Source organism: Microtus pennsylvanicus, chromosome X, assembly GCF_037038515.1.
Source record: "Microtus pennsylvanicus isolate mMicPen1 chromosome X, mMicPen1.hap1, whole genome shotgun sequence".
NCBI lineage: Eukaryota > Metazoa > Chordata > Mammalia > Rodentia > Cricetidae > Microtus > Microtus pennsylvanicus.
Window position 1 is genome coordinate 44,638,797 of NC_134601.1, and position 62,843 is coordinate 44,701,639.

General features: G+C 41.1%; 1 protein-coding gene, 1 long non-coding RNA gene and 1 pseudogene across 6 annotated transcripts; 2 read left to right on the forward strand and 1 right to left on the reverse strand.

Moving 5' to 3' along the window:
• The first annotated feature begins 1,821 nt into the window (after positions 1–1,821).
• LOC142840213 (large ribosomal subunit protein uL6 pseudogene) lies at positions 1,822–2,375 on the forward strand (annotated as a pseudogene).
• Positions 2,376–21,154: 18,779 nt separating this feature from the next.
• Positions 21,155–55,730, forward strand: Zdhhc9 (zDHHC palmitoyltransferase 9). Of its 5 annotated transcripts, none has more exons than XM_075957062.1 (10): positions 21,155–21,376; positions 23,027–23,315; positions 34,540–34,700; positions 38,235–38,393; positions 45,823–45,960; positions 46,809–46,857; positions 47,611–47,713; positions 49,403–49,506; positions 49,877–49,973; positions 54,034–55,730. In XM_075957062.1, the coding sequence occupies exons 2-10, from the start codon at positions 23,149–23,151 to the stop codon at positions 54,148–54,150; spliced, it is 1,095 nt and encodes a 364-aa protein (XP_075813177.1). In that variant the 5' UTR covers positions 21,155–21,376; positions 23,027–23,148; the 3' UTR covers positions 54,151–55,730. The 5 variants fall into 5 exon arrangements, with proteins under 5 accessions (XP_075813177.1, XP_075813179.1, XP_075813178.1 ...); XM_075957064.1 differs by having other exon boundaries at positions 21,185–21,376; positions 23,116–23,315; XM_075957063.1 differs by lacking the exon at positions 21,155–21,376 and adding an exon at positions 21,748–21,815.
• On the reverse strand, positions 21,778–22,232 carry LOC142840579 (uncharacterized). Its single transcript, XR_012908939.1, has 3 exons — positions 22,171–22,232; positions 21,897–22,057; positions 21,778–21,792 (listed from the first exon to the last, which is right to left on the reverse strand). It is a non-coding gene; the product is annotated as an uncharacterized LOC142840579 (long non-coding RNA).
• Positions 55,731–62,843: the final 7,113 nt, after the last annotated feature.

The following is a 62,843-nucleotide window of genomic DNA, read 5'->3' on the forward strand; positions in this document are numbered from 1 at the left end:
ATTCTTTATTTTTAGGGCCAAAAAGAAGTTCCAGGCCCATTTTATTTGGTGTCTAAACCCTTTGGAATTAGTGTTTTCAGTAAAGATTCTTGGTTCCTTTGGGTGGAGAATGTTATTTATAGGTCAAAATTTAGGTGCCAAGTATTCTCATTGCTATTAGTATGTTGCTACTCCTAGGCCTTCTCAATGGATTAACAGTAAGAAACCAAGAAACCCAGTTCCTTAATATAATCTTAACCCAGTTCCTTAATATAATCCTTCTGCATGTATGAAGATTTGATTTTTGGGGTCTTTTTTTTGAGACAGGGTTTCTCTGTAGCTTTGGAGCATGTTCTGGTTTTGTAGACCAGGCTGGCCTCGAACTCACAGAGATCTGCTTGCCTCTGCCTCCCGAGTGCTGGGATTAAAGGCGTGCACCACCACTGCCCAGCATGTATAAAGATTTGAATGAGGATGGTGTTTTATCATAGCAATAGGTGATGGAGGTGGGTCTTGTATCTTATCTGTTGCTTTCATTGGTTAATTAATAAAGAAACTGCTTGGCCCTCTGATAGGGTAGAATTTAGATAGGTGGAGTAAACAGAACAGAATGCTGGGAGAAAAAAGCTGAGTCAGAGTCGCCATGATTCTTCCACTCCAGACAGACGCAGGTTAAGATCTTCTCTGGTAAGCCACCTCGTGGGCTACACAGATTATTAGAAATGGGTTAGATCAATATGTAAGAGCTATTCAATAAGAGGCTGGAACTAATGGGCCAGTCAGTGTTCAAAAGAATACAGTTTCTGTGTAATTATTTTGCGTAAAGCTAGCCGGGTGGCGGTAAGCAGCCCCGCTGCTCTTATTTCTACAAATAGGAAGCAACTAATATAGCATGTAAGCAATCACACATTGCTGAAATTATCCCTTATGTCATGAATATGTTAATTGTAGTTATTTAAAATCTATTATTGAAAAATTTAATATCTGAATCTTTTTTATGTCAGGGTTTATTGTCCTGACCTTTTTCTCATAATTTGGCTGGTGGTTGTCTTTTTGTATGGCCCCATTATTGGTAATTGAGTGTAGAACAAAGCATAAAATGTAGAGTTGCTGCTGGTTGATACTCTTTTCTTCTAGATGATATTTATTTTTTCTTCCTTTGGCAAGAACACAAAGCAAGGATAAGTGACCATCATAATCTGATTAGAGATTGGGACTGACCTTCAGTTTTCATAAGACTCATCTAGTTCTCATTCACTCTTATCCCAATGGTAAGGTTCTAGCGATTGGGAGTGGGTAGACTGAGACTTTTGTGGTATTTACTATGATTACTCTTCCTCCATGGATCCTCAGCTCTATTTTCCTCATGGAAGTTCTATTACATCTCTGAGAGTCTTTGACACTGTTATTTTTTCATCATCATTTCACAGGTTTTTAACATTTCATCCACAGATTTCAAGCTGGCAAGTTGCTTAGAAGCAAAGATGTAACCAGATCTCTATCTGGCTCGTCCCATTCCTGCCTACATTTTCCTCCGGTCCAGAATTTCAGCTTGTCAATTCCTTGATATTTTGGAGGCCCTCCAGTGTGATCAAGTTAAAACAATATATTTATAGTGCTTTCCAGCATTTTTTCCTTGAGACAAGGCCTTACCATCTATTTCAACTGCCTGGATTCTGAGGTTGCAGGTTAGCACCACCATGCCTGGTCATTCAGCTTCTATATTTATTGTGGTATGGGACGGTTGATCAGAAATAAGTCTGCCTCTGCCAGAAGAAATTGATTTATGCTCATAAATGATTAGTGCGGCTTTATTTTTTTAAAACCAGATCTATGGCGAGAATGAAAACCATTCTCAGCAATCACACCAAGGATATTCCAGAAACTGTTGTCACCACTCTGAATGGGTTCACTGTTATGGCGAAGGGCCCCAGAGGAAGCCTTTGGAAGATCTTGAATCATATCAATATGGAGCTCAGCCTCAATGAAAAGAGAAGGAAGAGGCTCTGGGTTGACAAATGATAGGCAAAAAGAAAGGCTATCTATGGTCACGTACAGAATATGATTCAACTGTGGTGCACTGGGCTTCCGTTACAAGGTGAGGTCCATGTAAACTTACTTCCCTATCAATATTATTATTGCGGATAATGAGTCTCTTGTTGAAATTTCTTGTATGAAAAAGTATCTGCAGGATTCAGATGAGGATAGATGTTGCTTTTTCTGTTTATCAAGCCCAGAAAGATACATTAATTTTTGAAAGAAAAGATATTGAACTTGTTTCAAATTCAGCTTCTTTGATTCAGCAAGCTATAACAATTAAAAAACAAGGCAATCAGAACATTTTTGATGGCATCTATGTTTCTGTACAAGGAACAGTACAGCAGGCTAGTGAATAAGATCTAATTTATCCTGCTACAGAAACAAGATTCTGGATTATCAAGCCAACTGTGTGTTTTAATGATGCCATAAACTTTTTTTTTCCTGAGACAGGGTTTCTCTGTAGTTTTGGAGCCTGTCCTGGAACTAGCACTTGTAGACCAGACTGGCCTCGAACTCACAGAGATCTGCCTGCCTCTGCCTCCTGAGTGCTAGGATTAAAGGCATGTGCCACCAGCACCTGGCTCAACTCCTCATTAATCTTTGGAAACAATATCTCATTATATAGACCTGGCTAACCTGGAATTCACTAAGTAGTCCAGGCTGAACTTAAGTGCATACAGATCTGCCTGTCTCTGCCTTCTGGGTGTTAGGATAAATATGTGCATGACCATGCCAGGCAACTAATTTTTTTAAATGACTATTTTTTTTTATTTTATGTGCAATGGTGTTTGTCTATGTCTATTTTATTGTGCATACATGTATGTCTATGTGAGAACTGAAATAATAGTGAGCTCTGGCAACTAATTTTTAAAGCTGTTCTTAAGTTCTGACTTGAAAGAGTCAAGGCTGGTGGGGTGGTGGTGGTGGTGCATGTCTTTAATCCCAGCATTTGGGAGGCAGAGGCAGGTGGATCTCTGTGAGTTCAAAGCCAGCCTAGTCTACAAAGTGAGATCCATGACAGGCTCCATAGCTACAGAGAAACCCTGTCTCGAAAAACCAAAAAATAAATAAATAAATAAATAAATGAAGCTGATGTCTTATGTTGTTATAAATATAAATAGATGTTATTTTTGGGGGACCTCATTGATAACTGTAGTGAGGAATCTGCAGGTGCCCATAGAGAAAAAAGAGGGTACTGGATCTTCTGGAACTAGAGTTGCAGATGGTTGTAAGCTGCCTAAAATGGATGCTGGGAATCCAACCTGGATCCTCTGCAAGAGCAGCAAGTATACTTAATGACTGAGGCATCTCTACATTCCCTACTTGGCTCTTGGTATATAGTGTGAACAGGTAAGATGAACCCTAACCATTATCTGGTGTTGTCTGAATAAAGCCTGTACTTGTCTGGTAATGTGATTTTTTTGCCCTGCCTTCATTTGTAACGGCAATAACTGCTTCCCCCAGTACAATGATAGAAATTTCTTTCATACTCTAATAGAACTTGGGAATGTTGAGATACTCAAACTCTGATATCCTGATGTTTCCATAGTAACTAATGCACACCAAGAGGAAAAGATGGAAAATAAATGAGAATAGCATTTTAACAAAATAAGTGAGGGGCAAAGAGGCTTTAGACATGTGATTACCTCTTGTTTAGGAATATGAAGATATTAATCTCCTTAATAATGGGGTTATAAAAGTTGTTACAATGACACTTGCCAGTAGCCATTTATATTTCATTTTGCTCTATAATCATCACTATTGAAAGCATTTAAACACACTTCTGTTCAACAATACCACAGCGAGCGAGTTAAATGGACATGGTTATCATTTTTCTGTGAGCCTGTAATCAGGATGGGACAGGTTAGGTGATGGTAGTCCAGTCAGCAGGGCAGAGCTTTGACCCAGCTGATATTATGAAGAATATGGATTCACAAAAGTCTACTTAGTCCTACTGAATGGTTCGCATTGACAAAAGACTTTGCTAGCTTCTCACTACTCCCTTGGTTAAAGCTGCTGCCCCACTTTCCCCACTCTAGCGGATGATTTGCCTAGTCATTCCTTATGCTATTCTTCTGGATACCGTGGATGCATTCTATACATCATTCCCATCAACTACAAAGCAAGCTGCTCACTTGTCTGCTAAGCCAGTTCTAAGTGTTTGTGTATTTGTAGATAGACATTCTCCCATATACATCTCAGACACCTGTTAATTTACTAGCAAGTGAGAAATTTTGCATTAAATCAGTTTTTATGCATTGAACCGTACCCCCACTCTTCACATGGTTTAAGTCCTAATGCCCAATGTCACTTGTCTACCTTAGAGTTTCTTTCTTTCTTTTTTCTTTTCTTTCCTTTTTTTCCTTTTTGGTTTGTTTTTTTGAGACAGGGTTTCTCTGTGTAGCCCTTGCTGTCCTGGAACTCACTCTATAGACCTGGCTGGCCTTGAATTCACAAATATCCACCTGTATCTGCTTCCCAAGTGCTGGGATTAAAGGTGTGCACCAGCACTGCCCGTGTATGTTTGGGTTTCTGTTGCTGTGGATACACTACAACCGAGGTGACTCTGGTAGAGAAAACCATTTAATTGGGGTGGCTCATAGTTTCACAACTCTAGTCCATTATCATCATGGTGGGGAGCATGGTAGCATTCAAGTCAACATGGTGCTGGAGGAGGAGCTGAGAGTTCTACATCTTGATCCACAGGCATCAGAAGGAGACTGAGATACTAGGCATGGCTTGAGCATATATGAAACCTCAAAGCCGGCCTCCACAGTGACACACTTCTTCCAACAAGGCCACACCTCCTAATAGTGCCACTGCCTATGGGACAAGCATTCAAACACATGAGTCTATGTAGGCCATACTTATTCAAACCACCACATTATTGTATTTGGATCTAGAACTTAAAAAGAGGTCATGCAGACTTGTCCTCACCAGATAGAGCGCTAACATTTTGCAACTGAATATTCAGATTTCTAGTTATCTTTTAAAAATAGATGCATAGATATTACAGTATATGGAAATTTTCTTCTTCCCTTTTCCATGTCCTTTAAAAAAACCTTATTGGGATGGAGAGATGCTTAGTGGTCCAGAGGACCTGGGTTCCATTCCCAGCCCCTACATGGTGGCTCACGATGATCTGTAGCTCCATTTCCAGGGGATGTGACACCCTCTTATGACCTTCATAGGTACCAGGCATGGACGTGGTGTACATACATATATGCAGACAAAACACCCATATGCATTAAAATAGATAAATATTAAATATAAAATAAATTAAAAAATACCCTTATTGATAATGAATGTATTAATTTACATAGGAGATCTTTGTCTTTCAGAGTACCACAAAGGAAAGAATGGTCACAGAAGCTTAGCAAGAGGGAAGAGAGCTCCTACCAGGAACCAAATTGGCTAGCACCTTGATCTGGGACTTCTAGCTTTTAGAACTGTGAGAAATTAACATTTTGGTTGGTTCAGCCATTTAGTTTTAAGATATAGCCCTGAGTTGACCAATATTCTAAGTGTATACATCAACCAATTAAGTTGTTGTCAGGTGGGAATAAACACTGTATGAGTAAAAAGTTAGCTTTTGAATTTTAAAATTACAGTAATTATATTTCTATAGGTAAATGTGATAATTATAATCTTTTCAAAAAACCATAATCACATTACCATTGACAATTATTCTTCAACTTAGCTTCTGTGCAAATGAATGCAAGGTTAGAAGCAAGACGTGATGGGAAGGCTGACTAGAGTGCTCAGTAGGTAAAGGTATTTACTGCACAGGCCTGACAACCTGAATTTGATTCCTGAAACCTCCCTGAATGCAGAGAAAGAACTGACTCTACAAATTGTCCTCTGACCTCTATATCTTGGCATGTGCAGGTGCACACACGTGAACACACACACACACACACACACACACACACACACACACAAATCTGTAGGGAGATGACACCAGGGTGAGCTTGTCAGTGGAAGGTCAATGAAGGTCAACATCCTCAATTTGCCTGGAGAAGGTACATCAAAATCAGGACCATTTCCCTGGAATGGTAAGAGGTTTCCCAGTTATTCTCAAGTCCAGGAAGATCTTGGAGGTCAGATCAGTATGGTGTCATTACAGACTCCAGTTGGAAAGGAGGAGAATTCTGGTTTTTTGTTTTGTTTTGTATTGTTTTTCGAGACAGGGTTTCTCTGTAGCTTTGGAGCCTGTCCTGGAACTAGCTCTTGTGGACCAGGCTGACCTTGAACTCACAAAGATCTACTTGCCTCTGCCTCCCGAGTGCTGGGATTAAAGGCGTGCGCCACCACCGCCCAGCGAGAATTCTGTGTTTTTTTTTAATATTCAATATTATACTTAGAAATTCTGTGGCATAAATTTTTTAATTTAAATTATTATTATTTTTTTCACATTCGTTCATGCGTTTGTTAGTTTGTAGATCAGTCTGTGCACATGTAGAAGTTAGAAATCAACGCTGGAGAGTTGGTTGTGCCCTTCTGCTATGTGGGTCCCAAGGGTGGAGCTCATGTAATCATGCTTGATGGCAGGTGCTTTTACCTGCTAAGCTACCTCATCAACCCAAAAGTATTTAAAAATTAAGTCTCTAGGGATGGCAAGATAGCTCGGTGGATAAAGACGCTTCCCATCTGACTAAATGAGCAGAGTCCAATACTTGAGGCCCACATAGTGAAACGAGAGGGCCTATTCCTGCACAATGGCCTTTGCCTTCCATGCATGTGCTGTGTCATATTTGTGCACACACGTAAATAAAAAAATGTATTTTTTTATTTTTTCAAGATAGAATTTCTCCGTGTATCCTTGGTTGTCCTGAAACTCACTCTGTAGACCAGCTAGGTTTTTTTAATTGTTGTTGTTTTTCGAGACAAGGTTTCTCCATGTAGCTTTGGAGCCTGTCCTAGTTCTCGTTCTATAGACCAGGCTGGCCTCAAACTTATTGAGATCCACCTGCCTCTGCCTCCCAAGTGCTGTGATTAAAGTTCTGCATCACCACATCAGCTAATAAATGCAATTTTAAAGATGGAATATCTATGTGCTGGCATGCAATTGTACCCAATATACACTAAGTTTAAAAAATAAGTGTAGACCTGACCTGGGCATGACTACTAGTGGTCCCATCCCCAAAGAAAAATGACTCTCCTTCCCTGAATAACAACCAACTGGACCTAGCTCCTCAGCTAGGAGTGGGGACTTGGGTACTCCTGTGTTCTCTTTCATGCTGGACTTCAGATCAGCTTGACTTTATGCAGGTCTTGTGCAGGTAGCCAGGGGAGAGAAGCAGCTACACAAAGCTGTCCTCTGGATCTGCTGTGTTACAAATGTTTCCACACTAAAGTGCACAGATCATAGATGCATGCATACACCGAGTAATAATAAATGAAATACTTTTAAAAATAAACATAGACAAAATGAAAAAGAAGCTGAAAGATGTCTGAGGTAAGGCAGAGGAGGTAGTATCATTGGATCTGCAAAGAGGAAAACACAATCATGGCCCAATCTTTGGTTTTATACTGAGAAATCATAATAAGCTAAACACTATTTTATTTGGTTTTTGGAATCCAAGCTAAAGAAAAGAAATCACAGACAACTTAGCTGTCTTTTTTAAGACAGAGTTTCTCTATGTAACAGCCATGGCTGGAACTCACTTTGTCGAACAAGCTGGCCTCGAACTCACAGAGATCCACCTGCCTCTGCCTCTAGAGTGCTGGAATTAAAGGTGTGCGCCACCACTGCGTGATGAAAACTTAGCTTTTATTGCTGACACATTTAGTGTAAAAGCTTACAGAAAGTAGAATTATAGGAAGTAGAAGGACACATAGAGACATCCATATTCTAATTTTAAGAAGTATGAAACCCAGAGACAATATGTATAGGTGAATGAGAATTACATGCTTATAAAGGCACAAAAGAAAAACAAAGACAAAAAGATGGACATTGCTTCTGTTGTCTGTTGTGGAGGGAACTAAACGGGAACTAATAACAGCAATGTATTAGGGGAAGAGGGGGAGATGCTGTGGTATAAGTGCTAAATCCCCTTCTATCATGCAGGAAGCAATAGATGCTGTTTGCAGTTGGTAAACCGAGGAATAATTTAGAGAAAATGGATTCTTGCAATATTCCGGTCACTGGTTTCTCTGCTTCCACCTTTGCCCCCTTTTAGTCTATTATTAACACAGCGGCTGGAGAGATTCTCTGAAAACTTAAACTCTGTCACGGTGGCTCACTCAGAACAAAAGATCGTGCCATTAAGGCTACCTAAGCTATACACCATTGTCTGCCATACAATTTCCATCCTCTACAATTCCTTCTCATTTTGCAACAGTCCAATGGCTGCCTTGCTGAGTTTCTATAGTGATCTAACCCTGTCTCCACTTTAGGATGTTGAAACCAGCTATACTTTCTGCCTAGAATTATCTTTCCCCAGATATTATCGTGACTCACTCTATCATCTCTTTCAGGTGCTTATTAAAACACCTACCTCTCAGGTTTGCTCTGGTCACTGTAATTTGAAATTGCAGCCACCCAACTCTCTATCTCCTTTGTCTAGTTTGCTTCCATAGCATTTGCTGTTTTCAAAAATATTTTCATTTTATTCTTGTATATGTGTCTCTCTGTGTCTTTGCTGTGTGTGTGTGTGTCCCCAAGGAGACTAGAAAAGGTGGTTGAATTGCCTAGAGCTGGAGTTACAGTTTTGAGTCATTGGTGCTGGGCCAAACATTTGGGACCTCTACATGGGCAGCAAGCTGAGCCATCATCTTGTTTACCATATTGCACATATTTTTTTGTGTGTTGCATGTTTGTGGTGGTTTGAATAAGAATGACCCCCATTGGATCCATGTCACCAGGAAGTAGAATGCTTTGATAGGATTAGAAGGATTACGAGGTGTGGCCTTGTTGGAGGAGCTGCGTCTCTGGGGCTGTGCTTTGAGGTCTCAAAGGTACGTGCAAGGCACAGGTTCTCTCTCTGCCTGTGGATCAGGATGTAAAGGTCTTAGATTCTGGTCCATGCTCCATTCTGCTCGTTTGCTTCGACCGTGCTCCTTGCTGTGATAAAAATGCACTGTTTTGGACATTGTGATCCTCCTGCCTCCAGCAAATCCTACCAGTGTGTGCCACCACAACTGGCAAGTTTCTGAAATTGTAAGCAAGCCCCAAATTAAATATTTCCTTTTCTAAGAACTGCCTTGGTCATGATGTCTTTTCACAGCAATAGAACAGTGACTATTTTAGCTATTTATCTTTCTTATTGCTTCTATGTCTCACTAGAGCATCATCGAGAGCAAAGATTTTCATGTTTCACTCACTGCTCTATTCCTACTCCTTGGAACTGTGCCTATCACCCAGTTGGTGCTTGCTATGGGCTAACGTGTCTCTTCCCAAATGCATATGTTGAACCCCTCATACCTTAAAATATAGCTAAAGATGTTGTTTCCAAAGTGAGTGAAGGAAAGTGAAGCCATAATGTAGATCTGTAGTTTAATACAACTGCTGTCCTCAGAAGAAGAGGAAGATACCTAGGGGTGGTAGCACTCTGGAGTCTCAGGCAGGAAGATTTCCATGACTTTGAGACCAGCCTGGGCTACATAGTAAGACCTTGTCTGAGAATGAACAAAGCAAACACAGTGCTTAAAAATATTTTCTTTGTTTAAAGTAGTGGATAAACAGGATGTATTAGTCCTCATTGCTATAACTCAATACCAGAGGCTGTGTGCTTTATACAGAAATGAATCTCATAGCATCTGCTGAGTTCTGTTGAGGACCTTCTAACGCTATCATAATGTACCATGTGGGATTACAGTGGGATCAAATGGAAAGATGAGAAGCCAGAGAGATTCAGGGGCCAGTCTCAGTCTTTATAACAAACCATTCTCATAGGAACTAACTGGAGTCCAGTGAGAACTACATTAATTTCTCCCAAGACGTAGGGCACAAATGACTTAATCACCTCTTAATTTAAGGTTCTGTAACATCAGCTTCAACACAGTTTCAACCACACTGAGAACAAAGCTCCCAACACATGAAACTTGGAAGAAAAGTCATATCCAAATCATAGCACAAGTTAATGGAAATGACATGAATCATCAGAAAAACCCAAGTCAGAAACACTTGTAAGTGTTTATAACTCAGGGCTGAAGGTAAAGCTCAGTTGCTAGTGTGCAAAAAAATCCCCGAACTCAATCCCTGGTACTGCAGAAAACCCACCGAGATGGCACAAGTCGAAAGCCAGAGGCAGAGGATCAGGAACTCGAGGTTACATCTTCAACGACATGGCCAGCCTGGGCTACATTAAGCCCTGTCTCAAAAGCAATTGTGGTAACCTTTAGAGAATGAGACTACTTGCATGGAGGAATGGGGTGAGAAATAATGTTCATTGTTCTAAGCCTTTTGGTTATTATTTAACCTTTATGCACATGAATGTGGTGTTTTGTGTTTTGAGACAGGGTTTCCCTGCTCAATAGTCCTGGCTGTCCTGGAACTTGCTTTGTAGACCAGGCTAGTTTTGATCCATATGCCTACATCTCCCTAGTGCTGGGATTAAAGGTGTGCGCCACCACCACCCAGCGATGAATGCAGAATGCAATATTTTAATAATTTTTTATAATTATGAAAGAAGACTTTTAATAGCAGGATTTTTTGTATTATCTGTATTTTTCTATAATCTAGAAATTTTTTCTTGTTTACAGTTTTTTTTTGAGACAGCGTTTCTCTGTAGCTTTGGAGCCTTTCCTGGAACTAGCTCTTGTAGACCAGGCTGGCCTCAAACTCACAGAGATCCACCTGCCTCTGTGTCCTGAGTGCTGGGATTAAAAGCGTGTGCCAGCACTTGTTTTCAGATTTATTTATTTATTTGTTTGTTGGTTTATTTATTATGCAGTGTTTTATCTGCATGTATGCCTGCACACCAGAAAAGGGCATCAGATTTCATTATAGATGGCTATGAACCTCCATGTGGATGCCGGGAATTGAACTCAGGAACTCTGGAAGAGCAGCCAGTGCTCTTAACTACTGAGCCATCTCTCCAGACCCTGTTTTCAGTTTTTAAAATGAAATATAATTATGTAATTTCTCCTTCCTCCTCCCTCCAGTTTTCCCCACTCATGTGTTCCCTTTCATGAATACCTTTTAAAAATTATTATTGTTTCCTCTGTGCATAAATCTGTAACTACAATCCACTGATTCCATTTATTTTTGATTGTATGTATGCGATTTCAGGGCTGACCACTTGATATTGGATAACCAATTAGAGGACTGATCCCTGGGGAAGATTAATTCTCCCTCCCTCTACCAGCAGTCCTTATTTGTTTATAGTTTTGTGTCTAGGGCTGAGCTCCTATGAGATTTTTCCCTTTCTGTGTTAACATGTCTATATGTCATTGTTCAAGTCTTGTGTCGGCAGCCATATTGTTAAGGTATCATGGGTGAAGCTCCCAGGCATTTATTGGAGACACAGTCTGGCAGAAGACTTCCTGTTTCTCTGGCTCTTACAATCTTTACATTTCCTCTTTCACAGTGTTCCCTGAGCCTTAGGTATGGGAGTTGTTGTGTTGTGAATGTGTCAGTTATGGATGGAAAACCCACAATCAGCTGTTCTCTGTATTTGGACCAGATGTGGTTTTCTCTAGTGGTCTCTGCTTCAGTGGGAACCTTGGATGAAAGGTGAGAAGCTACACTTATCTGTGGGTATAAGAGTAAGTATTTCGAGTGCAGTTAGAAATCACACTGGTTTAGTCAAGTGGCACTAGTCAATTGTTCTCTAAGATCCAATACCTCACTAGTCTTGGGCAGTTGACTAGGTTTCCTGTAGTAAGCATGACTTTCCTCCCGTTAAGTACATCATAAGTCCAATTAGACAGCTGGTTTGGTAGTACCAAGATATGAATGCCATTATTGCACCTTTAGGGATACCTTTTGATAAGCATTCTAAATGTTAATTTAAATACTTTCTGTAGAACAAAAAGGTTCAGCAAGGCATAGAGTGTTACACCTGTAATCCCAGCATGAAGGAGACTGAGGGAGAGTTGTCAATTAGATATTAGCATGGCTGATAATGCAAGACCCTGGCTCAAAAGACCAAAGAAAAGAAGAAAGACTCACGAAGCTTTAGGTTAATAGTTCCCCATGGGATATTTGCCCAAAATGTCTAGAGACATTTTAAGGGGAGTGCTATGGGGACCAGGGACATTGTTTGACATTTAAAAATGCACAGGAGAGCTCCCTGCAGAAAAGAACACATTTGTATTTAAATATGCAAATAATATAGCTGCAACAATTTATTAAAGTTATGACCATTTAGTAAAGAGGGTCAACCTGTGAGGTGGATATAATGTAGGAAGCTTGCTGCTGTTCTTCACTATCCATTCTTAGTACCTCTGAGAGAAGTTCCGAAATGAATGGTATTCCCATGACAGCGCTAGGAATGTAGAAGGCATAGTAAATATAAGGAGACTGACTACTCTCTACAGAGGTTTACATAAGTCTTCATTATCTGCAAATTCAATGGGTGGTTCAGCCCATATTACCACACGCTTTTCACTGGCACTCTAATTTTATCTCTTCTGCTCTTTATAAATAAATATCAAATACTGCCTTTCTGTCTCTTTTATGTGAAATCTCAATTCCAGGATTTCCTCTGGACCAGAAATGTTGCTGGAATGGCTCCTGTGTATCACTGAGCCAGGGGCCAACTGTCTGTCATTTACACAGCACCTCTTTGATGAACTCCCCAGTTCCTTAGAAAATAGTGAACAGTCTCTCGCTGATTTCGTCTTGCATAAAAGCACACCTCTTTCCTTGCACTACGACCCACCCAAAGCATTTATTGAAATGTCTGGATCTGGGAGGTGTACTGGCTACTGCATGTTCATCATCAGTGTGTCCATTAGTGTTTTGTCCAGCTAGAAGTAGTTCCGACAAGTATCTTGTGACCTGCTCTGAGAATGTGTTTTCTGAAGATGAAGTTGAGAAAACTCAAGGGCAGACACTGTTCCATCCCAATACCTAGAACATTAGTTTGGCCTTGGAGCTACACGTTTGGATTGCCAGGTACTAAGAGCTTGCTAGGGAACAGGCAGTTACTCTGTTTCCTCACCAAAGCACAGTGAAATGACCTCTCAAAGGAAACACGTGAGACTGCCCACAGGCATTTGCTTCACCAGGGAGAAACTGTTGAATTTTGAGATGAGAGAGAGCAGGAGGCCTGGTTGCCAGTGTATATCCTTATATAACTTGAAGATTTTGTTCTATGTGTATACATTAGATATGCAAAAATGTTATTTTATGTCAGCAGTATTTGGATTTTAAACCAAATCTTTACCCAGCTACAATGGGAAATAATACCATCATGTTTCTGATGCAGTGACGTGTACACACCTGTAGGTCTAGCATTTCAGGAGGCAGAAGAGCTGCACATTCGAGTTCAGTTGTATAGTGTAGAGAAATTCCGATTGCTTAAAAAAAATTAAAGGTTGCTATTATCATACTTCTTATGAGATAGTAAACATATATTTTGGTAATTTGTTAGACTCTGAATCCCACATTGAGAAAAACAGAAAAGAAATTATCTGCAATAATGTTCTTTGTTGATAAGACCTCATATATATTACAGGAAAATAGGCAGAAAACAATTGATCTACACAGTAATGTCCATATGGATCACTAAATTATCCACTGTAAGGATAATTGGAGGCCTGAAAAATTGCAGTGACAAAATTTCAATTATATTTTAATGCATGACATATAATTAATTGACCAGGAGTTTTAAGCACTGTGTATTATAGCTGACAAGAGAAAACCAGTCTATCCATGAATAAATACTTCTATGCCTTGTTTCAATTGGTAGAAATAACAATAGGGTTCAAACCTGTTGAGGTAAAACAATGCTTTATTAAGAAGTAATGATGCCTTTAATTCCAGTACTCAGGAAGCAGAGGCAGGTGGATCTCCTGAGTTCAAGGCCAGCCTGGTTTACACAAAGAGTTCCAAGACAGCCAAAGCTACACAAATAGATCTTGTCTCAAAAAAGAAGAAAAGAAACAATGATGATCAGCCAAGCTAGCTCAAGCGGCAGAGGTGTCTGCCACCAAGTCTGAGGAACAGAGTTCAAGCCTTAGGCCCACATGTTGGAAACAGAGAATCAACTCTTGTAAGTTTTTCTTTGATTTCCACAGGACAGCTATGATACACAGAAATGCCTCCCAATGAAAATATAATACATAAAGAAAAATAAATAAGGCCAGAAGGATGGCTTAGCAGATAAAGGCCACATAAACCTGATGACCTGGAAGACGAAAACTAACTCTGCAAAGTTGTCCTCTGACCTCCACATGGATCTCCACATGTATGCAGCGGCACACAAATATCCCCCATTGCACGTGTGCACGCACATACACACACAATTCTAATAACAAATGAAAATATTTTAAATTAAAATTTTCTTTCTGTTATAGAATTTAAACTCTTTAATAACTTTAACACTGAATATCTTTTTTTGTTGTTTTTGAGAATAGGGCTCAGTATGTAGACCAGTCTGGCCTCCAACTCCAGAGACTTGCCTGCCTCTGGCTTCTACGAGCTGGAATTAAAGGCATTTGCCACCACACCCAGCCTAATATCAATTGTTTTTTTTTAATAGAACTCTCTCCTTTCCTGCTGGAGCCTGTAATATGGTATCACACTTCACCTGACCTCCTAGGCCCTCCTGAACTTGAGAATTTCTAGCAAACCTCTGGCCATTCAAGAGAAATGGTCCTCATTTCCAGATAAACTTAGGGTATTGACCTTCATTTCCACTGATGAGCTCACCCTATTATAATCTCCCAGCACAGCTCTTTTGGTTTTATTTTATATTATTGCTGTGTGTGGAGGGGGCATGCTTGCCAATGTTTGTGTGTGGAGATCAGAGGACAACTTTGTGGAACTGGTTCTCCTACCTTCATGTAGGTTCAGGGGACTGCACTCAGGTTGCCAGGCCTAAGAGGCAAGTGACTTAATGTTGAGCCATTTTGCCTCTCTTTAATATAAAAGTTCTTTATTGAACTATGCACATAGACACAAAAATGATGTTCTACTCTTTTATATGTGTATTATAACTTAATTTTGCATTGGTATTATTATTATTATTTTGGCTTTTCAAGACAGGGTTTATCTGTGTAACCACAGCCCTAGTTGTTCTGGAATTAGTTCTTGTAGACCAGGCTGGCCTTGAACTCACAGAGATCCTCCTACCCCTGCCTCCAGAGTGCTGGGATTAAAGGTGTGCACCACCACTGCCTGGCAATTTTGTATTATTTTTTACATTTATTTAGTTAATGTGTGGTTCTCTCCTTCCATATATGGATGGGTCTTAGGGATCAAACTCAGGTCTCAGGTTGTTAGGCTTGGTGGCAAATGTTATTATCTGCTAAGCTATCAGGATAATTGATATTATTTTTTTGGTGTATGTTTGCATGTTTGTGTTGATGGACTTGAGTGTAGGTATACATCATACACATGGATGCTTGTATGTGTGGAGATCAGAGGCTATCCACCTTGCTTTTTGAGACCAGTCTCCCTGACCTGGGACACCTAAAAGGCTGGTCAGCAAACCCCAGGGATCTAACTGTCTCTACCTCTTCAATATTGGGATTACATGTCTGACTTTTTCTTGTGGGTTCTGGGAATTGAACTTAGGTCTTCATGCTTCTAAGTCAAGCACTTTGGCGAACTGCTATCTCCCTATCCCTACTACTATTTTTGAGATGTATTCCCCTGTTGTCCAGGCTAGCCTTGAACCAGTGATTCTCCTGCCTCAGGCTACTGAGTAGTCAGATAATCTCTCAGCTGTGTAGTTGTGTACAATATTTAGTGGATTTTTTTGTTTATTGATTTTTGTAGTTATATATAATGTTCTAATGATTGTCTTTGAGCTTTGTTCTTTAAACATTTTTACTAGTTTTTTTTTTCTAGAAAGAAGTAGGATTGTTGGATCAGTGGTTAGGTAATACATAAATATTAGGAGATCCTGTCAAATAGTCTAACTGACTTTAAAACCAGTTTATTATTCTATCAACATCATTTGAGAGGGTACAGTCTTTACTTCTTATGGTTCATTTTTATTATTTTTAAGTGTGTGTGTGTGTGTGTGTGTGTGCATTCACGAGTGCAGGTGCCAATGGAGGTCAGGGGCATTGGATCTCCCTGAGCTAGAGTTACAGGCAGTTATGAACCATGCGGCATGCATGGTGGGATTGGAACTTGAGTCCTCTACAAGAGCAGTACTCATTCTTAACTGCTAATCTGTCTCTTCAGCCCACAAACTTTCTATTTTAGTGCTGTAGATGGACCCTAGGACCACATGTATGCTATGCAAGCGCTCTAATCCCTGAGCTATACCCCATCTCTAAGAGAGTATTTTTTGAGTCAAACTTTTTTTAACTGGAGGCTCAATAGTGAGTAGTTGAGAATTTGACTCTGAACTGTTTAGTATTTATCTTTAATGACTACTGAGACGCTAGGCTTTTCCCCCTTAGAATATTTTAAATTCCCTGGAGGCTGGGGCCATGCCATACACTTCCTTGGCATTTCCCATAGTGCTCAGCATAGGCTGGGCAAACTGTTGGTGATCAATACATATCCAGTGAATGACTAATAAACCGGTTTATATTTGTGGGCTACTCAATGTTTTGAGGTCAGCTCCTGGAATGAGAGGGCTGGGCAGAGTCAGAGACTAGAGATCTAGAGATGTGCCAAGTCAGTATCAGTTGCTCTCACTTGGACAAGTTTAGACCCTAATCTGGGAACCTTATCTGTATCAAGCACCTAGCACGATTCCTGGCCCAGGGAAGCTCCCTATAAAAGACCTCTATTTTGCTGTTATGATTCCCATTTAATGTGATAGTGTTAGGGGGAGTTGAAGGTTCAAGCGTGGCACCTAAAACTATTCTAGGGAAAGTCAGAAAGCCGCAGCCCAGAGATGGAAAGGAATCGGGAACCAGCAGGAACAGCCAGGGACAGAGGTGAAACCGGTTTGGAGGGTGGCCAAGGTATTGTAGTCCTATAATCTTGGCATATGAGGGGCTTAGGCAGGAAAATCTAAAGTTTGAGTATAGCCTGCACCACACAGCAAGTCCCCATGTCAAAACAACAACAACACAACAACTACAACAAAGCCACCAACAAAAGCAAAGAAGAAAACCATGGGATGAGGCTCAGTTTCTAGAACCTGAAATAGATTTTCAATTGCATTATGGATAAACATTTTCTCTAACACCCCAGGCAGTTTTTTTACTGGATTGTTGTATGTTTGGTTTTCATGTGTGGACAACTTTTTTGGCTTTTTGAGACAGGGTTTCTCTGCGTAACAGCTCTGGCTGTGCTGGAGCTCACTCCGTAGATCAGGTTGGCATCAAACTCACTGAGATCTGCCTGCCTCTGCCTCCCAAGCGCTGGGATTAAAGGCGTGCTCCATCACCACCTGGCTCCAGGTGTGGACATCTTAGTGGTGCTGTTTATTCTCAGAGAAGAGCCAGCAAGTCAAGTGTAGTGCTGTGAACAAGGGGGTGCTTACTGAAAGCAATTTCCATCTCTCTTTCACCTGTTGAAACGGAGACCGTGACAGCGTTGTTGAGGATTCATGGAGAAGAACAGGTGTTTGACTAGACTAAGATTACTGGGCAAACTACCTGGTTGAAGTGAAATGTGGGACTTGGCAACCAAGCAGCCTGTCAGATAAGGATTAATTCAGTGGTGAATGTAGAGAGTATGAAAACATGGTGGCGAGTCTCGTTCTTAACTCTCTATCCCTAGTCTGCAGCATGACTGAAGGAGAGAGGGAGGAGATGGCAGGCTGAACAGACTTGACTATAACATTTGACATGGATTGTGTTTCTCCTATAAGCCAAGCATTTAGAACACATCATCTCTAAGACCCTTTAAGATTCTATGAAGTAGGTACAGTTGTCCCTCATTATCCAAAGGGGATTGGTTCTAGGACCCTGTGAATATGAAAGTGCATGTATGCTCAAATATTTCATGTAGGACGGAATGGTATTTGCATATAGCCTGTGCAAGCCTCCCATGTATTTTATTTTTTTTTCTCCCACGTATTTTAAGTCCAGATTATTTATGATATTGACTTCACAGTAGATGTTATACAAATGACGCTTGGGAGGCTAATGACAAGAAGAAGTTTCCATATGTTCAGTAGAGGTACATTTTATTTCCTGAAACATTATTTTTAAATATCTGTATTTGGATGATATATGGAGGGCTATCTGTAGTAGCTTTATTTTATAGATGAGAAAATAAGTACAGAATACGTAAGTTGCTTGCCAGGATTACCCCAGATATTAAGTATCCTGAATTTGAACTTAGATCTGCCTGGTCATAAGGCTTATGTTCTTTCTCTACCGAATGCCATTCTTCGTCTATATTGTCCCCACAGAAGCAGATCTTGCTTAGAAACACTAGCTGGTCATGTGTGGGCAGGGCATTCGTGATTTATTTACTATTATCTATTTATAGCCAGGGAGTGGGGAGAGGAATGTAAGTTAGACAAGTGGGGTGAGAAGAGGAACGTGTGTATTGGATTGAGTATAGGAAGAAAAGGGGTTATCCTGAGCTCAAACATGACCTAGGGTTCAATTTGATGCATATGTTCTTGGCCATGGTTCTGGATGGTCTCTGGAACAACATTGACAAGCAGTGTCCAATCCAGCGGTGCCATTCAGAATTGGAATCCCTTCAACATTACTTTACACCTACACATGCATAAACACATACACATATGCCATAAATATGAAGACAAATTCTTAAAAAAAATAGCATGCCAGACATATACCACTAAGTCATGAGCTGCTTATAAGATGGAAGTCTACCTCTTGGTTCTAGTAGTGTTTCTCCTACTTGCTGGATAATTGCAACTTCCTTTTAAAAGAGGCAGCACTGATTTGGGTGCATAAAGTAGGGAAGTTTGTCAAAAACAGCAAAGGGAAGAAAAGAAAGAGAAAAGGAAAGGAAAACCCAGCGTCAGTTTATACTTTTTATTAAAACTTTAAGAGGCCGGGCGGTGGTGGCATTGGCCTTTAATCCCAGCATTTGGGAAGCAAAGGCAAGCAGAGCTTTATGAGTTCGAGGCCAGCCTGGTGTACAGAGCGAGTTCCAGGGCAGGCTGCAAAACTACACAGAGAAACCCTGTCCTGAAAAAAACAAAAAAAAGTAATTGTGTAGAAAGAAATATTTAGTCATATAAAATTTCCTTAATTTTCTTTCAGTGAGCAAGACTAATAAGAAATTAAAGCAATAAAACAAGCCTGACTTACAAAACCATTTAATCCCAGAGGGAATGTGACCCAGATCAGGGAGGGGCAGAGCTCAGGAATGTGTTGCCACGTTCTGTTCATTCCAGAACTTCCTAGGCCTCACCTGCACCTGAGTGATGACCAAAGCATGTTTTGCTTTGGTCACTTCATCCTGATGGCTGCGCACTCACAAGAATGACAGCTAGGCTGAGCATGCAATTCCTAAGATCATCTCGTTTGCACACGCTTGGGAATTCAGAGAGTTGACAGGGCCAAGAGAAGTTCCTGTTCCTTTCAAGCCAAGTGTGTAATAATATCAGTACCCTCCAGGAATTGGAGGCAATAATGCTGATCACATACTTCATAAGGAATACACCAATGATTACAGTTAGCTTGAATGCTCAGGAACAATAGGAGGTTTACAAAGACATACTTTCAGCAAACAAATTAATTATAACACATCTCTCTTGTAATACAGTTGGGTCATGCTTTTGAAATCCTCTAAAATTTTTGACTGAAAGATGTCATGAACGTCTCAAGAATAATTATCATTATAAAGGTTTTTATTTTATATCATGTGGGACCAAAATACTATAAAGGAAGACTAATTCTTGAATCATAGATGTAGTCCTTCATTAAATCTATCACAAAACTGCTTTAGGAGAGCATTGGCAGTCACCTCTGTACTAATTCCGACTACTGTGACCCTAGGGAAACTTTGGTCAAGCTCTGGAAAACCTGGGCTGGTAACATAGTGTGGCAGGCAAGAACAGACCACTTTAAATTATCCTTGGTATTATTTGGAAGGCAAGAAGCAAGCATGCTCGTGGAAACAGGCCTGGTGCCTTGTAACATCCACCCTATAATATAACGCTGTGTTTCTCAGCTCTTTTCCTCACTCCTGTCGTCTTCCATCTCTAAATGATGTTCCTCACCACAACTGAGAGCCAAGGCGTAACTGCAGAGGAGGCATCAGAAGGACAGAGCCAATCTGCTGGATGTATGAAAATTGTGCCTTGGATGCCCCTCCCTTAATTATCATAATATCCCTAGTTCTTTTGTTTTGTTTCTTTGAAACAGGATCTTACTATATAGCCCTGTCTGGCCTGGAACTTATCATGTAGAGACCAGGCTGGCCTCATACCTACAGAAACTGACTTATTTCTGCCTCACCACACCCAACAAGACCTCAGGTTCTAATAGAAATTAGTTACCTTCTGGCAATCTTTACCTCATTATCTACCTGGAAGTATTTATGTTGTCTCAGTGGAGTTTCTCCAGCTCCCTGAATGTCAATTACTTATTTTCAATATCACAGGACGTTTTCAGAGACGGTTATTTCTTTTATCACCTTTTTTTTTCTTTCTGTTTTCTTCTGAAAGCTTTCGAGATTGCATCGGAGTCCCTGGCTTGGGAAGCAGAGAACTTAACACGGAGATGCCCATTAACAGACCTTGGTTGATTTTAAGGCAAACAGTACTGGAGAGGCCCAGGGCACACCTAATTCAGGGTGAGCGCCCGGATCTGTGAGCTCGTGTTGCTTCAGCATCTCGTCGTGTGTTTGTGGGGAGCCTGCTTTTGGCTCCTCCCCTGCCCGGTCCACACTACCTTTCGCCTCCGCTTTTGCGTAACTATATTAATAGAAGGGAACACTCCACATCCTGGCGCTCAGGCCCCAGAGACAGGCTGGCTGTGGCTTGGCAGGTGGGCTTGTAGCAAGGAGATGGGTGGGGGGGTGGGCGGAGCCGCTCCGGAGTGGCGTTCCAAGTAGCCAATGGCAGGACTCGGCAGGGGCGGGCTGGCGGCCCTGTGACCGTTCAGCCAATGGAAGACGAGCAACTCCTGGAGCGACCTGGTGACGTGAGGAGCGTTCCATTCCGCCAGCGGTGGGCGGTTGCCACAGCTGGTTTAGGGCCCCGACCATTGGGGCCCCCTGTCAGGAGGAGGCACCCTCCCTGTCAGGGAGAAGTCGCTAGCACCTTTGGCGGCTGACGCGATCCCCAGGGACAGGGCACTTTCTGTCCTCAGTTGCCGGCCGAGTTCGGTCTTTCTCATTCAGGTAAGCAGGGGTGGGGGTGGGGGGGTCTCCGGGGCTCGGCTGTCTGGAGGGCTGCATCCCACTTCAGCTCCGCTGGCACCCGGGGACGTTGGCACCGCCCTGCTCAGCTCGCCAGCTGCCAAGCCCCTGGCCCGGGGTGACTACACGTGGCGGGGCGTGTGTGAGTGTGTACGAGCTTGTGGACGCGTGTGCGTGTGGATGTGGCGCGCGTCCCAGTCAGCCTGGGGCGGTGGTCGGCTGCGTGGCGGAGGAGGCAGGGCGGGCCTCCTGAGAGGCCGAGCCCGCTGCTGCACTGCCCTGGCTTCTTGCACTCGGGCTGCTGAAGCCGGTCGCTGCTTCCCGATGGATTTTCATTTTCCTCCTCCTCCCAGGTTGGGCTCCCTTTCCTAGTCTGTGTTCTCCTGCTGGGTCAGTTTCTGAGGAAGAGATTGTTTTCCAGGTTAGTTTTTACACAAAGGAAGTGATCTTTGCACCTCTGGGGGCCCCCTCCCCTTTCCCAGCGCCTTCCACCTTTCCAAACCTCGCAGCTCAGCTTTTAGTCCTCTTTTGGACCTTTGCCCTCTTCTAGCTCCAGAATGATCTCTGGCTGGTTGTTTCTTGCTCATCAGGCTGCAGGCTTCCGACTCATTCTTGCCAGCATGGGGCATGTGGTGCCAGTAAATAGAGGACACAGCCCCACACCTGAGAGGAAGAGAAGGGGGTGACAGTGAGTGGGAAGGCTAGGCCTGGAAATCCAGGATGCTGAATTGAGCTGGTATTGGTGAAATGTCCCAAAAAGCCCCCAAGGGACTTACCTTAGCCACTGCCACCGCCCTCAGGCACCCCTCACCCCATCGCCAGTTACCAATCATCCCGGAATCTCTCCTGGTAAAGAAAGCCCTTTATCTACAGGGTGATGTGGTTTATCAAGAGTCCCACAAACGTGGGGCTAGACCAGCAAGACTGTTTCATTTTCGGACTCGGGAAGTTGCAAAAGGTTTGATTAGGGGAAATCTGGTTCGGGTAAATACAGTGTGTGTGTTCTGTACAGAATGCTCAGAACATCTTACCCCAGCCACAGGATTACTTGTTCCCTCCTGGAATGGATATTTTGAATGACTAACGGAAGAAAGAAGGTGAAGGACTGGAGGAGGGATGGGAAGGGCTACTTAGGGACAGACTGCAACAAGAATAACAAAAACCTACTACTGTTATTATAGGTGTCTTAATGAAGACTAAATAATATAGGGGTGTAGTGGAAAGTACCAGGACTGGAAGTCAGTGCGCATGCTTTTCTTGTCTCAGTTTTGTTGCTGCGTGACCCTGAATATGTTATTTCATCTCATTGGTCCTCAGTTTACTTCTTTGTAAAATATAGTAATTAGGATGGACACAAAGAATTCCTGCTTCCTTCCAAGTCTCAGGATTAACCAAATCATCAGTATTACTTTGGAAACGGGATTTATTATTTAAATATACTAGTCTCCTCCCCTTTTGGAGAACTGTTGTGTTTGTTTTCCTCTTTAGAGAACAAACACAGATTAGAAATAAAAACTTCAGACCTCCCCGTTTCCACTCCTTCAGGCAGTGCTCATCTTTCTGTCTATGGTAATGAGGGTTCAGTTGCATTTTGTTATTCTTGTCTCACCTTCCCCCCTTTTCTTATTTTAGGGCTCTTGATAATGTTTGACCCAGTGGCAACAATAGTAGACGCCGTGATTTCAAAGCTGGGCTCAGCCTCTGTTTCTGCTCTCCTGTAGTCACAAAGCCCGTTTGGACCAGGATCTCCAGTCATGTCTGTGATGGTGGTAAGAAAGAAGGTGACACGGAAATGGGAGAAACTCCCAGGCAGGAACACCTTCTGCTGTGATGGCCGCGTCATGATGGCCCGGCAAAAGGGCATCTTCTACTTGACCCTCTTCCTCATCCTGGGGACATGTACACTCTTCTTTGCCTTCGAGTGAGTTTTCATTTACTACGGTTGTCCGATGATGGTTAATCTGGGTCCAAGGAATGAAATTGTCTTTCCTGGGTGGCTCTTGCATGATTTCACTCTTCTCGTGAACAGTGTCTATAGGCTGTGTCTATTGAATTCACTGCTTTGTGGTTATAGTAGAATACATACTCCCTAAAAAGACCAGGGACTTTAATGTCAACTTCATAGCACTGGTGGGGATAACCCCTGACAAACAAGGGGTTTGTCTTAATTATTTACCTTCTTTCATTGACAGTAACTTAGTAACAAATTATTTCTTCTCTACCCCTCCCAGGTCTGGGAGTAGCCCCCATTGTTATAACACCTCCCAACAATATCCACTTAATCTGCTATTTTGGATCCTATTTCTATAAGGCCTACTTCTTACTTAGCTGTTAAATTGAAAAACTGAACTGAAGATTGGTTCCAGCATCAGCTGTACCACAAAGAAGCTGTGGGAATGCCATATAGGTGCTTTTGAAGCGTGGTTGTTCTCCCCCCCCCCAAATCACTCAGTATTAAAAAAAATAAATATTCTATGTCGGCCTACTGTTAGCCTTGGAATTATTTTTTTCTGTGATGTGACACCCAGTGCCAGAGACGCTGTTCGTTCTGTGTATAGGTCACTGCTTCAGGGAGGTGGCCAGTTGGGAGTCTCATGCACTGTGGCATGACAACTGGGTATGCTGAGAATGAGTCTCCACTAGGGATGGGAGCAGTGTTAATTGTTTTGGGATTACTGTGTTAAGGAGGACCTTGAGGAAACAAGAGGTGTACACGTGTCTACCGAGGCCACACCTACTATGAGCCTGCCGTGGCTTGTGTTCATGGGTGACCTGGAAATAAGAGTTCCCATGCTGGGGTGTGGCTGGAAGGTGCCAAGGGGGCTCCTTGGCCAAACTGAGTAAGTCATTAAATGAGCTCCAGATCATTGAGACTCACTTTTGTCTTTCTCTAAGGGCTAGAGGCTTTCACTGTGCATCTCAGAGTGACTGGGGGGCAACTTTGCTAGACTTTTGATGATTGCATCTGGCTTAAGTAACAGCAGTGGGAAGAGTGTTATGATGTTCTATAACAGGGCTGGTAAAATAAGATCAAATGAACTCTTAGTTAAAAGTCCTTTTGTTGTTATTGCCACTGACTTGATGGAGGTTTTCCATGAAGTTAGACAGGCTGCTGAAGGCTTGTTACCTGCTTTCCATTCTGAGTTTTACAACTCAGTGTGTGTGTGTGTGTGTGTGTGTGTGTGTGTGTGTGTGTGTGTATACATCACCATGTGCTTATGTGGGTTACAAGTGAGCATGTGCATCCAGGAGGGTTATACATAGCACAAAACAGTTTGTTTTCCTTCAGCTCACTCTTCTTTCTACATTTTTCTTGCTTCGTTCCTGCTTGTCTTCTTGATGGAAGTACAACGTCGAATCCTGCTCCCTCTCTCTTCTTTTGGTCCCCCCCCCACCTCTGCACTTAGATGTTTATGATTGGAATCTTTCACGACAGAGATGAAACTTATTTTCAGGCTCTGAGTGACTTGGTAGTTCTGGGTTCAGGAAACCTGTGGTTTGGTCAGAGAAACATGGAATTTAGAACTGTGGCTTTTGGGCCTGTTTTTGTACCTGGAAGGCTTAAAGAGACTGTGCCTTGGATCTGTTCCACTTAGGCCCCTGAAGGCCTCTGAAGAAAACTGCCCATGGGATGAAGCTTCTAATTAGCTAAATTACTGTTCAACAGAAGCTTGATAAGTTTTCTTCTAAGACAACTCCCATTTAAAAGTTATTTCTTGGGGTTTTTCTGTAGACACGAAGTTTTGTAAAACTGTCCCGAGTTTCAGCTGTCTGTTTGAAAGAGTAAATAAATATTTCAAAAGTAAAGACTGGGGGGAGGGAGGAGAGAAGGAAGTAAATGTGTTAGCTTAGTGGAATGGGGAAGTGTAAATCTGACCGAAGAAAAGAGGACTCCCGTGATGAATGCTTTTAGGTGATGAATTCTTTTAATAAGGTAGAATCTGATGTGTGTGTGTGTGTGTGTGTGTGTGCGCGCACGCGTGTGCACGTGCGTGCATGTGCGTGCATGCATGTGCATGTGTCTGTTTGGCATATGCAGGCACATCGATAATCAAAGTGGTGGCTACTTTGTACCTATCTAATGGTAGGCTGTGCAAGGTACAGCAACATAAGAACGAGGAATTGACTTTTTTTTTGGTAGACTAGTCTATAATTTACTCTCAGGCAAATAGTGGAGGGTAGTAGGGTTTGGAAGCCAGAGTTGGGGCCCTAATGTTAGTATTAAAATGTGATAAGACCCAAGGAAAGCAGATCTAGTCTCTAATTTTAGGCAGCTGATGATGACATTTGACATTACACTCGATTTTAACCAAAACACCAAGAAGTGATAGGAGAGCATATTTGAATTCACAGATTGCTTCCTGTTGTCATTCTTAAATTATCTGTGAGTCTAGATTCCCTATTCTCTAACTGTCACACTTTTGCCACCCAGGAAGATAGTTCAAATCTTGATACACATCTGGATGTGCTTTTTATCAACCAGGTCCTGTTGGCAGCAGGTGCTTAGGAACAGGTGTGAGCAGACTTATGACTGTGTTTGGCCTAGCTGTGGGCCAGCCAGATGGTTTGAGCATTCTGGTCAGTCATGTGGGTGCCCCTTCATGAAAAAATGTGCCTTGTTGGTACTAGTGCCAGCCTTGCACTTTGAGATTTTGCTTTTCCAAATCTTGAGTGTTCAAAAGAGAGATGTGTAGTTTTCAGTGAACAGGTTACATGTTGGATACCTAAAGCAACCTGAGAGCAGTTAGCACCAAATTGTGAGAAGTATTTCTGAAGAAGTGAGGTGGCCATCCCTTAAGGTTGCTGTCACAGATTGGAAATTCTGTGTGAAGTGGTAGATCTGTTGGAATTCTGCATGACTGAGTCTGAAAGGATGTGAGGGTGCATACGGGGGCGTATAGATTACCAATCGGTAGTTGTATTTGTGGGAAGCATATATACATTTAAAAGTGGAGTGAAAATTGTAAAAATGCATAAAGACAAAGGATGTTCTGATTAATTCGGGGGCGAGGTATTTAGGAAATGTGCTTGTGGATGCCAGTTTTAGCTTTCAGCACAAGGAACAATATTGAAGCCCTTCTGCTCAAACCCTGTCCAGCTTCCACCAGAACATTACAGCAGAGTGACATTGATAACCTGCGAGCTGTCCAGCTACTGAAAAGCTTTGGTGATTAGGTGGTTTAAATCAACTTCCTGATGAAGTGTAGACCTGGGAAAAGGATCAAACACACTGTCCTCTGAAATGAACTTTATAAACGTTCTCTTTTAACTGTCTGACTGGTTTTCTAGTGGGGTCAAAGTCTCCAGACTTTTTATGTGGCAAGAAAGACTGTATGACTCTTGACCCCTACATAGTAGTGCCTTGCTGCTGTGATTGGTGCTGATGCTCTCTGTGTGCTGGATGTGGAAGAAATTGAATAAAGGTGCTGTCAGACCTTTTTTTTTTGTCAGGCTGGTCCCCATGGGTACCATCGGTGTGCATATTAGAAGAGAAGTCACTGAATCAGATAAACTAGAAAAGAGATTTATATTATTGCTTAGTAATTAATCTCAGTTCTCCTAGCACACCCAGATTTTCCTCCCTCCTCTTTCAAGTTCCTTTAACTGTACATTTGCTCATTGTACAATAATGTGACATGTCTTACATTTCTGAGTTTTTTCTTTGATTTTCTGTGTGTGATGGGATCTCAGGTAGCTCAAGACAGCCTTGAATTTCCCCTTTGGCTAAGGAGGACCTTGAGTTCCTGATCCTCCTGCTTCTAGGAGTGCTGGGATTAGAGGTCTGTGCTGCCACACCCAGCCTGGCTGTTTTTCTCTTTCTATTATGCTTGCACTCTTCCTGTGTCTGCAGAGCTTCAAGCTCTTTCAGGCTCAGGTGTTATCTCCTGTGCCTGTAACCCCTGTGGTGATTTACACTGGAGTAGGTGGTCAGTAAATGTTGCCAGGAGAATTTCTGGAAGCTTTTAAAATTCCAGTCTTGACTCAGAATCATAGCATGGTAGAGTTATAAAGAGCTCTAGAGACTCTCTCCAATCCTTTTTGTGGTTCAGGAAATCAGGCCCACAGAAGTAAGCTAATTCAAGCTCTGTTGACTGCTTTTCTTTTGGCTATGCAATTCTGAAGACATTCAAATTATTAAAGTATGATGCCAAATGCTAAATCTCCTAAGCTCATGCTCCTAGGAAACCAAGGAGTATTTTGTAGAAAACTGACAACATTTTGGCACGGCATCCTTGCAGGAGCATAGTGGCCTATCACTAAGTGAGCACTTAAAATGTAAGATGTTTTGTGAGTTCATAAAGGATTACTGTCTCTGTTTCCACTCCTTGGTCTGGATTCCAGTATGAAAATTGCTGGGAGAAAGTGTGCTCCTTACCTAGACACTCTGTGGGTACTCATGACTCAGTAGAAAAAGCAGATCTGGCAACAGTTAACCAGGTTTAAGGAAATACAGCATCACAGAAACCAAAGTCCCAGCTTGACATGGTAGAAATCTACTGTCTATCCTGAAGAGCATTCTTCACCGAGACTGAGATGAGGTAAAGGTAACTATCATGACTTCTGATCGAGAGAGTGTTCCTCTGCGAGTTGCTCTGGGAAGGTCAGTCTTGTACTTTACGTGGGTTAGAGCTGTTTTGTACTTGAGCAACCAAATGGAAGTTTTGGAACACTATAATGGCCATTGACCTCTTTGATATCAGTCTACTACAGTTCTTAGCTAAACTTAACTTTTTCCTTTTTTGAGATGAGGTCTCATGCAGCCTTGGTTAGCTTCAAATGTACTACATAGCTGAGGATGACTTTGAACTCTTGATCCTCCTTTCTCTCTCTTGAGTGCTAAGATTGCAGGCAGGTGCCACCATATCTGGTTTTATGTGGTGCTGAGGATGGAACATCAGGCAGGATAGCAACCGAGCTACATCCCTAGGTGTAGCTCTGATAATGCATGTTCCTTGAAGATGAGTCTCCCAAACTATTTTATTTCCTTTAATAATTCCCAGTGGTTCTGTCATCCAGGATTCCTTTGTATGGCTTATTCTCTTCACCATCTTTTGTGATAATGGCATTACTTACTGTCAATCTGTTTTGAAAATATTTTTTAAAATTTCACCTAGATGAATATTGTTTTTTCTATACTACCCAAGGCCTCACAAGTGTTCTATTTAGCTGCACTCCTACCCCCCAAGAGGATTATAGTCTTTCTTTTCTTGAGATGGAAATTTCTTTATGTTCAAATGACTTTGAACCCATGTGAGCCTCCTACTTCAGCTTCCCAATTATATGAAACCAGAGCCAAGAATGAGAGCGAGTCATTTGTTTGTATGTTTGTTTGTTTTAGAAAGGCTCTACTTAGCCCAGCCTGGCCTGAATCTTTCTAGGTAGCCCACACTGACCTTTCATCTGTGATCCATCTTGTCCCAGTCTCCTGAGTGCTAGGATAGTGGGGCTTGAGCCACCGTGCCATTTTAGAATGAATCTTAATTAAGTCTGCAATTCTCTATATTGGAAAAGGTGAGCACAAAGAACTAAAATGTTCCTGGCAATCTGACATGAGTTAAGATGCTCACTCAAGGAGAGAAGAGACCTCAGAAGTGTTCTTCCTCAGAGATGTCAGAGCTAGTATTGTTTAAGAATGAACAAAGGAGGCACCTTGTGTCTCTTGCCAAATCAGGAAGCTAGGTAATTCAGTATAATTAGTGGGATGGTTCTGAGATGGAGCAATGAGAAGGCAGGAGCCTTGAGACGATGATTAGATAAGGCTAGTTAATGGAAAGCCTTGGAATACTGGTCTGTGGACTTTGGGACTATACACACACACACACACACACACACACACACACACACACACACACACACACACACACAGTTGGCAGCAGTACCAAGCTCTTAAGCAGGGGTATACTATGATTGAAGTTTAAAAATTGTCATTACAACTAACATTTGGCCATTTCTGAGTAGATTTTGTATCTACAGGTACAGATTATGTATCTCCTCAAAAAGAATTTTTACCACCACAGAATAGAAAACGCCCATTTGATTAATGTTCTCCATTTCTACTGAAGCAAATGAGGGTTATGCATTTTCCTCTGACCTTTATGTAGCAAAATGTCTGGAGGTTAATTTTCAATTAAGTTTTTAGTGTTGAAGAGGATGTCCTCCCTTTCAGTACTCTGAGTGTAGCTATGATAACCTTGAAAATGTGTTCTGGGTGCTAATTCTACATGATTATTTTGCTCTAGAGGTAGTTCTTGCTAGTCTGTTTAGGCTGCCATTACAAACTATTATAGACTATGCTTTCTCAACGATGGAAATCTGTCTTCCAATTCTAGAGGCTAGAGGGCTTTAGGTGAAAGTACTGGCAGAATTGGGGTCTGGTGAGGACCTATTTCATAGCTTGGACATGGCTGTCCTCTTGTCATTTTCTCATATCATAGAAAGGCAAAGGAGGTCTTGTTAATATGAGTCATTAATCTCATTCATGTAGATGGAGACTTAGGTGACATAATCTTTTACCAAGGACTCTGCAGATACTATTGAATCAGGGGCTGGGATTTCAACATGAATTTTGTGGAAACAGAAACATTTAATGTATGCCAGTAAGTAGTAAATAAGGAGACAACTATCCACCTATATCTGGGAGGAAGTAAAATGAAGTGTTATTTCTATCATGGTGGATCAAAGTGCATCACTGGGCTCAGATCCTTAGGCCTTGCTTGCTGTTAAAAGCACAGCTCTTCTTTAACAGCTGCTATTGGAACAGTTTCAACAGCCACCAGCTCCCCAAGAGAGCTCTTTCCTGACCACTTACAGTCCAGAGAGTCTGAATCACCATTCTAACACTTGATTATTGGTCTCATCTTATGCTTTAGCTGTTTCATATGTTAGTTATGTTTTCCCCAACAAAATTAGCTCCCATTTTTCTTGTTCTTCAGTTGTTAGACCAATAAATACTTGTTGGCTTATTGATTGTACTGATAAAAGAACAAACAAAGCATTAAAAATGTAGGAAGAAAGCTATTAGGGACTTAGAGACAGAATGTTATATAGAACAATCCAAGATTGCAGTCTGTGAGGCAGAGCCCTAACATAGAATCTATTTGGTCTCTTACCAGCTCCACTCATGAATCTATTTTGAGATTTTTTTCAAGTGAATTGAAGTCTGTGCCATTACTATCATTCCTCTGATGAGCTAGCATGCTGGGGGTGGGGCATGGGACATGATGCACTAGCCTAGCCTGGCACTGCTGGATACTGCTGGTCAGTACCAGCATGTGGCTCATGGGAACATATGGGAATCCAGTATTCTAGCCCAGCTATGGAAACCGGAGGTCAGTCAAGGAGCTGGGAGAGGATATTTGAAAATGATAATGCCCTTTCAGGTATCAGAAATGAATGCTTAGTGGGCACATGGCTTATTTATAAAGTAAGAATGGGAACTTCTAACCGCTGGAAGGAGGAAGGCCTCCTGGTACTTGGAAGACAAAAGGGACTTCTGTTTCTATGAGAGTGTGGATATCTTTATTCCAATAAATGATAGAGATGGAAAATAGAGGGAGTTTAATTAGCTTTTGTTTATTGATGACACATCAAGTATTTCTTTAAGACAAATTAGTGAAGTGTGAGGTTACCTTGACTTTGGGGAATTACTACTAAATTTTCATGGAGCTTATTCCTGTCAAAGAGAGTGCCAGCTTACTGCAGCCATGGAACTAAAATAAGGTTAAAATGTTTGTAAAGTGGCAAGTACAAACTCTGTTTATAGTGAACAACATATTTTGATGCATGTGTATGTTGTAGGATGGTTAAAATGAATCTCCTTAACATATATAGTATTTCATAGACATATTTTTTGTGTAGAGATAGTAAAATCTATTTTCAACCATTTTTATTATTGTTACTAACTATAGTCACTATTATGTGTGGTGGGTCTCTTAAATCTATTCTTCCTTTCTGAAATTATGTGACCTCTGACCAACCTCTTCACATTGAGGGAGTTTTGTTTTGTTTTTTTAAAAAAGCACACATGTTTCTCTGTATTGCCAAGGTGGTCTTGAAATCATGAACTCAAACAGTCCTCCTGGTTCAGCCTCTTGAGTAACTGGGACTACAGGCATATGCCACCATTCCTTACTTAGGATGCTGTTTTTACTTAAACATGTTTATTTAGAAGTGAGATAACATAGGTTGTAGTTCACAATAGTCTTAGTTTTGACATATTCTCTTACTTGGAGTAGAAAGGCCTGCTGGTCCCCCATTTCCCTTTCTAACCACGCCCACTTACTAGGGACAACTGACTGCCAGTAGCCTCATCTCTGGAAGAGAATAATACAATGAGCTTGTTGTGTGCTTGTTGACATACAGAATGGATTGTTTTAGCAGGTGCAGAAGATAGTCTGTATGGAGACTACAGAGACCTTTATCCTTGATGGAGTAGTAGAATTCAAATCGAAGTTGTCTTTTGTCTAGTCTACAGCAGGAGTTGAAATTGGGCTTAGTTAAGCATTGGTCCTTCTTTGCAGGGGCCAGCATTGATTTGATTTTTTTAATTTGGTGGTTGTTTTACTAGCTCCATGTCTTTTTTCTTAAATAAAAAGAAATAGGGTTGGTGAGACAGCTCAGTGATTAAAATTGCTTGCTGCTCTTGAAGAAGACCTGGGATGGTTCCCAGCATCTATATGGTGGCTCATAACCATCTATAACTCTGGTTCCAGAGATCCAACACCCTCTTTTGACCTCTAAGGGCACACCAAGCATGCACATAGTGTGTATACCTACATGCATACAAAACACACATACACATGAAATACAAATAAATAAATCTTAAAAAAGAAGCAACCTCATTTTTCCCTGCTCTGTCTGTTTAGTATGACATAACCAATTAGAGGGCTCTTCCCTGGGGTGGGAGATTTTTTCTCCTGCTCTTAGCATTCCTCAGTTGCCTGTAGCTCTTTGTTTATGGGTGGGTCCCCATGCGATTTCCCTCTTCCGTGTTGACTGGAGACTATACTCAGGGCAGTTATTCCTGGAGACATTGCTTCTTTGTTTTGAAGAGTGATCTTATAGATGATCAACGACTTGGAAGATAGTTGTTTTCTGTTAGTGTAGTGGTTGTGGTTGGCTTGCTCATGAAACATGGCTTCATGATTCCTCTGTGTCATTTGGGTCTCTGGCAAGTGGGGGTGACTTTTGTTTTTGAATTTACTTTTTGATTATGTGTTCCTGCAAAGGGAGGAATGGAAAAGAAATTAATTTACAAACTAGTAATAGTCATGGCCCTTAGTTGCCCTGAACCCATTTGCTAGGTTCTTGACATGTTCCCCCAATGCCCTTTTGACTTTTCAAAGAAGGAAGTAAATTGTTAAAAGGAAAGCTAAGACCACAAATTATGTTTTAAAAAGAACAAAAGGCCACTGAAATCATTTTGCAGGTTCAGTACATATGCTCACTTTCATTATAAATACTACTTAGCCTAATTTAACAGTGTGTTCACACCCCCACCCGGTGTACTTGTATTGTGGAGGGGAGGCAGGGGAACATCCCATGGGAGTTGTTCTGCAACTAGAGCAAACATACAGCCTGGAGTTAAAACATTTGCCCTGAATAGACTGTGGCTTGCTTACTCTCCATGCTGATGAAGTAAGCTTTTTCCTCAGTGTACTTTCTCTGCTATTCTTCTGCTCCTTGCTCATCTACTTATAGTCTGCTTCCAGTGAGGATCTCTATTTTCAAGGAGAAATGTGCCTCAGGAGGAGATGGCTAAAAATAGGTCAGTGATAATGCTCATCACATACTCTCATTCATTCGGTTTGAAAGTCAGGTCAGATCAACAAGTATTTATTGATAGCGTCTTTGTTCCTTTACTTGAATGAAGATCTATCAAATATACAGTCGGATGCTAATGCTAATAGAGGTCATTTATTCAGGGTTTATATACATCAAGTACACTTCTTGAACTTTTCATAATAGTGCATTGGGTCTACACAGTGACCCCATGAAATACTACTACTATCCCCATTTTACAAATGAGGAAACTGGTAGTAGCTCTCACCCAGTTGGGAGTTGGTAGAACCAGAATTTGAACCCAAGGTCCTATGAGACCAGTTTTTTATTCTTAAGAAGTCAAGTTGAGGGATGTAAAATCAACATACTGATAACGAGCTAGTAAATAATGTAGGGCTTTCACAGTGAAGCTGCTGGCAGGAGGGAAGGGAAAATGCTGCTTCGCATAGGCCTTTAGGAGGAGACAAGACGTCTTTAAGTCCCAAATTCTTCATCTATCAATAAATATAAAGGGTCCTACCTTGTAGCTTTGGTGTGAGAATTGGATGAAACAAGGTATTTTAAAAGTAGTTAGCACAGTGCCTGGTATATGGTAAGTTGTAGTTGCATTGATGACAGTGATGTTTCTAGGACCTGAAAGATGAGTTCATTTGGGATATGGAGAGGAAAAGGTGCATTATGAGGAAAGACAGAAATGGACATTGTGTTGGAAAGTGGCGCTAGGGACTTTTCTTATTCCATTGCTGATGATCGTTCATCACCTACTAGCTGAGCTATTTGAGGAGACAAAAGGAATGGATATTGCAGAGTCAATCAGCAGCCTGGAAGCTTTTCACTGGTCTTAAAGCATGCTGAGATACCCTCTGTGTGCCACTATGAGCCTGCTTCCTGATTGATCCTATTTTTTCTCCTCCTCATCAAACTCAGTCCTAATGCCAGATAAAGGGATAAGAAAAGGTCTGTATATTCCCAGAGCAAAAGTACCCTATGTTGTTTACAAATCCAGGCTCTTACCGCTCTGTCCCTAGCAAGCATCAGCCTTTCTTGAGATAGACAAAATGTTCCTAGAGTCCTGATAAGAGGCATGAGTTATAAGAGGTATGGGTTATCTTAGGCATAAGGGAGTTCCCTTGAGATTGCTTTTATATGCCATAGGTGACCCCAATCTATTAAGTATGTATTGAGGTTACATTGTATTTAGAATCACATCTTAAGTGTTTGGAATATCCAGAGGAAGTAAATAACATAGTCTTTGCCCTGGAGATCTGCTGTTCTTGTTGTGGAGACCAGATTGATACAGTTGCAATAACTGGATATATATATATATATATAAAATTAAATGTTAAATTGATTCCTTTCTTCAGGTGTCGCTACCTGGCTGTTCAGCTGTCTCCTGCCATTCCTGTGTTTGCTGCCATGCTCTTTCTTTTCTCTATGGCCACATTGTTGAGGACCAGTTTCAGTGACCCTGGAGTGATTCCTCGAGCACTACCAGATGAAGCAGCTTTCATAGAAATGGAAATAGGTGAGTCTTGTAACCAGTTGGCAAGTTGTTATATAGTGGGTGGCCCCGTTGGATAGGGGAGTGGGATCATCATAGTCACAGATTCAGACTACTATCCCAGCTTTTCCTGTCTGAGATCCTAAATGACCACCTATGAATTCAGTAAGATGGCTACAGTAAGCCTGTAAAGCTACATGCTTTCTTTTTCCGCATGTTGGGTTGCGTTGAAGAAAGGGTTTGTTGACTGAATTGTTGCCAAGAGAGTGTCTTTTCCATTTTTGGAGGAGGCCATCCCATCAGACATCTGCTTGTTGAGGGAAGCTGTAAACTGTCTTTCCATAAAATGTTCTTCCTTGCATATACATACAACTTGGGATATAATTTCATAGGTCTTCTGAAGTTCACTCATGGGTCCAAGACTAAGAATTTCTGCTTCAAGGAGTCATGCAAAATGAGAAGGGACAGCCATGGTACTAGGAACTACTCAGAGGAGTAAAGAAAGAAATTTCAGGCTCAGAATTTACAGTCTGCAACTCCGAGACTGAAATGTAATACCACCAGGAGCCATGATGGCTTCGTGAATTGAAACAGAACATCCCATGGCTAGAAAGGGGATATCCTGGGAGTTCCCACTGTGAAAAGTCAATGATGCGAGTACTAGGAGCAAGCGGGAGCCCACCAGCTCAGTAGCAGTGGTTGTTTCTCAATTTTGTTTTGACAGTAGCTTGAGTCCACACGGAAACAAGATAAGAACAGATAAAGGACCCAGGACTTGTTTTGTCACTTCCTTGCCCCTGGGTTCTGGGGATCGAACCCTGTCCCCTGGGCATGCTATGCACATGCTCTACTACTGAGTTGTATACCCTGCTCTGTGACTGGGAACTTAGAATGCTGAATATCCGTGTTAGTAGAGTTCCGGTCTGTGGCTAGCCTTTAGTTCTTTGATGTTGCTCCGAAGGCTGCCATGCTTTTGTGTTTGTTTATTTGAACTGTTTCCCCCTACTTTTATAGTATATTTATTTTTGGAAAAACTCGGCCAGTTTTAGTTGAGCTAAAGAGAAAATGGTTTGCACATGTCTGAGCTGAAACTACATGGGGTGAGGTGAGGGTGAAAATAGTAAGCATAAAGTAGAGGCAAGGTTTGGTGACATAGGCAGAATCCACATGGGAATGAGGAAGTAGCTATGTAAGATTAATTCAGCTAGAGAAAAGACAGTACTCGTAAGTCCCCCTTTATCTTTATCTTGTTCTACCCCAATGTCTCTCCTGGATTCTGCCATGAACTCTGTGGCCCACACACCCTACTGTAAAGCATATGTAAATAAATATTAAAGGGGCATGCTGGCACTTACATCATCATCTTATGAATAGCTAGCCTCATCTTCTTAGGACGTGTAGCACACTGTTATTGTTTGATTTCACAGCACCTACCCCACTCTACAAAAGGGAAAATGTTCCATATGGCAAATATTTTTAGAATCAAAGTGGATTGAAAAATACTCTGTTTTTAGAATTATACTTTGTGGCAAAGGTGCAGCGAGCCCAGCACTCTCATATGCTGGGGATGGATAGGCATGCAAATTCATACAGTCTGCCTGGGAGGCAGTTTGGTAATAAGCAAAGTGGCGTTAAGTGTTTATACCCTTTGTCCTAGTAATAAAGGGCTCCTTAAGAGTTTAGTTAAGGGAAATAACAGACATTTAAAACAACCTACTATAGAAATATTTTCAGTGTATTTTTGTTTCCTTTTCCTCTTTAATATGAATTAATTTTTAATTCATATTTTAAAAAACTTTATTATTTAATATATATTTAATTCATATTAAGTACAATATTTAATTCATATTTTAAAACTTCCTTGTTTTAATACAAGGAAGTAACTTTTGGTTTACCCCTCTTTTTAAAAATTTATTTATTTTTATTTGCAGTTGTGTTTTGCCTGCATGTATGTCTGTGTGAGGGTGTCAAATCTTAGAGTTACAGACAGTTGTGAGCTGCCATGTGGGTGCTGGGAAATGAACCCAGTTTCTCTGGAAGAACAGTCAGTGTGCTCTTAACCACTCTCTCCATCTCTTCAGTCCCAGTGTACCTCCTTTTAAAAACAATTTATTTTAACCTATTTTTTTATTATTTTTATTCCATTTATTTGTTTATCTTGGGGGTGGGAACTGCATGCATCATGGTACATGCAGGTGTGTAGGTTAGAAGATAACTTTCAGGAGTGAGTTCTGTCCTTCGCTGGGAACCAAACTCAGGTCCTTAGGCTTGGCCGCAAATGTATTAGCCTGCTGAGCTGTCTTACTAGCCCCTACTCCTATTTGTTTCTGAAAGAATTTTTTAAAGATATGTTTATTTATATTTTATGTGTATGGATGTTTTGCCTGCATGTATGTAAGTGCACCATGTACATGCAGTGCCCATAGAGACGAGGATCCTCATCAGATCCCTGGAACTGGAGTTTTAAGCAGGTTTGAGCTGCCATTTTGGTGCTGGGAACTAAATCTTAGCCCTCTGCAAAAAACAGCAAATGTTCTTAACTGAGGAGCCATCTCTCCAGGCCCTTGAAATATTATTTTAATTGGCATATATGAATTCTATATGGTACTAGGTTTTGCAAGGACACTTTCATAGTAGTATATAATGTACTTTGAACATGTTCTTCACCTCTAGACGTTGTTTTTTGAGACAGGATCTCATGTAGCCCAGGCTGGTCTCTAATGTCCTGTGTAACCACCAAGTCTTTCCTCAAATTCCTGATCCTACTGCTTATACCTCCTAAGTGCTTTGATAGCAGACATGTGCTGCCATGCTGGCAGTTTTCACTATTAAAAAGGACATTATTAAAATACTCTTGCATAACCATGCTTTGTAGTTCTCTTTGAATTTTGCTAGTAGAATTACGAGGTTACAGAGCCCATGCATTTAAAGTTATGGTAGCTGCTAGTATGTTGATCACTGGTAAGAAATAAATTTGACCTTTTCAGGGTACACTGAGCATTTATTGTCTTTTTAATACTTGTTAATTATAATAGGCAGAAATAGTACTTTTGTGTTTTGGTAGTTTTTTTTTTTTGACATAGGGTCTCACTGTGTAGCCCTGGCTGGCCTGGAACTTGTTATATAGACCAAGTTGACTTTGGACTCATGATGATCTACTTGTCTCTGCCTCCTGAGTGCTGGGATTAAAGGCATGTGTCCAACATGCCAGACTATATTTTAAGTTCATTTCTCTGATTTTAGTCAAGTTAGATGCTTTATTTCATATTCTTGCCATTTTTCTTTTTTTATGTTTTTTTATTTGTAATTAACTTGCCCCACAAACACAATACCCTTGAAAAAACACCTTCTTACATGTACATCACATGTAAAAATTGTATGACATTTAGTAGACATGTGGGGGATGCTGTGTGATGTTGAAATTCTAGTCTAGTAGCACTTGTATGGGAAAGAGGAGCGTTTGCCTTTCATGGCTTCTGTAACTTTTGGAGAGGTGCTGAGACTTTGGACTCAAACAAAGGAGAGCAGTGAATTAAATTTCTTTTTACTGACTTACAGAAGCCACTAATGGTGCGGTGCCACAGGGCCAGCGACCACCTCCTCGTATTAAAAATTTCCAGATAAACAACCAGATTGTGAAACTGAAATACTGTTATACATGCAAGATCTTCCGGCCTCCCCGGGCCTCCCATTGTAGCATCTGTGACAACTGTGTGGGTGAGTAAAACCAAAGGGATGAGGGATAGGCTCAGCTGAACAAGGGGTCTCACAGTGAGTGGCCAATAGTTCTTGGGAAAATTCTATGGGAATGAGAAGGCAGATTCAGATGAGAAACAAGGTAGATTTAGATAAGAAAGAAGCTCCTACACAACAGCAACTCAGCATACTTATGGAGATCTGGTCTAAAAAAATCTCTCTGATCAATGGGAAACAATACCTGTTTGGGAAATCTCAATTTTTCTATTCGTTCCTTGTCAGGTGTGGCCCACTTTACAAAGGGGGAGAATATCGTTGTACACTAGAGGGCAGTTTTGAGGAAGGCCTACAGCATAAGTGGTCTTTGCGGTCCCACTATGTACTAAACACTGGGCTGAGTGCTTGCCCCTGGGTTGAGTGTTTGCCCTTTCTCTCATTTAGTGTTCATAGCAACCCCTAGAAATCAGTATCATCCCCATTTTATAGATGGTGACAGTGAAGTTCCTTTGGGTAAGTTTGTGTAATTGGCATGATTTTCTTATGTCTTTGCTCTTACTATATGTGTATAGATGTGCAGGATACAAGGTCTATGTATATGAGTCTTAGATATACTTCCTACTTTGTACTGAACTCTGCGGAAGATCATACACAGATAATAAAGGTGTTCATTGATAGGTATATAGGTTACGCTGCTGTTGTCACTGATGAAATTTGAACATTCTGTATGTGCTGTACCATGTCTGTGAACCTTGCTTTCTTCCTACAAGCCAGGTGTTCAGGCAAAGTTTGGGGAGATATATATTCCTTTATATGGTCCAAATTGAAATGTGGGTTAGATTCTATAAATCAAAACTAATTTTAAATGGAATACAAACAATATTTAAAGTGTGATATGAAGGTTTCATGAAGAATTCCCTCTATTTTTAAAAAGATTTATTTGTTATGTATATAGTGTTCTGCTTGCATATATCCTTGCTTGCTTGAAGAGGGTACCAGATCTAACTAGATGGTTGTGAGCCATCATATGGTTACTAGGAATGGAACTCGGGACCTCTGGAAGAGCAGCCAGTGCTCTTAACCTCTGAGCCCATTCAGCCTATCCCTTAATTTCTTAATCTCTCCGACCCATCCCTCTCTTTATTAATATTCTTAAATATAAAGAACTCATACAGTCAGGTATGATGGTGCATGCCTTTAATCCTAGCACTCAGGAGGCAGAGACAGGTGGATATCTGTGAGTTCGAGCCAAACCTGGTCTACAAAGAGAGTTCCAGGACAGCCAGGGCTATATAGAGAAGCCCTGTTTCAGCAAAAAAAAGAAAAAAAAAGAACTCATACAAGGGGTTGGAGATGGTTCAGTGGTTAATAGCCGTGGCTGCTTTTCCAGAGGACTTGAGTTCAATTCCCAGCACCCACATGATGGCATGTGTAACTTCAGTTCCGGGGGGTTTGACACCCTTTTCTGGCTTCTGTGGGTACTAGGCATGCAGACATGTATGTAGGCAAACCTATACCCAAGTAAAAAAAAAAATAGAAGAATTGTACGATTGACTTTTTGAGACAGGGTTTCTCTGTGTAGCTCTGGCTGACCTGAAACTTTCTATGTAGATCAGGCTACCCCAGAACGCACAGGGATCTGCACATCTGTTTCTCCCAGGTGTTAAAATTAAAGGCATATGCCTCTACACCAGCTTATAAGTTGATTCTTGAAAAGCACTGATGCTTTGTGAGAAAGATATAGTTCATAAAACAGAAAGTTTAATTATCTAATTAATGTAAAAACCCCTACTAATCAGAGATAAATGTTAAAACTGGATGTTTCTGAAAATTGTATTTTAATTTTTCTTGACAATTTCATAATGCATACAATGTTTCTTGACCTTCTCCAGAACCCCCAACACATGCCTCTCCCAACTTCATGCCCTCTTCATTTTATTTTTTTTAACACTTTATTTGATGTGCATTGGTGTAAAGGTGTCTGATTCTCTGGAATTGGAGTTACAGACAGTTGTGAGCTGTCATATAGGTGCTGGGAATTGAACCTGGGTCCTCAGGAAGAGCGGCTAGTCAGTGTTCTTAACCACTGAGCCATCTATCCAGCCCCCATTTTATTCTTTATAACCCATTGAGTCCAATTAGTGCTGCTTGCATGTGCATGGATATGGGGTCATTTATTATCTGACAACCACACCCCTAAAGAAAAAAACAACCCTCCATTCCCAGCAGTCATCAGTTGCTGATGGATTCTCAGCTAAAGGTGGAACCTCATGAGCCCCCCCCCCCTTCATCTGTGCTGGAATTAGCTGGCTTGATTTTGTGCAGGTAACCATAGAAGCTGTTCATGAGTACAATGGATCCTGTCATGCTCATTCAGAAATCAGCATTCCAAATCCCCCGGCTCTTGTACTCCTTCCTCTCCCTCTTCCATGAAGTTCTCTGAGCCTTAATAGGGTCAATATAAATGTCTCATTTATGACTGAATTCAACAGTCACTTATTCTCAGCATTTTGATAAGTTCTGAGTGTCTGCATTGACTCCTGCCACTGTGGCGATGGGTGGGACAGCTTCTAGAACCAAGTTGAAAGCGGCACTAAAAATATGTTAAAACATAGATCTGTATAAATTTGCATTTTTCTCAACGTTTTTATATGGCAAGTTTGCTTAAAATGAGACTATAATTCTAGGCATGATGTTAACTGCTTGAACATGACAGTTTTCTTTATACATTTCTTCTTTCTGAAAAAACATATATTGTAACCATTTAGCAAGGAGATATACTACTCTTACATTCTTATTTTTGATTAGTACATAGTTCACTGTTCTTCAAATACTACACCCCCCCCTTTAGAGGTGTTTGTGTGTGTGTTCATGTGTGTGTGGTTGCCCATGCATATGTAAGCCAGAAGAGAGCTTTGGGTGTCATTCCTCCCTTTTTTTAGAGACAGGGTCTCTCTATGGGATCTATGACTTACCAAATTAGGCTATCCTGGTTGCCCAGTGAGCCCCAGGGATATCCTTGTCTCTGCCTCTCTAGTGATGGGATTATAAGTATGTGCCACCATGTCTTATACTTTTTATATGAGTCTGGGGGTTGCCTAACTCAGGTCCCCATGCTTGCACAGAAAACACTACAACAGAGCTATCCCTCAACCCCCATTTCATTTATTTTTATTTTATCTTAGCTTTTATTTTATACTAACTTATCTTAACTTTTGCCTGTGTGTACTTCTGTGCTTCACTTGTGTGCCTGGTATTCATAGACCAGAAGAGGGTGTTGGAGCCCCTAGAACTGGAGTTACAGATAGTTATGAGATGTTATTTTAGGTGCTGGGAATTTAACTCAGGTTCTTTGGGAGAGCAGAAGGTGCTTTTAGCCACTGAGTCTTCTCTCCAGCCACCAACCCCTTTGTTAAAAAGTCAATTAAAATACTGTGCTGTGTTAAAAAATATGGATGACATAAAAATATAAATAAAACTCAATTTTAAATTTACACTCTATTTTTGCTGTATTTCCTTCTAATTCCTTTGTTTGTAAAACAAGACATGATATAATATAAAAGATTTTTAATTTCTGGGTTTTGTGGCACTGGGGGTTGAACCAGGTCCTCACACATGCTAGGCAAGTGCTTTATCACAGGTTATATCTCCTGTCTTTGTTTAGTTTTTAGTTATTGTACAAAATAATAGGTTTCATTATGCCATTTTCATCCACATGTATCATTACACTTTGCTCATATTTGCCTCAGTAATTTCTATTCAACTCTCTCTCTTTCGCGCGCGCACACACACACACACACACACACATCCATACACACGAATCTTGTTCTCATGTGAGAGAAAATACATAGCACCTGACTCTGGCTTATTTTATTTAGCATAATCATCTCTAGTTCCATCCATTTTCCTGACAACGACTTAATTTCGTTCTTCTTTACAGCTGAATAGAATTCGATTGTTAAATGTCTAGGATATCTATTCATCTGTTAATGGGCTTCTAGATTGGGGCCATTATCTTGGCTATTGTGAGTACTGCAGCAGTAAATACTGATGTGCAAGTATCTCTGTGGAGGATATATTAGATTCTTTTGGGTATATACCCAGTGGTATAGCTGACTGTTATGGTAGTTTTATTTTTTGGTTTTCTGAGGAATCTCTACACTAATTCTCTGGCTGCTCCACATATAAGAGGCTTATTTTATTTTTTTGAGTGTGTATGTGTGTGGACATGTTCGTGTGTGTGTGTGTCTGTGTGTGTTTTGGCTGTGTACACATGCGGTTAGAGGTTAAAGGTCAACATTGGATATCTTCCTCAATTGCTCTCCCCACCTCAGATTAAATTTAAATTTAATTTAATTTGTGTGTATTTGTGTTGTCTAATGTTTATTTGTGCTTATGTGCTACAGAGTGCATTTTAATGTGGTTCTCGCTTTCTCCTTTAAGTCAGCCGCATGGATTCAGCTGAGGTTGACTTATTTAAGGTTGAGAATGTTTCTGTCCTCTGAACCATCTTGATGCTGCCTTCCCAACTTATTTTCTTGAGACAGGGTCTCTCATTCTGACTATATAACTGGATCTTTGCCTGGGTTATGACTACAAAATCCTATCGACTTGATTGTTTAATCAACAGAATATGTATATTTCATGGTTTTGGAGACTGGGAAGTCTAAGACCAAGGTGACAGAAGGGTTAGTTTCTGGGAAGGCCTCTTTCTGTGGCTTGCAGATGGCTTCTTCCTTGCTGTGTCCTCACACCTTTTCTTTCTACATTCACACATTTCTAGTGTCACATCCTCTTCAGAGGGGGACATAATTCCAATTGAATTAAGACCCCACTCTATAACTACATAGTGAGATAATGTCTTACAAAATAAAAACAAAGCTGGGTGGTGGTGGCACACGCCTTTAGTCCCAGCACTCTGAAGGTAGAGACTAGCAAAAGAGTCTACAAAGTGAGTTCCAGGGCAGCCAGGGCTACACAGAGAAACCCTGTCTTGAAACAAACAAACAAACAACCCAAACTGAAAAAAGAGAACTCTCTTAGAAAATTTCTAGTAGTCTTTGGTACTTTTCTTGAGGAAGTATGTTTTTTTTATTGATTTAGAAAGATTTCTCACAAAATTAGGCATATATGTTTGTTCTCTCTAGTTTTTCCTTTTGTGTGTGTGTGTGTGTGTTTGTGTGTGTGTGTGTGTGTGTGAGAGAGAGAGAGAGAGAAAGAGAGAGAGAGAGAGAGAGAGAGAGAGAGAATGTTTTGTGTGTGTGTTTGATGTGGGTGGGGCTTGTGTGCTTGGAATGTGGAGGTCAGAGGACAACATTGTGAATTGATTCACTCCTACTTTATGTGAGCTCTGGGAGCCAACTCAGGTTGTCAGGCTTGCAAGGCAAGTGCCTTTTGCCACACAACTGTCTCACTAGTATCTTTTGCCACACAACTGTCTCACTAGTATCTTTTGCTACACAACTGTCTCACTAGTATCTTTTGCCACACAACTGTCTCACTAGTATCTTTTGCCACACAACTGTCTCACTAGTATTTTTAATGTATGGAAAGTCATTTTTTTTTAAAGTAAGGGATTTCTTTTGGTTTTATGACACAGGGTTTCTTGTTTAGTCCTCAGTGTCCTGGAGCTTGCTCTGTAGACCAGACTTGCCTTAAACTCACAGAGATCCTCCCGCCTCTCCCTCCCTAGTAAAATTTGTTTTTCTTTGTCCTCTACGTTTTGTTGGACTATTTAGGTGCTTGGAAAGTCCTATATCTAGTCTTTGTAATTATTTTGTTATCTAAATTTGTTTTTTGCCTATAACGATTAATCAATCCATCTGGAATTTATTTTATCAAATAGTGTGAAGGAAAAATAGTAACTTTATTTTCTACCAGTTAGCTTATTGTCTCACAATTATTCATGAAATCATACTTTCTTTTATAATGGTGTGCTTATTAGATGGTAAATTTCTGCATGCTCTACAGTCTATTTCTATGTTTTTTCTGTTTCATCGAGCTATTCCATGCAGTTTTTTTGGGGGAGGGGTGTTTTTCCCCCCCCCGAGACAGGGTTTCTCTGTAGCTTTGGAGCCTGTCCTAGAACTATCTCTTGAAGACCAGGCTGGCCTTGAACTCACAGAGATCCACCTGCCTCTGCCTCCCCAGTGCTGGGATTAAAGGTGTGTGCCACCATCACCCAGCCTATTCCATACAGCTTTAAGAATAGTGTATTGTAGAGTTATATTTTTAATGAATACAGGTAAAAAGATTCATACTGTTCACTTCTCAAATTTATTTTCTGAATTTAGTAAATCTACCTGCTAAGGTTTTTACTGGAAAAAGCAATGCCTCTGCCCTTAACTGACAAAATAACCCAACCATTAGACTGTTCAAAGCCTTTTTTCTTGAACTGTAAAGTGAGAAAATATTTTTTAAACCGACATCCAGTGTAGTTGTGAAGATCTGTTTAGTCAAGCTTCTCTAAGGAGACATAACTGATAGAATATATATATGAATGGCATACAGGCTATGGTCTTGTTAATTCAATAATAGCTTCCTAATGAAAAGGCCAAGAATCCAGTAAGTAGTTGTTAAGTCCATGACTCTGGGTGTCTAACAACTTCAATATAGTGCTAGACTCCAAGAGGATTCCTAGTCTTCAGTCTATGTTGGAATCTGAAGAAGTGTGTACTGATACCAGTGAAGGAATGCCTCAGCAACAGGATAGATGAACTTGCCAGCAAGAGTGAGGGTGAATAGGCAAAAAGCAAAAGCTTTCTTCTTCCGTGTCCTTTTATGTAGGCTACCATCAGAAGGTATAGCCCAGATTTAGGGAGATTCTTCCTGCCTCAAACAATATGATTAAGAAAATTCATGCCAGGCAGTGGTGGTGCACACCTTTAATATCAGCACTTGAGAGGCAGAAGTAGGTGGATCTCTGTGAGTTCGAGGCCAGCCTGGTGTACAGAGTGAGTGCCAGGACAGGATCCAAAGCTACAGAGAAACTCTTGCCTCAAAAAACAACAAAAACCAAAACCAACCAAACAAAAACAAAATAAAGAAAGAAAATTCCTCACAGATTTGTCCAGCAGCTTGAGTTTTAGTTGATTACCAAAATTGTCAAGTTGACAACAATGATAAACCATCATAAGATCAAATGAACTAGAGGTGAAAACATTTTGATAAAGTGAAGGATGTCAACTGTAGTTGTCTTCCCTTCCACTGCTGTTGAGACAGGTATGTATGTAGCTCTTTTCTGAGACAGGTAGCTCTGGCTGGCCTAGAACACACTACGTAAACTGGGTTGGCCTCAAACTCCTAGAGATCTACCTGTCTCTACCTCCCAAGTGTTGGGATTAAAGGTGTGCACCACCATGCCCAGCTCCTTGAGTTCTTTGGGTTGGGTACCATGTGGCTGGTGGGGTGGCTTCTGTTTTGAGTCTGTCATTGAATTCCCTTTCTTCCACAGAGCGCTTCGACCATCACTGCCCCTGGGTGGGAAATTGTGTTGGAAAGAGGAACTACCGCTACTTCTACCTCTTCATTCTTTCTCTCTCCCTCCTTACAATTTATGTCTTCGCCTTTAACATCGTCTATGTGGCCCTCAGTGAGTATACAGGGCAGCATCTGTCACTGGAGTGAGAGTTAGGTGGGGAAAGGCTTGAGGGGTAGCTTAGGAGAAGTTGGATTTCTGGTGGGTCCTTGTAGCTAGGAAGACACCCCAGGAGCAAACAGAAGTGAGTACTATTGTCTGTTCTTGAGTGATAACCAATCTGAGCTCACATTGGTAGATAGATACTTACTGAGTATTCTGGCCTTCTCTCTGGCTGTCTGCTGGTGAGAATGGGGCCCTAATTCCTGAGCCACACCCAGAGTACTGAGAGGTTCTGAAGTGATACACAAGGTTGGGTATGTATTTGCCGCTACACGTCCTCTCATTCTGTCTTGCAAGCTATATCTTTGTGGTGGGAATGTCTTTTTCCTGTTTGTGGCTTATGGTATATACTTCAGAGATGGAAAACACACCCTCATGTGCATGTGCATGAGTATGGAGCTAAGCAAGAGGTCTTGAAACGAGATGAGCTCTAAGCTGGCAATCACACAAGGGAGGGGCATCTGTGAGAAGGTTCCTCTAGAGTACTTCTGGTTTCTTTCATATGTTACTATCCCACTGCATGTCCATATTTGGGAACTGGGAAAAGGAACCTAATGCTTAGTTTCTCCCAGCTCTGTACCAGTGCTTAGTGCTGCATTGGAGTGTGTTGGAAATGTGAACTCAGTCACATGTGTGCAGATGAAAGGGAAACTCTTTCCCCTTGCCTCAGTGGGACCTTCTCTTTTGCCAGAGTATAGTACAGACAGGAATATGAGGAAGTGAGTAGATACTAAGGGGCTTTTTATAGTTTTGACTGAAGTCACTAATTTTTATTTCTGCTCCTCTTCCCAATTTCACAGAATCCTTGAAAATTGGCTTCCTGGAGACATTGAAAGAAACTCCTGGAACATATCCTCCCCTGGCAGTTTATCCCTGTGAAGCGTCTTAAACTGCTTGCCAGCATGTTTTCTTCCTGCAGTTCTCCCACTATCTAGTTTTCCAGACATCAGTGAATGCCAAAGCCTAAAATTAACAAGTGTAGTTCTAGTGTTAGCAACTCGAATGGAAAATGGTCAGGACTTTAAGGGAAATTTGCCCCTCACCTCTTTCTCGGCTGCCTCCCCTCCTTCAAGAGTCCTTCCAGGCGCAGCCTTAATGCCTCTAGTTGGCTACTGTCTGTCTCAGTACACTTTTGTGCTATTTGCTGGGAGCCCTGCCCTACTGTTCCAGTGGAGGCTTATTTTGTGCAGTGGCTACAGTTCTGAAAAGGAGATTTAGAAGAGATTTGGATAAACCACATCTTGTTTCTATCCCACTGATTTTTCATTTATAAAATTTATCTTGGGTGGGATTTTCATTAGCAGTGGTGGCCAACATTGTTTAGCTTTGGCACCTTCCTAAATGGCCTCTTCGAAGAACTGATGACAGTCAAATGCTAGAGATGCTAAAGATTTATTCATCATGAATAAGCAGAAATGCATTAACTTTCATAAAGGATCTATCCAGTGAAATTTAGAATTCATATATAGTTATATACAGATAATTTGACTTTTGTGATACTTGTTCCAAGAGGTAAAGATGGTATAACTAGTATCACAAATGTGAACTGAAGCATCAGGTTCCCTAGTTTGCGTTTTTGAGTATTCCTTAACCTATCCTCACTGTTCTGGAAGTTCTCATTTGCTTCTTCACACTCTGGTCTGTTGTGGGACTGACTGGATTTCACACTTTCCTCGTGGCTCTCAACCAGACAACCAATGAAGACGTGAGTCAGCTTTCTCATGTTGCTATATATCCTCTCTGTTCCCATTCTTTAGTCACCTAGGAAACCATGTCGCCAAGGCCTGGAAGGTTGAGACAAGTGGAAAAGAAACCTGGCTTGGGAGATTGTTAAATAAAGGTTTAGAAGAGAAGGCAAACAGCTTTGTTTAGAGCTGAATGCCTGCAGAACATTAGGAAGAGGTTAAAAAGTTGGATAGGCACAATGTCTTTTAACTATTTATAGGTCCTTAAAGGCTAGTTGAAGTCCTAATGTGATGGAACGCTCCTATAATCACAGTGGTTTCTAGAGATACTCAGACAAGAAGATCTCAAGTTGAAGGCTACTCTGGGCTATGGAGTGACGTGTTGCCTTAAAAACAAGCAAATAATAGCGAAGGCTTTTGGTACTATTCTAAATTTAGAATATAGAAGGATGATTACACCGAATAAATATTTACTTTTAATGAATTACCAATTCAAATTCATTATGGATATGAGAAAAATATAGTTGAACAAATAAATACATCCCCATAACTTTACCTTCTAGATATCACTTTTGTTAATGGTATGATTTATACTCTTCTAAACTTGTCTAGATTTGATCTTATTTGTTTACACATACTCTGTATTTTAAATTTAATTTTATTTAAAACTTTTCATAGAATGTATTTTGATCATATTCTTTCTCCTACCTCAACTCCTCCAAGATCTTTCCCACCTCCTACCCATCTGGCTTCATGTTCTTTTTCTTTCTTTTAAAAAGAAATAAAAAAGTTACAACAACAAAATTCTAAGCAAACCAAAAAAAAGATAAGAAATACCAAAGGAAAGTAAACCAAAACAAAGAGTACAAAAGACAAAATACAGAGTCTGTTTTGTGTTGGCCAACTACTCGTGGGCATGGAGCCTGCCCTGGAGAGTGGTTGTTATATCCAGTGACACTCACTGGAGAAAACTGACTTCTCTCCCAGCAAGTATCAATTGCAGATAACTTCTTGGTTAGTGGTAGGACTTTGTGTCTATTTCCTCTTCTCCATGCTGGAATTTTGTCTGGTCTGGACCTGTGTAGGCTTTGTGTATGCTGTCACAGTCTCTGTGAGTTTTTATATACACTGTATTTTAGAATAAAAATAATACATGTTCATTTGTCTTCTTTCTTACTCTTATAAACAATTTTTATGTTCAACTATTTGCTTTTTTAAAATTTTCATTAGTGTGTGTGCATGTATGACAGCACTTGTGTTATTTCAGAGGGAAACTTGGTTCTCTCCTTCTGCCTTGTGAGTCCTGATGACTCAGGTCATTAAACTTGGTGGCAAGTGCCTTTACCTACTGAGCAATCTCCCTGGCCCCTATTTTTGTTGTTAATTTTGGTAATATATATATAAAATAAAGCATTAACCATTTGACCTTAACCATTTTAAATTTTTTATTAATTTATTTTTGTGGGATTTTGAGATTACTATGTAGACTAGGTTGGCCTAGCACCCAGACTCTTCCATCTTTGGCCTCCCAAATTCTTGGATTACAGGGTGTGTGCCATTATGCCCAACATCTTTAGCTTTTCTAAATGTACAGTTCAGTGACATTTAGTCTATTCATATTATTGTGTATTGAACTTTTCCATTATCCCATGCTGCATGTATTTCTCCAGCATAACTTTTTAATGTAAGCCCTGGCGTTTATCCTCTAGATCAAAGGATCTTGGACAGGGAAGAATCGTGTGCAGAATCCCTACAGCCATGGCAACATTGTGAAGAACTGCTGTGAAGTGCTTTGTGGCCCCCTGCCCCCCAGGTACTTGAGTAACAAAAGTGTTCTTGGCTACTAAGATGAACTACTCAAACCCATCTTCTTGCCTGCTGTGCTGCATTCTCCTGAATGGAGCTTCTTAATCTCAAATAGGCCTTTCTGGGAATTGTCACATGGCACTATATCTACATGGTCCATAAACCATGGACTGGTTATTTCATTTGTTTGTTCCCTGGTTAATGTGACATCCTTTAGTTTGTGGAAGAGTAAATAGAAGGTAGATGTGTGCTAGGGTCAGGAGAGATTGCCAAAGGCATGTTTGTACTTTCTAATGTACATAACAAGATTCAGTGGGAACTGAGCTGGTAGAAGAGTGGCTGCCAAAGACCTTGATTAATTCTCCTATCTCTGACAGTGTGTTGGATCGAAGGGGTATTTTGCCACTGGAGGAAAATGGAAGTCGTCCTCCAAGTACTCAAGAGACCAGCAGTAGCCTCTTGCCGCAAAGTCCAGTAAGTATTGCAGACTTATGCTGTGTCGGTGAGAGGGACCATGTAGGCTACCTCTACAGCTTCAAAATATAACTGTGATTTTTGTATCCTAACCTCCCCACATTCCCTGTCTCTGCTTCTGCCCTTGATATTGCCTTCAGATCTTTGTGCCCTTGGCATAGATTAAGATTTATTCATTTCTTTGACACATACTGATGAGTTATTTTGTGCCAGCTACTTTCATAGGTTCAAGGGATACACCAGTGAGCAAGTTGAATGATGTCCTTCCCTGAAAGAAGTTACTGTCTGGTGGAGATGGGGATAAGAAAACAGAACATTGCTCAGCGGGTGAAGAGTAGCTTGATTAGGGAAACAACAATGTTGTAGAGACAAAGGTGTGGCCAGAGGACCATGTAAGAGTTAGTGATGTGTTTACATTGGTATAATATGCGGGTGCTGTGAGCATTCTCCCGGGTTTTTTGGTCAAGATATATTTTGTACAATTCTTAAAAGTTATTTGAACTATATGTATGTATTTATTGATTGATTGATTTATTTGGCTTTTCTTCTTTTTTTTTTTCGAGACAGGGTTTCTCTGTGGTTTTGGAGCCTGTCCTGGAACTAGCTCTTGTAGACCAGGCTGGTCTCGAACTCACAGAGATCCGCCTGCCTCTGCCTCCCAAGTGCTGGGATTAAAGGCCTGCGCCACCACCGCCCTGCCTTTATTTGGGTTTTCAAGACAGGGTTTTTCTATGTAGCTTTGGAGCCTGTCCTGGCAGTAGCTCTGTAGACCAGGCTGACCTTTAACTCACAGAGATCCACCTGCCTCTGCCTCTCTAGTGCTGGGATTAAAGGCACGTGCTACCACCACCCAGTTTGAAATTTATTTTAAGATATTTACTGAGATTCAATGCAATACCATGCAATATTTATTTAAAATGTACAGTTCCCTAGTGTAGTATACTAACATGTGTATGATTGTCACAAATTAAAAAAAAGAATTTCCTTATCCTCTGCCTTAAGAAACCTTCTATACACTGGGCGGTGGTGCTACACGCCTTTAACCCCTTTAATCTCAGGAGGCAGAAGGAGGTGGATCTCTGTGAGCTCGGGGCCAGCATGGTCTACAGAGCGAGTTTCAGTATAGGCTCCAAAGCTACAGACAAAAATCTGTCTAGAAAAACAAACAAACAAACAGATACATAAATAAGAAAGAAAAGAAACCTTGCATACCTTAGCAATGAGATCTGGGGATGGGACCCAGGGCCTCATACATGCTAGGCAAACACTCTACCAATGAGCTCTCCCTACCCAGGTGTAACCTTTTGAATGTATCAACATGTGGTTGTACTTCATTCCTTTGTATGGCTGACTCATATCCTCATATCACGTCACATGGATATACTGTATTGTATCTATCCATTCACCATTTCCACATTTTTCTATTTTAAAATTTTATTTATCATTACTGTGGTATGTGTATATGCGGTACGTGTGTGTGAGTGTGGGCATGTGTATGCCACAGTGTGCATGTGGTGGTCAGGTAACAACTTTTAGAGTCAATTCTCTCTTCTCATTGTGAATTCCAGGGATCAAGCTGAAGTCATCAGGCTTCCTTGGCAAGTTCCCTTACCTGCTGAGTCATCTCACTAGCCCTGTTTCCACCTTTTGGTTATTATAAGCAATGCTACTATAAATGTCTCTGTGCAAGTTTTTGCATGGACAAATGCTTTCATTTTTCTTGGCTGTATTCCTAGGAGTGAAATTGCTGAAAGAAGTGGTAACACAATTATATAAATAAAACATTTACATCTTTTGGGATGCTGCTGAGATGCTTTCTAAAGTGGTTTCACCATTTTTCATTTCCACTAGCATTATCTGATAGGTTATCTGATCTTTCTATTTTAGCTTCTGTAGATGTGACGTGTTATCTCATTATCTGCCATTTGCATTTCCCTGATGACTAATGATGCATACATCTTTCCATATAGGTATTAGTAATTTGTATATCTTCACAAGGGAAATGTTTATTCAAATCTTTTGTTTGCGCCCTCTCTTTCTCTCCCCCAACCCCTTCAGCCCTTTTCACCCCCTATCCTGCTTCATGTGTTAGGCAGATAGCAGGACAGAGGATAACTTTTACTGTTCCTTAAGTGCTTTCCAGATTTGTTTTTTGATGGCTTGTTCATTTGTTTGGCTTGTATTTTTGTTTGTTTGTTTTTAGATTCTCTGTGATCAGAAGTATCTGTCACCATTTTTGATTTTCTACTACCCTGGGTTCTAAGGATTAAACTCTGGTCCTTATGTTTACACATCAACCCATTGAGCTATCTCTGCAGCCCATATGTTCTAAATTTTAATGTATGTCAATTTTTCTTTTCTTTTTTGCTCATGTTTTTGGTGCCACATTAAGAAACCGTTACCTAATACACGGTTGTGAAGATTCCTCTGCTTCTTCTGAGAGTTTTATAATTTGAACTTTTACACTTATATTTTTGATCCATTTTAAGTTAATTTTTATACGTGGGAAGAGGTAGGGAGCATGTATCTTATTTATTTATTTTGTCTGTGGATATCCAGTTATCTTTCTACCATTTGTTGAAAAGATTGTTCTCTTTCCCTCATTATTTTAGCACTCTTTTTGAAAATCAATTGACTGAAATGTGTGAGTTCGTTTCTAGACTCTCAATTATAGTCTGTTGATCTATATGTCTGTTCTTATGCCTATAGTACACGACTGTCTCTGCTGCTTTAACACTGAAAAGTTTTTAAAACAGGAAATACTATTCTTTTAACTTTATTCTTTTTCATGATTGATTTGGCTTGTCTTGGTTCCTTGAAATCCTAGGTGGACCTTAGGATTATCTTAAAGCTTATGAGTTTCTGTGAAGAAACCAGCTGGAATTTTGATAGAGATTATATTGACTCTACAGATCACTTTGAGGAATACTGCCACCATGACACAAGTTTTCTGAGCCATTGTTAATGGCTATCTTTTGCTGGAGGTGGAGCTCAGTGGTAGGGTACTTGCAACGCTCACACACTCACATGCACATCTACACATAGGGGAGAGAGATTGAGAGACAGACACAGAGAGAGAAAGAGTGAGCCGATCTGCTTCTTTGACTCTCATACCTGCTGACATGTCATGATACAGTGGGATAGTAGCTCTCTGCCAGGTAGGAAGGGAACTCTTACTAAAAATTATGGGCTGTCTTTTTGTTCATTTTGGTTTTCTTTGATGCTATAGTTTTAAATGAATCTTTTGTTACATAAATATTTTATTTTTGACACTAATGTAAATGAAGTTGATTTCCTAATTTCATTTTTGCATTGCTCATTGGAGTATAGAGAAACATAATTAATCTTTGTATGCCAGTTTCATATTCTGAAATCTAACCAAATATGTTTTCATTCTAATAGATTTTTAGATTTAAACTTTGTTTCAAAATATCATCTTATTTCATGTGCATACCTTTTGTAGGGATATTTTTTTCTTCTCCCCTAAATTTTTCATTTGCTTTTTAGAGGACAGCAAGCATGTCATTGTCACCATCTTGAATATCATTTTTCTGATGAGGCTGATTCCAAATAATAACAATATAGGTTAGTGCTTTTCAGCTAAATATAGGACAGGATTATTTTAAAGTCACTTATGAGACATTTTAAATCATATGTATCATTTGAAACCACTTTCATAGATTTCAACTCATTATTCTAATAAATTCTCTATTAGGACAGAAACAGGATTGAAAACCATTGGGTCAAACCTTTTTAGATAAACACAATATAATATTATGTAGTGGTGGGTATGCTTGCATGTAATTATTCATGGTACTTCTTAGTATCCTCTTTTATAATAGTGGAAACATCTGTCCATAACAGTTTAAGGATAGACCTCAGTAAGGTGCAGGCACATTCTGCTGAGGAAATGGTCTTGGTCTGAGTTTGGTAACCATGGCTGCATATCTTAGTGTCACTGGAGTCAAAGGTTTCTAAGGAAGAAGTCAATGCCTTTGGATTATCTGCATTTAGGTTTTAAGAGAACTTTGCATTGAATCTGATATCTTTTACTTCTCAGGCCTCAACAGAACATATGAACTCTAATGAGATGCCAGAGGACAGCACCACTCCGGAAGAGATGCCACCTCCGGAGCCCCCAGAGCCACCACAGGAGGCCACTGAAGCTGAGAAGTAGCCTGTCTATGGAAGAGACTTTTGTTTGTGTTTCATTAGGGCTATGAGAGATTTCAGGGGGAAGATCAACCTGAGACAGAGAGCAAATAAGCTGTCCCTTATTACTATTTTCCTTTGGTCTTTAGTCACCGAATTGCACACTGGCATTTTCTTGCTGCAAACTTTTTTTAAAATTTATGGACTTAAGACAGTGGCAGAAGATGCCAGTTACCTCTTGGCAACTGGACAAATGGGTCTCTTGGGACATGGCACTTGTTTTCCATGGTCTCAGCCACAAGGTGTCCTTGGACTCCCCTTCTCTTCCCTCCAGATCCTAGCTCTCCTGCTGGGGGTCATTGGTCTCATTCTTGGGCTAAAGATGCTCAAGACTGACTCAGGTCCTTTCCAGCTGCTACGTATCCTGATTCCAGAGGCAGTCACAGAGACCTCTGGCCAGGGAATCCTAACTGGGCTCTTGACTCCTTCAGACCTAATGAGGATTGGAGAGTGAGGTTGGAGGATTTTCCTGGCTACAAAGTGCCAGCATTGCCAGCCAATCCTTTTAGGAACAGGGCAAATACCTTCCACTTGTATTTATTTGTGTAGCTTTTCCTCTCCCCCACCCCCATCCACTCTCTAACATCCAAGTTCCACTCTTTCCCCCATTAGATGATATATGTAAGTAGTCATAGTAGAGATAACAATTTATATTTCTCATAGGTTCTCCAGAAACTTCAATGCCTGTGCTATTCTCAATAAGCATTGATGTGATGCCAACAGCATAGCCCCTCACACTCTCTGTCTCATCTCCCCTCTTTTCTCATTAGCCCATTTTAATTTTCTTTTTTTGACTCCTGCTTCCTTTGGGAGCAGGAATGGCAGTAATAAAAGCCTGCACTTTGGTGCTTCCTTTTCCTCAGAGGAAGCCTGAGTGCTCATTAAAACACTACCCCTCAGACTTCTTGTGTAAGGCCTACAGAGGCCCTGAATGCACAAATGGGGAAGCCAAGGCACAGAGAGGCTCTCCTCTCCTCTCCTCTCCTCCTCTCCTCTCCTCTCCTCTCCTCTCCTCTCCTCTCCTCTCCTCTCCTCTCCTCTCCTCTCCTCTCCTCTCCTCTCCTCTCCTCTCCTCTCCTCTCCTCTCCTCTCCCCTCCTATCCCTCTTCCTCCCCTCAAAAAAAAAATAGAAAACAAAACAAAACAAAAAGGCTAAACAGTTCTTCCATTAAGCCTTGGCTGAGTGAGGGAAAGCCCAGCACTGCTACCCTCCCGGGTATTCCACTCCAAGGCCTCAGCCCACCTCTGGCAATGGTAACCACACCAGGGGCTTCATCCAAGCCCTACTCTTCCAGCACTTCCACCGGCAGAGTCCCTGAGCCACTTCACCCTGGGGGTGGACTGTAGCCCCCAGGCAGCTCTGCTCAGGACCTGCACTATTTCAGGGAAGAAGTTCTATGTATTATATGTGGCTATATTTCCTAAAGTACCTGTGTTTTTCTCTTTCTAAGCCAGGGTCTTGTCTGGACAACTTATGGGGACAGTAAGGGGTGTGAACCACAACTTTTAATCTATTTGAAGGCAATTAAACTGTGTCTAATGCAAGCTGCCTGCCTCCTCCTTCCCCTTCCATTTCAAGAGCCACCACGGGGTTGTGAATGTGTTTGTGTGTTGGGTCAGGGGGTGGGTGGGGGGTAAAAGGGGTTGCTTGTTACTTCCCATACTTCCATTTTCTAGGGTACCCTTGGGTTGAAGAGATAGATACCTCTCAAATTCAACCTCTCCGTTGATCTATTTAATTCTGGGACGAAGTTTATCTTATTCTGGACTATGAAGACAGGACGTCCAAGCAATACACAGTGTGAGCATGACTGGGAGAGTAAAGGGTTGACACTTAGAGAACATGTTCTTCATTGGGATATTGTGTTAAGTAGGTGGACACTGTTGTCTGCAAGTGAGTCTTGGATTTTGAAGCAGGCTGACCAGGGCCTCCCCTTGGAAGTATTTCATTAGTGATCTTTTACAAGTGATGGCATGCATTTCTTTTCAATGGTCTATAAACAAGACTCCTATCTCACTCTTTCCAGTTAATTGTAATTGGTGAAATTGGCTGCTCCCAGGTTTCTCTGTGTCTTTTTGTTTTGGTTGCTGCAGGATTTGAATTTAATATCCTTGGGGGAAAGAGAGTCATTGGGAGATAGCTTGACTCAACTTCCTCTCCTCTCTGCTTCTCCTTTCCTACTTTTTCAATGGTTCTCTCAGTTTTGTTCTTACAGTTTGGGTTCAGTTAGTTGAAAAGGGGGGCAATCGTGGAGAGTGTGGAAGTTTCATGTTTTTGTGTTATTGTGTTTTCCAATCAACTGTCCCTCATGGGGACTCCCTTTCTAGTCACTCCTCAGCTCATGTCCACTCTTGGGACAGAATGGATTTCTTTCCTCCCTCAACTTACCTCAGCTGCTCTTCTGCTGCCCCTTAGGTCAGCCAGAAGAGCTTTCTCTTCTGGTGGGAAGAATCAAAATGGAAATCTTTTATCTCTAGTATAAAATGTTTTTGTTTGTTTGCTTGTTTTGTTGGTTGTTTAAATCTGCTTCTTCACTCTCCCTCTCTCTCTTCTGTATTTAAAACTTTGGCCTGAATACCTGTCCCATTCATATCATATACCAGCTGGGACTGTCCCTAGTCTGAGCTCTGATCAGAGGAGAGATTGAAGACTTGATCTTTCTTTGGGGAAAGAGGCCTTATATTGTTTGATGTTTTCAATGGCTGACACTCTCTCCAACGCTCCCCTTCCTCTCCATTCCTCACACTTCCTATGCACCCACCCCACTTCTCCAGGCCAGGATGGTTGGCGTTGGTTCAAAACCTCTGAGGGAAGGGGAAATTTATGTCCCTTTGGCTCTGGGGCCCTCTTGGCCCTAGCTGAGATCATTACTGCTCCTTTTACATTTTTTCCTTTTTTCCCAAGGAATGGGGATGAAATTCTATAGCAGCTAATTTCCTTTCTTCCCATCCTAACCATCCTGCCCTTACCTTACCCCTAAGGCCCCTTTTCCTACTGACCAAATCTCTTTATCTTGTTTTGGGGGAAAATATTTTGTTTTAAAATCTATTTTCTAACTTAAATGCAATTTAATATGTAAATCTCTGCACTTTTGTGTGAGCCTACAAATGTGTATGTGTTGGGGTTTTTCACTCTCTGGTACTTCTTAATAAAGAAATCTTTCTTTTGGGGGGAAGCCAATTAATGAAGGAGACTTGAATGGTTTTAGAAATATAGGGCTGTCTGTTTCTTTGTGCTTCTGCCTCATTTCTTTACTTGTGCCTAGTATGAGTGATCGGGCCTCTCCCTCACCTTTGAAACTTTCCTTTCTCCTTTGAGAGGGACTTCAACTTAGCATGAGAGAGAGAGAGAGAGAGAGAGAGAGAGAGAGAGAGAGAGAGAGAGAGAGAGAGAGAGCGCTGTCCTGTATCTGGTACCCCTCTGGGACCACTTAGATTGGCTCAAGTGGTTACCTAGCAACTTAGCCTCCTTCTCACCCTCTGTAGCCTGGCCTTGTTAGTCCTTTATTCCAACTCAGTTCATTTTATACTCCTGAGGCTGGGGCCAGGCTAGAGAAAATCACCAAGAGATCACAGTAAATAGCTTTTTTCCCCCTAAAGATAATTTTTTTTCTTATGGTGCTACTAAAGAAGAATCACATTCCCAGTAATTCAAAAGGCATTTGTGTTACTTTTGAGAATACATTCTAGGAATCTCTTGCTGTTCTCAGGCGATAGGTTTTAAAAATAGACTCAAAGGCTCACACCCCGAATATCATTAATTTTAAAGGATACAAACCCAATGCACAAGAAAAAGTGTTGGTAAATTGCATGTTTTGGGTAAATATGAAAGGGGAATAAGAAATATAGACATAGATCTTAAGAACATTCAAATGTCCTATAGAACATGAATACAGGTGTAAGATGGTATAATTACCAGTCCTAATAATTTCATAAATAAATATAAAATGATCTTATAATGTGACTATAAACGGACTTTCCAGGAATGCAGCAACTGTGTAGATTGTGGAAAGGTAGTAGTATACTTTATTTGGAAACTTATTATAAGCTATCCTTGTTTATAGTGCTGTTCTTGGGTATTGAAGTTGCCAACACAAACTACCTGTGTGAGTCTATGTTTTTATTGCATTCAACAGTGATTCTAACGACAGTAGGATGTATCTTGTACTTTATTATATGTCAGCATAAACATTCCCAAGTGTTTCTATTAAAATACATTATCTTATAAGTTACTTTCTTTTAGTTTTTCCCTTTATAGCATAGCTAGTACAGTAGGCTCTTTTTTCTTGAGTTCCATATTCACAGATTACACTAACCTTAGATTTAAGATATTCTTAAAAAATCTGTGTCTGGTGTGGGGGTGCATGCCTTCAAGTCCAGCATTCAGGAGGCAGAGGCAGGTGAGTTTGAGGGCAGCCTGGTCTACAGAATGAGTTCTAGGCCAACCAGGGCTACACAGTGAGACCCTATCTCAAAACAAAAACAACCTGCATCTGTACTAAGCACGTACAGACTTTTGTGTGTCAATATTGCATAGTACAGTGCACCGAATATTTGAGTGCCGTGGGTTGTAAAAGAACACTCTGTGACTCAAAAGTTCTGTTTCTAGAAATGTGTAAGGCTGTAATCACAGATATGCCCGTATATTTTTAGAAGCAGAACTATTGAGTCACAGAGAATGCTCTTTTACAAGCTCTTGGCCAAATAGTTACATGGAAAGGGTGCCAGCACTGGTTAAGCGCAGAAAGCTTGCTTAACCCATGGCATTCAAACATTCAATGCAATAATCTGATAGTGTAAACCTCAGTGTCATGTACTTGCTTGGTTAATAGTGAGACTGGATATTTTCTGCACTTTTTATCTACTTCGTATTTATGGACACTTGAGTTTCTTCTGTGAATTATCTGTCCATGGTCCATGGCCTTTTGGTACCAGGTTATTTTCTGATAAATCAATAAATGAGAGCTCAAGGCTCCCACCCCCTCATGGGTCTGGAAAAGAAAGGACCCTTGATTTAGAAATGATTCTAGAATTTCAGAATACAGGCTAGAATTACCTCCTTGACAGTCCACGTCCCTTTGCCTTCTTTTTATACTTCTTTTTATATTTTGTTATGTGTGTGTGTTTGCTTGTGAGTACATACCACCTATGTACAATGCCTGCAGAGGTCAGAAGAAGGTGTCAGATCTCTTGGATTTGGAGTTAGAGAGTTGTGAGCCACCCAGAATAAGTGCTGGGAACTGAACTCAGGTCCTCTCCTAAAGCAGTGGTGTGCTTTTAATCTTGCCCCCACTGTTTGACACCCGTCTTCCTAGTCTTTGATGTGAGTTATGGGCCACATATTTGTCTATCAGTTGTTATTTGTTTATTCCAACTTGGGTGAAAGAGTTAGATTTTTGTGTTCGAGACACATGATTAAATTGTTTGTCATAAAATGCAGGCTCTGTTGAACAACATAGCTGAAAGGAGCATTTTGATGACATGGGCCATGCTGCTTGCTTTTGCTCTCATTCTCATGATCTTTCTCCCAATTAAGTACAAAGACTTATGCAAGGTCTCATAAAGAGTTACCAGCAGAGCCAAGACCAAAAGGAAGATGCACTCATTTCAAAATCCAGAGAGTTTTGTAGTATAACCTACTTCCTCTATGTTAAGTGGGTATAAACAGAAGGAGTCTGGATTACTACAAATGACATTTGAATAAACAAGCCTTGGATTTGTTTCACATTCGATAAATAGTTCCTGAGTATTGGGTGGTTTGTGCTACGGCAATGGCTCTTAACCTGTGGGTCACGATCCCTCTGGGGTCAAATGACTCTTTCACAGGGATCACACATCAGATATCCTGCATATCCGATATTTACATTATTATTCATGAAAGTAGCAAAATTACAGTTATGAAGTGGCAATGAAAATAACGTTATGGTTGGGGGTCAGCGCAACATGAGGAACTGTATTAACAGGTCGCAGTGTCAGGAAGGTTGAGAACTGCTGTTCTAGGGTGAACAGGAGAAACTGCACGACTGACCTCATTCTCAAACATGTTGTCACACAGCAATGGTTTTTAGGATTATTTGTCATTTGGAGTTATAGGATTGATGCTTTCTCCTTTTTAGGCTTCAGGTTGACAAGGGGGTGGTTACTGAGTTTTTGTTTAAAAGTTAAATCTCTTCGATCTTTCTCCAGACCCCTGCACTTAGGTTGAACTGGTGGTGAGGTTTCTTTAGCATTCAAAGTCAGGAAATTGCCTTGCGAGTTCCCACAATCAAGTCGCCCGTGCCTTTGTGAAGGCCATTGCCTTTGGGCTCATTCTGGCTTTCTGGCGCTGTCCCTAGCAAGTCCCAGAGGTAATGGTATACAAATGCTATATTGGTCACTGTGAAGTTATAGGAAAAGGTGAAGCCTACATATCAAGTACTATAGAATTCCATTTATTTAAGTACTTCCTGGAGGAGGAGTCTAGAGGGGAGGCAGTTCCTTCCCACTTGATTGTGTTCTTGGCTGAATAATAGTATAATGTGGCCACTGTTTTGTGAGAAGTGACGGTGGGTTCTATTGTGAGAGAGAGTTGGGAGAACTACTTTTTTTCCCAGCTTGGAAACCTCATACCTCATCCTGAATTTCCTGACTCTGGGAGGGGGGAAGGTGTTGGGCCCTGCTGGGACTATGGGTCTATGGGTCTATCGGTATGCCCTCACTAGTCAGCCTTGTATTTCAATGTCTTTGGGCCCTGTGGTCCAAATAGAGCCTCCACTCCTGTGAAAAGTCCGAATGGGAAGTTCAGAGAGTGAGTGAGAATTTGGAGGGTTACCAGCAGGGACTGGGGCCTCTGACATAGTTGGGGGTTGGGAGCAGGCAGGAAAGAGAATGGTAAGGGTCTATAGGGAGCTGCTCAGAACCTGCCTACAGTAGTCTTAGATGGTGTTAATGAGTTAGGGGGTCTATGAGTGAGAAGGGAGGCAGTTTAGCTGGTGTGTGCCAATGCCAGGAGCTGATCCTCTGGTGGGAAGAAGGAAAATGTGCCTGTCACCTTGAATTGGACAAAAACTGACCAGACTTGAACCCTTTCATCTAGCATTTAGCAGACGGGAGTCTGGTGTCTTAAGGCTGATATCTACAAACTGGACAGAGCTCAGGGCTGCTGTAGCTGCCCCAGACTCCTTAGAGGGACCTTATCTCCATCACCAGTGTCCATGGTAATCAGAGTTGGCTGCTCAATTGACCCTTGAAACCCAACATCCCCTAGGTATTTGAGGATCAGCTTGATTCTGGGCTATGGCAGATAAGAGTGTCTCTCTACAGACAAGCATATATTGACATGGCCTCTCGGCCTCTTCTTGAACTCAGTTCTCTGGAGATTACCAAAAGGTCAAATAACTGTAACTTATTGACACTGCATGCCAAAAATTTAGCATGTGCTCATCGTGTTTAGTTCTCTAAATGTACTATTAGACCACTTTTATTGACAGACCACTATTCCCATTTTATAGGAAAGCAGTGTGTATGTAACTTACCTGAAGTCATGTAACTAGTGAGTGGTGATAGAAGACCTTGAAATCTTTTTAACACCAACGTCTTTGTGCTCACTGTATTTACTAGAGGTGAGGGGAAGATGGACCTAGAAGGAAATGAAATGGAGGTGGCAGGGTGGTACAAAATAGGGATGGATGTGCAGATGCAGTATCCGTTGGTAAGTACATACACTAGTGTGAGGCTAATACTGTTATCTCCACTTCCGAGTTTGGTTTTGTTTTTATTTTCTTTTGAGATGGGGTCTCACTATGTAGCTCTGATTGTCCTGGAGCTCACCATGTAGACCTGGCTGATCTATAACTACCTGCCTTTGCTTCCTGAGTGCTGAAATTAAACGCATGTGCCCACACCAGGCCCTGTCTCCCAAATTTCTTGATACAATGGGGAAATTGAGGGTTAAGGAAGTCATGTGGCTTGTTTAAAGTAACCCAGCTAGTGAGAGGCATCTAACACTTGAATTTAGTTAGCTTGGCTCAAGTTCCTAAAGGTTAGGCCTCGCCTTTTCTAGAAGATATCCCAGTTACTGTCTTCTGGCTCTAGCTTGGTTCATGAGCAAAGATATTCCCTCTTGAACTAGTCTGTCCCCATTGTTACAGTCTCTTAGGCCTCCAAGAATAGGCTGGGGTGAGAGTAGAGTCTCTTCCTTGAGATATTAGCCTTTTGGAGCCCAGACTTCAGTTTGCTGAGCTCAGGGTAATACTGTTGCTTTTCTTCCTGACATAGCAAACTTTTACAAGAAAGCTGCACATTATATAATTTTTAAAACTTAAGAGTAAAGACAGTCATAAAGATTTCCCCCAGGTTATTAAACAGTCTGCTAAAACATGGAGCTACTAGTATGGCACAGTTTTGTATGAGCACACTGTAGTGTAATTGGCCATTTGTGTTGTTTCTAATTTCTTACAGACACAATTGTGAATATTCTATCAATATATCCTTGTGAACATTTTTATCAATATATCCTGTAGACACGAGTGACTCCTTATGTAGGACAAACCGTGGCAGAGGAAAGGCTTTGTCAAAGGGTCAGATTTCTTCTGAAGTGCCCACAGCTATTGCTTGTGGGGAAAATGTAAGATAAGGCTTAAGGACATGGCCTCAGGGCATGGGGGAGGGCTGGCTCAG

What these genes read in the sequence shown, in the direction of transcription:
- Zdhhc9 (XM_075957060.1), top strand. An exon ending in CATCTGTGACAACTGTGTGG is followed by an intron (nt 38,394 to 45,822) that starts GTGAGTAAAACC and finishes TTTCTTCCACAG; the next exon opens with AGCGCTTCGACCATCACTGC. An exon ending in GCCTCTTGCCGCAAAGTCCA is followed by an intron (nt 49,974 to 54,033) that starts GTAAGTATTGCA and finishes TTTACTTCTCAG; the next exon opens with GCCTCAACAGAACATATGAA.